The sequence below is a fragment of the Arvicola amphibius genome, chromosome 8 (assembly GCF_903992535.2).
Source record: "Arvicola amphibius chromosome 8, mArvAmp1.2, whole genome shotgun sequence".
Lineage (NCBI taxonomy): Eukaryota > Metazoa > Chordata > Mammalia > Rodentia > Cricetidae > Arvicola > Arvicola amphibius.
In genome coordinates this window covers 305,657-366,604 of record NC_052054.1, presented here as the reverse complement: position 1 = coordinate 366,604, position 60,948 = coordinate 305,657, and the positions used below count along the sequence as shown (strand labels likewise).

Sequence of the window (60,948 nt, the reverse complement as noted above, 5' to 3'; positions counted from 1 at the left end):
TTATTTGGGGAGAATAAGCGTGGTCATGCAAGCTACAAATTAGTCCACCAGGTTTTGCTTGGTACTGCTCACCAGAATTCACTATCTTTGGGGAGAGGATTTTGAATGTATTCATAAAGCATAATTTAACTTCAATCATAATATTTATAGTACCCTCTTTTCCAAACAGGAATTTAGATTACGTTGGTTATAGTGGTTATACAATTATGGCAGTCTCAAGGAGCCTCTCCTTTGTAATTTAGTAAATTGCTTTGAGAAACGTGCTTCTTGAGTTCATATTCCTGGGTCAGTTCATTTGAAGATAGAAGGCCAAAAGAAATGCCGAAATATGCAGGCAGCACAGCACAGGCAAAATCTGGTTGGAGAGGAACTCTGTTCCCATGATTAGTGAGCTTCCTGAGCCAGCCTGTAGGTGGGTGTGTTTAACAGGAGGAAGCAATGGGAACCAGCCTGTCAGCCAGCTTTTCAGGCTAATTAGCTCAGAATACAACAAAGATAAGTGAGCCTGAGAGGAGGGCCCTGAGGGTCTTTAGATTCTGGGAAATGTCTGATTGGCAGATGTTAAAAGGGATTCTTCGGTAATCCAGTGCATCAATGAACTGCACAAATTCAGTCCAGAGCTGCGAGAATTCAGGCATGAGGACGCTGTGCAGCAGGCTTGCACAGGCAGAGCCGAGATGGACAGAACCTTGGAATCTCTAAGGCACATCATTGCCCAAGCCTTGCCTCACAGAGACCCGGCTTTGGTCTTCAAAGACTGTAAGTACTGAAGGAGAAAACCTTATTTTTTTTCTGATTTTTAGAAAATAGTCATAAGTGTCTAGTCACATCCTATTTAACTATGATTTCTGCTAGATCTTTGTAGTCTTGTGTTGTAGGCTAAGTGATATTTAAATTGTTTCCAACTTCAGTCAGGAAAATAATTTCATTTTACCTACATCCACGATGTTCTGGGTTACTTTGCCAAGACACTACTGTATAGATGACCTTTTTTTTTCTAAACTCTAAAATGCTCCAAGTCTTAATGAACTTTTCCGGATGCTTTTTAAATAATGCAAAGCAGACTGGAATTTGGTGAAAACTAAAAATATCTTGGAAATGATAATAAAAAAATGCATCTCTAGTTGTTAATCTATTTAATCTTCCAAAACATAGCTAGTCACATTTAAATCAAATACTATTTTTATCTAAAAATATTTGTAGTGAACAAAATTTAATAATAAATTACCACTGAGCTCCTAAATTTTAATAACAAATTATAAAGCCAGAAAATGAGATACCTTCCTCACTTCAGCCTTATTCCCCACATTCTGACCCCCACCCCACATGGCTTGGCAAAGTTATTTTTAAATCTTTTTCTAAAATGATTATGAAAAATAATTCAGTCAAGCTTTCCAATTTGAACAATACTATTAAACCATTTGTCATATAACTTTGCTTCTGGAACCAATTTGATTTCTTGCTGCTGCAAAACAGACTATCTTCACTGTGTATCTTATCTACAGTGGGTGTCAGATTACAAAGGGCTTCTGAAGTAGAATTGCGCTTTGGAACTGCCCAAAAGGTGAAAATGCATATGGAATGTCTTTCAGCCTGCAATGCGTTACAGCTTTCTTCCTTGTGACTCTAGTGATGTCTGTCTCCACCAAAATATCAGTGGTTTGGATTTCGCCTCTGATTAGTGAATAACGGTCCTCTCCAGATGTCCCTGTAGCTTATATTTCTCGTATGTGTGGTGGAGAAAGAGAAATGTTGGGCCACTTTATTCTATAAAATTTCCCTCTTAGAAATTAAATCGTAACCAATCTGGCCTCCAAGGCATAAAATGAAAGCTATTTTCTTTCTTGTTTTTTTTTGAATATTGCCTTCAAGCATTTGTCAATAGCTATGTTAGAAATAATAAAAATCACTCCATCCTGAAGCCTAGCCTGGAGTCTATTCTGGCTCGTAATGTTTCCCTCAGTGAAAGAAAAGGAAAGAATGTCTCTCTCCTACATTGCATTCAGCTCTTAGTGAAGGGCAAACGGCATTGGCATGTCCAAAGCTTTGGGTAAACTGTAAGGACTTAATCTAGTGTTTGGAGCATAGAGGCAGTAAAAAGAAATGGAGGGAAAAGTGAGGTTGCATGGTCCAGGTTTTAAGCTGAACTAATTTCTTCCAATTGCATACTGTCTGTCACCAAAATGTTTGCAAGAATGCTATTTTTTCTTGTTTTTTTTTTTCCCCCTGAGACTCTTATAATCCACACAGAATTCTTTCATATGGAAAAAAATGTGTCACATTTCATATATTTCATTCATTCACAGCAACAACAACAAAAAACCCTGAATTTGGCTTTTTTTTTATTGCCGACTTTACCCTGGAACAACTGCTGCTCTGCAGCTGGCAGCTGCTTGTCTCACTTTGTAAGTGTGAAAGTTTGAGAGCTGGTCCTCTCTCTTCTGGCTTGTCTAACCTGGGAACAACGTGATTAAGTGACAAATGTCTCTACTAATCTTTGTGGAAGAGTAGAAAAGGGTTTACTTTCTGAGTTAAGACATTAGATGTCTTTTGGGGACCAAGCCACATTTTGGCAAATTTGGTGGCTGTACATGTCAAAGTCTGACCTATGAACCTAATTTTTTTTGGCACATCCATAAGTTGCTGCCACTACACTCCTGCTGACAACCAAAAAAAAAAATCGTGTCATCAGTCATCAGTCTTAAGTGGCAGATTCTGTCTCCTGCCCTCCTCACTCTAGGCTTCTCCTGTGACACAATCCATCCAGTCTCTGCCAGGAGGGAGGGACATGCACTTGAACACATCACTACTAATTATTTAAGAAGAATTGCTTCCTCTCTTTTTTTTGGAAAATGAATAGGGACTTCAAAAATTTATAAAAACCCTTGGGATTGGAGAGATGACGCAGCAGTTAAGAGCACTGACTGTTCTTCCAGAGGACCAGGCTCAGTTCCCAGCACCCACATGACAGCTCACAACTATCTAACTCCAAGAGCAGAAAAACATGCAGGCAAAATGTCAATACACATAAAATAAAAATAAATAAATTATTCAGGAAGGAGAGGGAACTGGGAATGGTATGTAAAATAAAAAAGCTTGTTTAAAAAATAAAAATGTAAAAAAAAAAAAAGAAGTTATAAAACTCAAGTGAACAAAGGAGAATTTTTTTTAATGTCAGCTTGTTTCTAAACTCCTCTTCTATGAAGACAAAGTGCTATTTCCTTTGTTCTCTGGACACACAATACAGAGAGCAGAAATGGCCTCCTGAGTTATTCACCACCCTTGGTTGGCTTTTGATTTGCTTACAAACAAGCAACAACTGGTAAATTTTCTCTCGAAGTTGATTAGGAAAAGCACTCTGAGCATTTTCTAGTCTGAGTCAGATCCATGTGGGAATGGTTACATTCGCTTAAGGAAATACATGTTGAATGCATTGCTCAGCCAGGAAGGCCCTTCAGATGCATTTTTACAATATGATTAGTCTGTTGTAGTTTAGATGTCGTTCATCTGTGATAGCTGTGTATTTTTAAAAAGTATTATTTTCTTTCTCCAAAGGAAAGGAATCCCACATTTTTCTTTTCTTCCTAGTTGACATTCAGATGAAAGAGGTTTGGGATAAGGTAGGCTCCCTATCTGAAAATTGCTTCTGAAGGCTGGCACCAGACTGTTCTGCACAACAGGAGCGCCTCAGTAATCGGCAGCACTGGATAGCACCACACAACCAGACAGAACATGTTTTCAGAGAAATCATGGCAAATGTCCTTGCTGCCTTCCATTCTGAGTTCTGTGCCGTCCAGTTTTATTCCATGGGTTATGAGTCACAAGCAAGGATGAGCCATCTTAAGAACAACCCCTGCCCTCTCTTGTGGAGCATGTGCTTGCTGTTTGCTTGCTATCATTTGACCAGTCCTTGACTTTTTCTGGAAAGAAACTACTGCATCATTTCAAGATGACTGTGTAGCAGCAGATCCTAACCTAGGTAGTAATTCTTCACATTACAAAAGATAATATACCTTCCATCTCTAAGGTGTTACTTCATCCATTATATAGACACTAGGTAGGATGTTAAATCTTCATAGGATAGCAGATAATATGCCAGAAACATTTATTCTTCATAGCAAGCCAGTAAGTGCAGATACTGCTGTATTACTGTAGTACCATTGTTATAAGTCAGGGAATGGAGCCAAATTGCCCATGTCCCACCATGGAAGGACATAGAGGCTAGATACAAATATCTTCCAACTCCTTACTTTTTGTTGCTCACTAAATGACACTGGTTCTTAGAGGTGCCAGTTACTACTGTATTATCAGAGCTGTAATGGCAATGTCTGTTGGGAAAACAGAGAGATGAGAGCAGTGAACTTTTCTGGGAGGTGAGGGAGCCTAATAAGTAGTCATATTTGAACAGAATATGGCAAGGATGCAGACATGGGGGTGTTTTTAGAGGAGGAGAAGCCACTTGGCCAAAGGCTATACAAGGAGGATGGACTGAATGAGAGCTGAATAGAAGAAGCAGGTTGATTGTTGCTGACAGATCGGCCATCAGAAGGTGAAAGAGTTAGATATGATTGTAAACTCCATGTGGAAGTTCATGTCTCTATGCAATACTGTTAAAAGTGTACTGGTAATGGCTGGGGAGAACTGCAGCTTTCATCAGTAGGAAATCATTTGCCAGGTAAAATGTAAGTTAGTAAATGGTAAATATGCCTCGGGAAGTTGTTACTTTCAGTAACTGAAGGTCAAATTGAAACAATTTTCTCTAAGAGATTGTTTAAAAGCTATCTTGATTGTCATTCCAGCCACAAAAATTAGTAGATTACTGGGTGAGCTTTATAAAGTTGTAATTTTGATTTCACTAGTATTGTCTCCACATTCTGAGATGAAAAGGTAAGATGGACTCTTTGTTAAGTGTTGCTCAGTTAGATGCAAATTTCTCACATATTTTAGGTGCATTAACTTTTTTATTTGAAAAACATTTCTCTGCATGGAAGGTTTTATATATATATATACATACATATATAAGATAGGTGAGTACTTAACTTCAAAGAGCACATTTTTACCCCTTGGAAAACTCAGAACAGACTTCAAGTCTATTAAAAACATCTTAGTAATCAAGAATCTGGCTGTATATGGCCTGGGAGAATAAAAATCCTCAAGAGTCAAGTATTTTTCCGTCCCATTTTCTTTAGTGCAGTTACTTGAAATCTATAAATTTGATGATACATTTATAGTTTTCACATTTCACAGAGAGGGATGGATGTAAGGCATGTAAAATTCCTTTCATGCTGCAGTACATTCCGCCATATAAACTGCCCTTGAAAGAACACCATTTCATCTCAGAGCAATGATTCCATCTTAATTGTAATAGAGTAAATGTTAATACTTTTGGTACTAAATTAGAAATGTGTGCTTTATGGAAACCCCTTCAAATGCCAGTTTTACTTTATTTGTAACAGGATACAATAACTTTTATTTGAATCAGCTCATCTATCAGTGTTATGAAAAATATTCTCTTTATCTTTTTTCAGAAAATGTTCATTTGACAGTTTAAATATTGAAATACAGCCTAAAGATAAAATATTTTAAAGTCTTTTAACTGGGGTGGGAAGGGTGACTTCTCAGTCAGTTAAAGGCCATGTCTGTCCTAATATCTTTTTCCTCATATATTAATACATTTAACAAATAAAAATAAAATTTGATAGACTATCATCCCATGGAATTGAGATTGGTCTGAGACCTCTTTATAGGCTGTTGTCCCATCTTACCAGAGGTTTTTATTTTTATTTTTTAACAATTGAGATTTGTTAGCTTGAACTCAATTCTAACAACTTCTGAAACTCATGTGCTAAGTTATAGTCCATAATAGGATACAGCTGCCCAAGGGTGAGGTTCTAAGTTATGATTTTTCTGTTTAAATGATACGGTTTTACTGATTATGTGCTACAGATTGATTTAAGAAATGTTAGACAACTTTAGAAACCTTTCATAAAAGAATTTTTTATTAGAAATATTTTATATTGAAGTTTTAACCCCAAAAACTTTTATTTCTTTTCCTCCATGTTCAAATGTCCATGTAAGTTTAGTCTGTAGAGGTATTTAAAACAATTCTATTTTAAAAGAAAAAGAATTCTTTTTGAAAGTTTAAAGATAACTGGAAAGAAGAGACAATTACTCCATCCTGTAGTTCTCTCCATTGTCTCTCTGGAGTCAATGGAATGTTACGGTTTCAAATTTTTGTTGGCTTTGTTTTTTCTCCCCGATGCAATGGTAATCAGTTGATCCCTAGTTCAGTCTCATCTTCTTGAGCAGCTGTGAGAACCCATCACTCTCCCAACACTTGGTTGGCACTTATGGCCTTTGCTTTTTCATCTACGTTTCTAAACTACCTACTATAATTTTTCTGAGGTGGTTTTGTCTATAGCTTCGTTTTAAGTCCCAGGGAAGAACCAGACCTTGTACTTTTGTTACATGCCAGATGCCTCTATAAGGGCAGGTACCTGGAAGGCATATGACAGAAATATTTAAATCATTGTTTAACTTTTCTCCCCCACAAAAGGGGAAGAGGAGAAGACATTGTTGGGCATTCTCCTTAATGATGAAGTATACTTCCCAACACTTTTCTAAGCCATTCTTCAATTGACACAATTAGCAGAGAATAATTACATTTAGGAAGAAGTTGACATCAAATTAGGCAGGAGAGACCATGAGAGAAGCCCCGAAAACAAAAGTTACTTCAGGCAATTCAGCCAGAGATCTGCCTCAAGCTAGCCTTATGACTAGCTCAGAATCACCCCATGCGCCATTGGCACAATGTCTGAATTTGTGCCTCCAGCTTTAGGTTACCAGGGCTTTCTTCTTATGGCCCAATTCTGTTTGTGCCTTTTTACTGAGCCTATGGCAAATACTGAAAAAAAATTCTTTAAATAATTATTTCTAGGGAAATACTTTATGCACCTAAAACCATATTTGTATAGATTTGACCATTTTAATGAACTTGAATTTGTGCCTGATCCTTTACTGGATATCTCACATCACTGCTCCATCAAACATCATAAATACAGTACAAAGTCAATGCCCAGTAGAACATGGGGAAAGATAAGTACCCCACAACTGGAAAACACATTGCATCAGGTTTCTATTCTATACAGCCTTTAAAATTGGATGATATCATCTGATTCATGCTACATGTGAATTGTACCATGCTGCCGCTGCTATTCAAGTGTGAAACATACAATGACTTTTAATTTAGCTTGCCTTTGAATCTTCCTTTGGTTCCTTCATACTCTCTTTCCTCTCCCTGTCCTTGCAAATATACATAAAATAAATGTTATTTAACTTTTCTCATAAAAAGATTTAGAGTTCAACCTTTTTTAATTCTAAAGGTGAAAAGTACCCCCAAAAGGAATGATATTATTTTTAAATTTTTTATAGACCCTCCTGAAAGGTTAACTATGCAAAACAACTAAAGAATTTCTATTCCTTCAAAGAAATGTTTGGAATGTGGGTAGAAGTGAAAGGAGGGAAGAAAAGCCAAACAAAAACCAGTCAGCTTCCCAGCTGCTTAAGGAGCTGAGACACAACCCTTGAATAGTGCCTCTGCTGGGAACAAAAAAGGACTCCAGCTGCCTGCCCCACTGTGCCAATGTGGCTACCTTAAAAGAATTTTCATGCGAAAGGAAAAGGGGTCAGGGCCCTCCTGCTGCTGCAAGACACGGGGCAGTGTCTGTAAGAGTCCGCTAGCTTGGCCTGGCCAAAGTTAAAGGTAGGGATCATTGCAAATGCCTAGACAAGCTAGCCTGGCTGATGTGTTCCTGGGACTCAGACAGACAAAGAATAAGACCCAAAGGTGCCCCATTTTCAACCTATTGTGTGTGCATGATAAATTAATATATCTTGAGTTTATCTTTTACATTATTTGGGTGTCCTTTTCCTGTTTCCCTCAATAAAATTAGAAAATCACACTGATGAGAACAAACTCTACATGATTGAGTTGCTAGAATAGTAAATACTATTTAACATTATGTAAAATGTCACCTGTTAACAGGTATTTTAATTAAAAGGGGTGTTCTTAAAGTATTATAAACATAAATCCAGCTATTCAAAAGCAGAGAATCAATTTGAAAATACATTAATTATCTTGAAAGCCACTTAATGATGTATCTGTAAATGGCAGTCTTTCCAATTTGTCTTATTTTTGGCAAGGAATATTTTACTCAACTAGAAATTTTCCTGACATAAGATTAAAGAAATTGGCTCTTTCTTTGGTAGATTTATAACAGACTTTTACTATCCTTTGTGTGTATGTGTGTGAACAAATGACCTCTTCTAGGACTGACATTTTAAGTGATTGAACCAGACTGTGAAATATATTGTTTCTGCTTTCCTGGGCATATGAGTCACTAAGTATTAAGTTAAAATAAAAGTTAATTCCTCAGTAGTTCTTGCTAAGGGCAGATCCATTGCTTTTTACTCTCCATCAAAACGTGAAAATTTGGGATAATAATATCTCAAAATATTGGCAAATAAAACATTTTAAATTTATTTTTTTGGCTATTCTAAATCTTTGACTTAACCAGCAAATGTTCTCAAAAGAGCTTGTTCTTTTTGATCTCTGAAATTCTCATGTATTTGGTCAATAAGTAGCACAACATATTTAGTAAGAAGTTACAGACATGCATACTATTTTTAGAGCATTTAATGATAAGGTTTCCAAAACTCTATTAGCAATAGTTTCAAAGATGCAATATGCAAACATATAATCATGTCTTCTTTCAACACCTCTGATCACAATAGTTAAGAAACTAGTACTTAGCATATGTGAAGATCTACTCTGAGAATTTCCTTTTTTTAAGACACACACTGTTTTCCTCAGATGATGAGCTTCAGCTTGGATCAGGTATTTATCTCACTGTGGTACAAACAGGGTTCAAACCCAGGCTGTCTGACTCAGCAACTGCCTATCTCTTAATGATAGGTGAAAAGATAAAATGCAGTACACATCATTCAGGGTGCATATAAAAACACTTTATGATCAGTGGAGCACATAATATGTCATATTTCCTATGTGAAAACATAGATCATTGTAGTAATGAGCTGCGGGCAGCCTTCCCGCCGCCCCAGCTCCCGGCCACCGGCTAGCTTAAAACCCAAAATAACATCACACAAATTGTATTCTTTTAAACACTGCCTGGCTCATTAGTTTCAGCCTCTTACTCACATCTTGACTAACCCATATCTAATAATCTGTGTAGCACCACAAAGTGGTGCCTTACCAGGTAGATTCTAGCATACGTCCATCTTGGGCTGGAGCTTCATCGCATCTGGCTTCTCTCTCTGAGGAGAGGCACGGCGGTCTGCCTAACTTAGGAGAGGTGTGGCATCTTACTGATCCTTCTACCTCACTTCCTCTTCCTGTTCTGTCTACTCCACCCACCTAAGGGGCGGTCTATCAAATGGGCCAGGCAGTTTCTTTATTAGCCAATGAAATCAACTCAAACAGAAGACTCTCCCACATCAGATCATATATCCCTGTTGGTGGCTCCATTGAAAAGATGAAAACACAGCTCTTTTGCTTCTTTGTCTTCTTCCTTCCCTCTGCTATAGTGGTGCCAGTCTTCTGTTAAAGACCACCTGCTTCACCGTTGCAGACATGCGTGTGACGGGGCTTAATCTAGAGTATTTGTTTTCCCTGTGTTGATATGTACAAGCACACAGATGATAGGAGCTCTTCACTTTTCTGTATTTAATTACTATGTTCAAATCTCCATTTCTCAATTTTCCATTTTGCTTTTGTAAGCCTGCTCTTCTTTAGTACAGTCATCATCAGAGTCATATTCAGAGTCTGAGCAAACGTCTTTGCTTGGCTTTTATGTATGTTTTCCCTGACTGTCATCTAACATCTTCTCATCTTCCTCCTCACCTTTACTGTTGTTACTTTCTCCTCCTCATCTTCACTCTCCTCTTCTTCAGGTTTTCCTTGTATTTCTATGTGAATCAGATTTCCTTATTCTCTCTCCTCATCGCTGTCCCCAACAGGCAGTTCAATGCATAAGCAAGGGCAATGGGCAAAGAACTCCACATTCATTCCATCCTTGTCTCCCACTTGAGTCAACAGGGGGATCAGCTGTGGTTCATTTCAAATTATTATAAGAAGCTGAGTTACTCCAATTTAATCCTTAGCAAATCATGTACCATCTTGGCAGTACCTTTCCTTCATAGGAGAAGGTGAAGAGTTGTTTCCACTGCCCTTTCGGGTTCCTTAACTGGGCTACAAACCAGGTGTAAGCATATGTAAACAGGAAACAAGAGGAAAACTATGCTTAGTGATATATTTATGCAAAGGGTTCATAGTAAATATGCGATATGAAGAATGTCAGGTAAATGAAATTCATATAGCATTCAGAGTTTCAGAAGTGATGGAGGAGGTGTATTGAGGGAGGGTGGGGATGCAGGAATAAGGGGGTTAAAGAAGGTATGTACCATAAATAAAGTTTGCTTAATGTAAGAAAACGTTTTCTCAGATCTGGAAGAACATTGGGGGAAGGGGAGACTATGATCAAACTGTATTTACATTTAGATTTGTTTTAAATAATAAAAATATAATAAAAATAAAGACAAAGTTTTGAATAATGAAACAATGAAAGAAATTAAGGAAAACACAAATGAATGGAAAACTTACTCATGTTTATGGGTTGGGAAAAACATGTTTCCTCAGTCATGAAAGTTATTCCAGAGAAGGTCTCATAAAATGCAAGTCGTCAATATGGTATCAGACTTCCCTGCGCTCTTGGTTGGTGAAGTTCCTAGGAAGTGCTGTTATGACAACTGAGTTTCTTTAGAAAATCCAGCTTTAGTCAGACAAAGCTCTAAGAAAAAGCCACTGCCTGCACCATAATTCCCTCCTTTAGCATGCATAGTGCTTCCTTCAATATTCTCATGTACCAGCCGACCCAGACACATCCTGCACATAATTCTTGCCTTTCTGAATCTAACTTATTTGATTAGCAAGATGATCTTCAGCTCCATTGAATGGGGCGAAATGGGACCTAAATGGATTCCAGACTGCATTTTTCTAATTTTTAAGTTGTTGAACAGTTTTCTATGTATTTTTTGACCACCTATACTTTGAAAAGGGTATATCCAATTCATTTTTCCTTGATTCTAATTACATGATGCACTAAGTTTATTAATTTGCTTATGGTGAGCAATTCTTATATCCCTGATGTAAAATAAACTTGCTCATGATATATGATTTTTAATGTGTTTATGAATTTGGTTTGCTTGCTCAGCTTTCTTTTCAAAAGCTCAGTTTTTACAAAACCCAGGACCACGAGTCTGGGAATGGAACCACCCACAATGGACTGGGTCCTCTTCTATTGATCACTAATTAAGAATATGCCTTACAGCTGGATCTTACGGAGGCATTTTCTTTACTGAGACTCCCTTCTCTCTGATGACTCTAGTTTGTTGGAGTACAGTCCATGTCAAAAAGAAGGCATGATGACAGGAAGCTGAAGTAGCTGGTCACATTGCATCATCCGTTAGCAGAAAGGGACACATGCTAGTGTTCATCTCACTCTTTCCTTTTATTCAGTCCAGGAAGAGAGAGAAAAAAGAGGATAGAGAGTTATAAAGATAAATCATTTAACAAAATAAAGTCTTAAGAGACAGAGTAAGACAGTCATAGATTAAAAGGAGTAAAGAAAAAATAAGCCACTTAAAGATGGAAAATTCACAGAGGGTCTTGATTATGTATATTATTTTGTTTTCTTTCAACTTTTTGTCTGTGAAGGAGCTAAGTACAGAAAGAGTATGGACTACTAAGTTAAACCAACATAAAGGTATTTTGATTTCAAAATTTGAGTCTAAAGATATGTTGCTTTGGAAAAGAGGTTCTTCTTTTATTTTCATAGAAGATGAGAACCTGTGGATTACTTCTAGACCAATATGGTTTGATGGAAATAGACCTCCTGAAAGGTTGCTGTAAACACTCCCACAAAGAAAATATTTTGTTCAACAAACAGCAGGAAGCAGTTTGGAGAGAGTATGCACATATTCCCAAATATTGTCTATAAATGTTTGTTTACATTTAGAGGGGGATATGATATAGCTATAAATAATTTGCACTGGTATAGATCTTGGTTTATTAATACAAATTTAAGGTCAATCTTGTTATATATATTTATGCTCTAGATTAAGGTGTTGTGATGGTGTAGTTCATTTAAAAATGTAATGTATAATTGAGAAATATAGGTTAATCTATAATAGCCAAGCTTGTAGTCCTGCTAGTTAGATTTTCTAGATGTATAGAGATATATTTCAGTTAGATAGGTATTCTTCAAAACTTTCAGAGACCTTCAGAATACAGCATTTGAAATGTTTAAGAACTTATGACTTTTCATGACAGCAAGACACGCCTGCTCCTGGTAGCACCAGTTACTTTAAGAGGAAGTTGGGCACCAAAGAGGCTCATTATGGAGTTTGCTAGCCATTTGGGCAAGAAACTTCTCTTGCCTGGACTGTTTAACTGGATATGCAGGACCCACAGAGAAATGACTGCTGCTGATGATGCACAGATTAATGGAGATGGGTTAAATTAAGATGTAGGAGTTATCCAATGAGAAGCTAGAGCTAACGGGCCAAGCAACGATTTAAATAGTATGGTTTCTGTGTGATTATTTCAGGTCTAAGCTAGCCAGGTAGCCAGAAACCAACAAGCGGCCACCTCCTGCCAACAGCCAATAGTGTAAGTGTATTTCTGGCTTATTCTTATACTTTAAGTTAATCCATTTCTATTAATCTGTGTATTGCCACGTGGCTGTGGCTTATCTCATAAAATTCCATCCAGCATCTGTCTCTGAAGGGGCTACATGGCATCTCACTAACTCCACCTTCTTTCTCCCAGGATTCAGTTTAGTTTTCCCACCTAGCTCTACTCTGCCCTATCACAGGCCAAAGCAGCTTCTTAAAGGCAACACATATACAGATAAACTTCCCACATCATCAGTCCACATCCATCTTCTTCTTTTCACTTTGCAATTATTTAATTACTGTGCTATGTTTTTTTTTTTTTTTTTTTTTGGTTTTTCGAGACAGGGTTTCTCTGTAGCTTTGGAGCCTGTCCTGGAACTAGCTCTTGTAGACCAGGCTGGCCTCGAACTCACAGAGATCCGCCTGCCTCTGCCTCCCGAGTGCTGGGATTAAAGGCGTGCGCCACCGCCACCCGGCTCTGTGCTATGTTTTCTTTACACTTTTTGGAGCTTTAATATTTTACTCACTAATTATATAATTAATATAATATTTCTTCGGACAGACTGTAAATCTCCATGGGCTGAAAGGCCTGTTTTGAACTTTCTTGTATTTCAAGATTAGGGGTCCTATATAGACTGTGACAGTACATAATTGTTTGCTAATTAGGATGCTCTGTTCCACTCATCCTTCAAGATATTTTCAGTACAGTGCTCCATGCAGGGAACATAAATCAATTAATGTCAAGACAAATGTACCCACAATCCTATTTACAACTTTCCTAAACCATAGTTAATAAAGATACAGCCCACGTGAGATCACAGCTATCAGTTATGTGCTAACTCTGACTAGGTTTCTCCTTTCTGAACTCACTCTACCATCTCTGGGGCATCCCATCTAGCTGGGGGCAGATTACTACCATCACAGCCATGCTGCTTCAGTGACACTAGGGTTCATACATAAAACCTATTGCAGAACTCTCCTATTCCTCTAATTCCTGTTCCTATTCTTATCCCGAACTAGGTAAATTTACTTATTTCCTACATATTAAGTCAATCACACAACTGTTCAGACAATGCAAAGTGTTGTTTAGATTCCAAATGAACAATGACTGTTTCTAAGAGGATAATTCTATCTTCTTGGTATAAACCTGTGAGGGCACAGAGTAGAATGAACCAGAGCATGTTTCTTCCAGGATCCCATAGTCTGCTGTGAGTTAAATCACAGAAAACTATAGTTTATTAGATGAATTGTTACCACAAAACATTCCGTTCTTCTAGCCAAAAGAAAGGCCAGCCAAGTCAGACTTGATAAATGTAGCCAGGAGCACCATATCCATTTTATGAGCATGGTTTATAGGAGATTAAGTGCTAAGACACAGGGCCACTAATGGAATAAGAGCTTAGGAAGGGAGATGCATATAGGTTACACTCAATGAGTAAGGCATGATGGAGGAGGTAGTGTTTCATCTTAAGTGTGGGAGTAAATTAGGTATGGGGGTGGGGAAAACAGCCAAGGTAAAAGAAAAAAAATAAGTCTCATGAGTTCAAAGTCAAGTAAAGAGAGTGTTCTTGCTGAAGCCAAAGAAGAATTTTGCTGGCGAGGGTCAAAGGTTAGATAATCAAGGTGTTTTACACTGTTCATGTCTTCTTTGGTTAATTGTGAAAGCTTCAAACTGGACTTTATAATAAAAAAAGGAAACTCGAAGAAGGAGAAAATAAAACCTCCCACGTAGAAGAGCTTCTGGGCAGTCTAGTTATTACTCCAAAAATGCAGTTATTATCAAATCTCAGAATATATTAAAGAGAAATTATATTAGTTATAGTAAACTGTATACCAAATTATCTTGTTGTATACTAAATATTCAAAATCTTGAGGAGATTTATCACTGCATCCAAAGAAGCAGTCCAAGGCAGGGAGGTGGATTAATAAGTTTTACAAACAACATAAATTAGAAGTAAATTGCTTCCTCTATTTTCAGTGGTCTAAGATGATAAATACCATGAAACAGAATTGGGTTTCATCTAGTTTCTAGGATCACCCAATAGTCCTATTTTTTCTTACAATGCTGCCACAATCATTGGACCTTATACCTCTCTACAACTGCCCCATCACTTAGCATCAATTACGTGCTTATCTTCTTGTTCTTACTGCAGCATCAGCCAAACTGTCCCTGTGTGCTTTCTCCAGGTATCCAGCCAAGGGTCACTAGCATCCCCATTTAGCATCCAGATTTACCAGGTAAATCTTGTCCTGGTTGTTGATAAAACCGTTTTACTCTAAATACCATTGAGAGAAAGTAGAGACTGGAAAAGGAGCCTTACTAAACTTTGAGAGAAATAATGTATACCTTTAAACAATGTGTCATAGACCACAATTTCTCAAACTGCTGTGGGGACCCCATGTGAAGTCGACTGAATGTGGGGGTGGCGAAATCCATTGGCAGCAGCAAAGTGTTTTTAAATAGGTAATGGCCAAAAGTTAATTCAAAATCAACTGCATACTGAATCCAAGGTTCCCAGAGCCCTGATTGTTTATATTGTATCACATGACTGCACTGCAACCTTGGTTTTGAGCATAAAACATCCATAGCTCACACTGTGTGAACTGTCCGTCACTAACCACAAGAACAGATACAGATGGAAATATATATTATTAGCTAAGAAGTCAAATAAATGAGGCCTGAAAATTCTGAATTAGCAATATTTGTCAAAATATATCACTGGAGTAGTGTAGAAAGAAGCCAGGCTATGGTGAGTAAAAACCAAAAGGAGCACTAAGCAGAGACAGTTAGCATAAGATATTCTTACTAGCAGCCTGATTATAACATGAAAATTTAGTAACCAGTCACCACAAATAGTTCCAAGGTTTAGTGATGTATTTAACTGATTAATTATATTATTCATTTATTGTCTCGAACACACTTATGGCTGCTGAGAAACAATAAGCAAAGAGTAAAAATTTAAAAAAAGGTCAAGAGTATGACTAAATACCCAAGAGAGAGCTTGAAATATTTCTTATAGAGCTGGACGCACATGCAGATGAGTCCCTAGATGTAGAGATGAGTATCACACACTTGGTAGTTCAAGTTTACTTTCTAACATGGGGCACACAGAATTTGGGACTGAGACGTCTAGAGACTAAACTATGTAATGAATCCTCTTCCTCTTCTCATATTTCCTTTGAAATAGCCTATAAATCTTACTGATGTTCCATAAACAAAAAAGAGCCTGTTTTCTATAAATAGAACACTCTCTTATATAACTAACCTTTAGAGTTGCAGACAGCAAAACTGGCCTTCTTCGTGCTGCACTCCATTCATCCTGATTTACAGTCACAAAGGAGATACAAATAGAAATATGCATTGTCTGTGTTCATGCACATATGTTGCACTTTTCAGGGTGATGACATCTGTGCTACCATCAAAGGAATCTTTTATGGTTGCATAATGAAAAATTCAAAAGCTATTTTTTTATTCATTCAGAAATCTAAATCCATACTTATGAACTCTTAATGCAAATAATTCATGTGGGCCAAAATTCTTATGTGTGTCCTACCTAGATAATCATGAGTCTTCAGTTTCCTGCTCCAATCAGAATAATCTCATTCAAAGATGAACTTGGAATTTGAAGATAGTGATCTTTGTTGACTAGTTAGTGGAGCAAAAGACCACTCACTGGTTTCTTTTTCAGGCTTCAGTCTTCTTCAGGCTTCAGAATCTCTCTTGATAAATCCAGATGTTCAATTGCATGTAGAGACATAAACTGGATTCTTAAAAAAAAAATCAGTCTGGAGAGATGGCTCAGAGGTTAAGAGCACTGGCTGCTCTTCCAGAGGTCCTAAGTTCAATTCCTAGCAACCACATGGTGGCTCACAACCATCTGTACTGAGATCTGGCGCCCTAATCTGGCATGCGGGAATACATCGAGGCAGAATGTTGTATACATAATAAATAAATAAACCTTTAAAAAAATCTATGTCTTCTCAGAACTTTAATTGGAGAAAAGGATGTGGGCCGAAAACAATTTTACATAAAAAAATATCTAATTTCCACTTTGAGTCTTATCAACTGGTATAAAACACTATTTTAAATTTGTAAACAAATTAAAAGTTCTATATTCACCAATTTTCAACTTAATCATTTGCACATATAATCCACTTAATCTACTTTGTCTGTGCTAAGCTTATCTTTTTAAAAATATTTCCCAGGACACTTGAATACTAAAATAGTTTTTTAAGCTGCAAAGGTATCCAATTCCTTAGGAGACTCAGGAACTTTCTTGACACATCATGAGTTTTTCACAGCTCTAAGGAGAAGGTGTTAGAGCCTTATTGTCTTGGAAACAGCTTAGAAGAGTGGATGTGCAGTACTTTTGCTGTGAGTTCAACTCTGACACTCCTGACTTCCAGGGAAAAGTCAGTGTTCAGGATTTCGAAACACACAAACGTGTATTGCAGTACTGGAGAAAACCCCAGGGCCTCTCCTTGCTAGGCAAGCATTCTGCCACTGAGCTGATGCACAGACCCTGCATTGCTACACTTTAAGATGCAAGTATCAAAGAGCAGTTCAAAGGGGCTTAGGGAAAAGCAGATGGATCATTTCAGGTAGTTCACTGCAAAGCAAACAGCCTGGGTTGTGCAAAGATGGACTGAGAAGCACAACCTACGTCAGCAATATTTAATCTTTTCTTCTCCATCTTCTCTGCTACCCTTCTCTGTGTTCACTTAATTCTCAAGCCATCTTTCTTTCTTGATCGAGCAGTGCTGTGCTTACATATTCCTCCAAACCACACATGAAAAAGGAGAATTTCCACCAAAAGTCTTGGACTGTTGCCTCTAAATGCATAACCTTTGGCCAAATCCCCAGTCCCAACCATAATGGCTATATGTTACTTCAAGGGAACCTTTTGTCCTAGTCACACATGAAAGTGAGCAAATGCCACACAAGCAAAACTGACAGATATCTATCTAATGCTGTCTCCAAATACACTGTGTGCTCTCTAGAAATGCAGTAGACTCCTTGCATAAATCTTAGAGGAAAGAACACCAGCTCACCTTTCCATAGAAACACCAGTGACTGAAACTGCTGTGCCAAGTGTGGCAAATGCAGGTACAGGCCAGACTGACAGTTGACTGGCAGCAGTGCTGGCAAGGAATTCCTGCATCAGGCAGAGCTAAGCCAACATGACTCATAAGGTCACTTTTGACTCCACAATTCTATTATCCTTGTTAATTTCCCCAATTTAATTTGCAGTACAGGATAAACAAACCAGCCTAATTTGATCTGGAACCTCTGCAGGCTATCACAGGTCATTTAATCTAAAACACATGGCTCCCCTCACCATTCCTGTGTTTTCCAAAATCCTCTAACAGACCTTGCTTTACAAGACTCCGTGTTATTAGTTTCACTCATGGCTTTTCCAGTCTCTTGCTTATCTGACAATTGCCTTTGATTCTACTTTAGATTGCGGCAGAGGGAATATAAAAGAGTTTTCTCCGTTCTGAATTTCTCTTAAGACATGTGAATAGTAAGTTCAGATTAATACTACATTTCTTACATCTTCACAGTGTGGCTTTCTCTTTTCAGGTTTGTGTCTGAGAAATTGGATATGGGCTATAGATAATCACAGATCTGGAAAAAGCCTACTAAGGCAAAATTTCAGAGATGAATTATCAGATTTAAAATTTTGATATTAATATCATTTATAAAATAAATTTGATATACTGCCACCTTGTTAGAATTGGGGTACTAAAACCACTTGAGTCCTACTCATTAAGAAATGGACACACAGTCAAGTAAGATGGCTCAGCCACTTGGTCTGGCAACCTGAATAAAGAGAGAGCCGACTCCCCAAAGCTATCATCTGACCATTAAACAGGTGCCAACGCATGTACATGCCCCCCACACATACTCTCTTTCTCTCTCTCTCTCTCTCTCTCTCTCTCTCTCTCTCTCTCTCTCACACACACACACACACACACACACACACACACACACACACTAAATAAAAATGTAATTTACAAAGGAAATACACATGTTTTAAAGTTACATATCTTAACATCTTTTACATATGCTTAACTAAAGTGTCTTTACAGTTGAATGCAAACCTCATAGTGCATATGTCCCATTTAAATAGCAACTGCCACATCGCAAAATCCAGTCTTAACCATTTGGTTTCTGCCAGTATGTGTCCACCCTCATAACTGATGCTACTTTTTGTCTTTTGCAGTGAATGTTGTGTCAATGTTACAGGAATTTTGGGAAAGTAAGCAGCAGCAGAGAACCACATTCTCCAGTGAAGGCCTGGTGGTGTATGAGTCAATGCCCTCCTCTGGGCCTCCCTTTGTGAGTTATGTGACTCTTCCTGGAGGGAGCTGCTTTGGCAACTTTCAGGTAAGAACAGCCAAACCCTTGTTAGTAAAAGATAACTGGGCTAGAGCAGAGTTACTTTCTCACAAAATAGCTGTGAGTTTTCTTGGATATAGTGAATAAAGCTGAGTCATAGCATATCAAATATACTGGAAAAATCAGTCAAATGTCCCAATTTAAAAAATAAAAAAGTGGCTTATATTGGGATGTGCCACAATACTTCTACAGAAAATAAACTTTTGTAGTATAGTATTTCATTTCCAAGATAGCTGTTGCCTTTCCCTTCACAACAATTCTGGAATAACATGTATAGAACCAGAAAACAGTGACAAAGTCTTCCACCAGGGCCTTTCTATCAGCTGAAAGGCTGAACTACCATGATTTTGCCCTAATTAAGTATTAATCAATTTGGTCATCCTTGTAGCATATGTCTTTAATCCAGGACAGGTACAAGTGGATCTCTACAAGTTCAAGGTCAGCCTGATGTGCCTAGAGAGTTCTAGGCTAGCTAGGGCGACATAATGAATCCCTGTCTCAAAACTACCTAAATAAATAAATATTTATATAAAATACATAAATCTATGTAATCAGTCTACTCCATACCAAAGAAGAAAGTTAAGAGCTAGGATCAAGTACCAGTCTTTATCCCAGGGTCTGCCTCTGACTACTTGTAATCCCTTGAAAAACTCATTTCACCTTTTAATTTTCTCAGTTTTGAGATAGGAAACATCCACAGTATTAGCCAGAAGTCATAGAAAATGCATTCTCAATGTGTTTATCATGATATATCTGCTACATTATAGGCTTTCCAAATATCATTATTACAATACTTATCCATTTGGTTACACTTTTTCTTCCTTGGTGTAAATGTATGATGTGGGATGTCCTTCTGTATATGCCTTTTATTGGTTGATGAATAAAGCTGATTTGGCCTATGGCAGAGCAAAATATAGCCAAGATGGAAAAGATATATAGAGAGAGTAGGCAGAGTCAAAAAGATGCCATGTAGCTGCCAAAGGAGACAGATGCCCAGGACCTTACCTGGTAAGCCACAACCTTGTGGTGATACTCAGATTAAGGTAAGTGAGTTAATTTAAGATATACGAGCTAGCTAGGAATATGCCTAAGCTATTGGCCAAACAGTGTTGTAATATATATAGTTTCTGTGTGATTATTAGGGTCTGGGCAGCCAGAAAACAAATGAGGAGTCTCCATTTACAATGTAGACATATTTCTAATTGTGTATCTATGCAAAGCATTGGCCTATATTATAGCCAATATCTGGTTTTCCAATGAGTCACTAGGGAATATCAAACAATCTAAGGATATGGTCCATACTCTTAAGAAATCAATGTAAAAAAGTTATAGTAATTATGGAGTTATAGTTAAGAATCATTGCAAGAACAAGTGAGGGAATTTTTAAATTACCAGTCTTCTTTAATGCAATAAACCATCCCTCATTCAGGAATCAAACAGTGGTGCTTTATTATATGGAAAAGCATACACAGCCAAGTTTCTTTCTGAGCTTAATTGCTAAGAAGCCCTGATTGAAATATATATATATGTATATATATATATATATATATATATATATATATATATATATATATATCATGTGCAGGTGCACAGAACCCAGTATTTTTAAAGCAAGATAGCTTTAAAAGTATGAAGATAGATACATACCTGGTGTTACTTTAATTTCTACCTATAGTCTTCTTTTGAATTAATATTTTACTCTATTTTACCTTATTGCCTGGTATATCTGCTTTGTACTGTCTCAAATTCTTTGTATAGTGAGATAATATTATGTTTTTAAGCTTTTAAAACATTACATTTATTTGTGTGTGTGCACATGCACATGTGCATGCATACATGTGTGTGTTCACACAATGCCATGGTGCTTGTGTGAAGGTCAGAGAACAGTTTGTGGGAGTCAGTTTTCTCCTTCCATCATGTGAGTCCTGGGGCTCGAACTCAAGTCATCAGATTTGGTGGCAAGCACCTTTACCAGCTGAGCCATCTCACTGGCCCAGGAAAGGTATACTTTAATAAGCAGACTAACAAATCCATTCTATGTATATTATTGGGGAATGTAAATTAAAGCTGAGGTACACAGTTGAAGGTATCTTATTCAGATGGGAAAGAGAAAGTGTTCTCAGTATAAGGAATGGTATGTGCAAAGGCACACCCAAAGAGGAAACCTCAAGGATTTTCAGGATTATCAAAGTATGAGTGTGGAAAGAACTTGAAGATAGCATTTAGACACTTGGCCATCACACCTTGCAAAGGAGTACATGTTCTATACTAAATAAAATCAAAACCCTGAATGTGAATGATATATTCAGATGTGCTTCTGAAAGACTTCTCTGGTGGTTGCATGAAGATATCCTAGAACTAAATGAAGTTAAGAGCTTCAGAAAGTGAATGAGTCAGGCACATCTGCTGTGGTAGAGCTGCATATACACTGTGATCAACAGAGAGTGTACAATGTCTTAAAGATGGCTGGGAGTTGGGAAGTTGGGGTAAAACCTCAATTTTAGCTTTAGCCACTGTCCAAGGAAGATGAGGCAGGAACAGAGACTCCAAAAAGTGTGAACAGAATGAATGAGTAAGGGGCATTTTCCTTGAAAGATAAGTTGGAGATATTTTTTAAATAACTGCATTTATCCATTAGCTTGTTTTGTTTTTTAATAATTTATTTATTCTTATTTTTATATATATTGGTGTTTTGTCTGCTTGTATGTCTGTGTGAGGGTGTCAGATCTTGGAGTTACAGATAGTTGTTAGCTGCAGTAGGGGTGCTGGGAATTGAAACCCTTGCCTCTGGAAGAACAGTCAGTGCTCCTAACTGCTGAGCCATCTCTGTAGCCTCATTGTTTTTTAAAATTAGATTGAATATATTGGGTGTATAGATAACTTTCAGTAAAACTTTAAGGTTACTGACACTGAAATAGGTCAAAATCTAGCAAATTTAGTTAACAAAACCAAAACCTATGTCTTTGAAAAGATAAATAATTTGGGCAGTGATAGGGAACACCTTTGATTCCAGCACTTGGGAGGCAGAGGAGTGCTGATGTCTGCAAGTTCAAGACCAGCCTGTTCTACAAAGTGAGTTTCAGAACATCCAGGTCTACACAGAGAAATCCTGAGAAGAAGAAGGAGGAGGAGGAGGAGGAGGAGGAGGAGGAGGAGGAGGAGGAGGAGGAGGAGGAGGAGGAGGAGGAGGAGGAGAAAGAAGAAAAGAAAGAAAAAATAAAAGAAAGATAAGAAAGAAGATATCTTTGGAATTTCTAAATAATAAAAAACATAAAAATTTAACAAGATTTGTGCCTTACTTAGGAGACAAGTCATATAAATCATAGGAGTGTAATAAAACAAACTAAAAAAATCATTATGTTAAAAACCACAAGGGTTCTATAGAAGTGGCTAGGTGATTAAGAGCATGTACTGTTATTGTAAAAGAGATAAATTCAGTTCCCAGCACCCTCATCGAATGGCTCACAGCCACCTATAACTCCATCTCCAGGTTATCTAAAGTCTCTGGCCTCAGGGAACCTACACTCACATGCACATAGACACACACACATTAAAAGAAATAAAACTAAAACATTTTAAAACTCACAGAAACATGAACCACTTTCTGGTTAGTAGGAAACTATAGTATCTTTATAACTTTCTCTAAATAATTTCCAAACAAAAATTTTGACTAGGGGAGAAAACTAGTGGTTGCTGTTATCTTACTGAAATCCAATGAATCTACAGCAATAGACTATTCAGCTGACCTCAGTTCTCCTCCTCCCAGCTTTATCTCCTAGAATCCCTTTTCTGATACTGGATGCTTTGGCCCAACTCTCCCACACCCCTATGTCTTGATCTCTTCTAGTCATGCCCATACTCACACTATCCCCACCTTCTAGGCCCATGCATATGCTCTGAATCTTCTCTTGGAAACAGTCTACCTCTTCCGATTTCCCAAAGCAGTTATTTGCTTTTCTATTAGCATTTTATGCTAAGGTAATGTATGCATGTGTTTTGTCTCTGCAATAAAATATAGATGCCTCGGGAATGGGACCCATATCCTTAAGACCTTCATAATCTCAAGCACTGCTGTTTTCACATAATATCAGCCTAATAAATTTTGTTAAATCAATACTCAAATTAATGAATAACAAACCCCAAGAATAACTTAGTGTTGTTACTCTTCTATGTAATCAATAGTATGTAAATGTATCCACTTAACTTTTTATGTAGGGCTACAGAGGCTCGTAACCCTGTAATAAATCAACATTATCTTGTACATATCTATGGGAAGTGAATCAATGAGAAATAATTGATCTAGGACCCCCTCATTCCCTCTGGATTTCATTTGTTCATAACTTTGCTCTCACTTGGCTCTCATGGACATGAATAACCAATTATTACTGTATTTGTACCCAGGAATGAATTATGTCCACAGTCAATAGATGCACTCATTAATATAAAAATGGAATGCATTTATGATATAAAAATATATCTAGAGACCATGGATCTAAGAATTCCAGTGCTCTTGTTTTTGTTTTAGTTATCTTGAGAATTATGAATTTTCCTATTGTCTCATAAATTTTGACTCAAATGACAGGACTTTCCTTAGGTGGTGAATCCAACATTCTCCTTGTAGTTTTAAAAAGATGAAAATGAAAACTCCTCAGCAGGGAGGCCTCTGGGTGACTTCTCTGATCATTTCAAAGTCTCCTTTTCCTTATGTTTAAATCATCATAGTTTAAGGTTCCCAGGAGGATTGTTAACATCCTTGCTTTAAAAGATCCAGAACTTCCTGAATCAAATATATTTTGAAATGTATTTGGGTGTTGGAAACCAAATCTAGCCCCTTAACCCATTTGTCCCTCCAAAACATGGTTGGGGGAAGAAAAAACAGGAAAGAAAAGAGGAATAAAAATTTCTCTAGAGATGATACCTTGCACTGTTTCTTTGTGAGTTCAAAAACCATCTTAAATGTTCTTTTCACCATATAGCATTTAGCCATGTTTTTCCAGCAGCTAGCCCATAAGAGCCTACCTACATGCTTCTTCCTGCTATGCCTTTTCACATAACCAAATATCACCCTTGTGCATTGCAAATCATCTCATGATGGATTATTAATGCCAAGGCCATGTGCTGAAGCATGGAGAAATCATTATGCCAAAGCAGGCTTCTTGCTGTGTCATGGACATCACTTCCAGTGGTGCCTAGTGATGGAAAATACTTAAAGTGGAGTATGGGCTGGATTACAGAACTAATCACTCTGCTTTTAGCATTTCATTAAAGCTGTAAGAAATTATGTTCATTCATTCAAAACAGTGGTATTCAGAATGAGCTTTAGTTTTCTGGCTAATGAAAGGAAAGCAGTCCAAGGCTTTGATGGTCACAAGCTAACACTGTTTGTTATGCTAAAGCACCTCTCATTTTAGAACATGGGAAACTTGTGGCCATGAAGACTAATTAAGATATTTTCAGTTAATCTCGACACCACAGTTCTCCCTCAAAACAATAAATGCAAATAGATGGGGGAAATATTGATGGGGAAACACTACAGACCTTCCTTTTATCAGACCTTCATAAATTACTATAGCATGAAAAATGAGAAGTGAAAATATATTGTTATTCTTAAATATCTAAGCAGTAAACAAAATAACCTACTGATAACAAAAGTTTTCCTCAGAAGTTAAATGAGATTTGTGCATTTTGATTGTGTTTTCATTACATCATTTTTGGGGAGGGTCTAGGCAGTTAATCATTCTCTTGGCATACATCACAACCATGAAAACCAGCAACATTTTCCACATTTTACCATAAAAACAACTATGACCCCAGCTTATCTACCAGCCCATCCTTATGAATGCAGAAGAAAACCCACTACTGTTTCAGCAACTGTTTTTGTTTATAAACCTCAAGGAAAACTTGAGTATCTTATTTTATATTTTTATTTTAAAAGTTTATGATTATTTTTTAAAAAAGTCTGTGATGTGGTCTTCTGTATAGAATTGGCTAGGATAATTTGGAATTAAGGATTGCATTCTTATCTTTAGTAAATGCAAATTTCCTTTAGGCATAGTACTACATTTTATACAATTATTTACATATGTGAATTATTATTAATGAAAAATGTAAAGCATTGATGTGATAGCTTGATGTATTTGACATATGTTTGATTTCTTAGGATATTATATCTTTCATAACTATTTGGGTGCTATTGTTAAAAGTGTTTCATAGAAAATAAGCATAGGTTTCAATGATACAGTGCGATTCTAAGACTAGCTGTATAATGCCAGGTATATGAGTTTGAAACCCTTGGTATCTCTACCAGAAGACTCTTGACTGGCTCCCTCAACCCATTTTTAATGCATATTTGGTTGTTCTGGGTGGTTTTATGTGTCAACTTGACCCAAGTTATAGAGTCATTAGAAGAAAGAGCCTCAGTTGAGAAAATGCCTCGTTGATATCCAGCTGTAAGGCATTTTCTTATTTAGTGATCAGTGAGGGAGGGCCCAGTCCATAGTGGGTGGTGCCATACCTGGGATGCTGGTCTTGGGTTCTATAAGAAGGTGGGCTGAGCAAGTCATGGGAACCAAGCCAGTAAGCAGAGCAGCTCCCCTTCATGGTTTCTGCATCAGCTCCTGCCTCCAGGATCCTGCCCTATTTGAGTTCCTCTCCTGACTTCCTTCAGCGATGAACAGCAATGCTGAAGTGTAAGCCAAATAAACTCTTTCCTCCCCAACTTGCCTTTTGGTCATGGTGTTTAGTTGCAGTAATAGAAGCCCTACCTAAGACACTAAGACACTGGTGTTGTGCAATGGGCTGTATAGTAGGAAGAAAAAAAACCCAAAACAAAACAAAAAAAAACCCACTTAGTTTTGTTTAATGGCCTTTAATTATTTTGCCACTCTACTTTTCAAAGTCATTGCTAATGAAAATACACAGGAAAACTACGTTTACAAGGATTGTACTGAGTACAAGAAATGTAGAAGTGTGGAATGTTTTCTTTTACTTACTTAAGGTGATAAGTACACTTTACCTGTAGGGTCAGACACAAAAACACATTTTATACTTTTATAAATTGCATGAGTCTTTTCAAAATCCAAGATAGTAAAGATATATCTAAATCACAATAAAAATAAGTTAATGAAGCTAAGGCTTTCCCCATGACTGAGAGAATATTTAGTCAGTTCACATCCTTGACTAAATAAAACTGCAATGCTTTCTTTGCTAGTAATCAAATAAGCCCTCATTTTAACATTTCAGTCTCCAGATAGAAGTGAAGTTCTTGCCATAAAATCAAGACTATTGTCCATACCAATGCTGCTTTAATACTAAATATTTCTGTTTAAAACAATCCTTGGCTTTCTTCCTGGCTTTGGTACTAGGCTCAGATGCATCACATATTATGGAGTATAGCAACTCCTAAAGGAGGCATTTCCTGGTAGAAATCTTCACAGGAAAACATCCTGACATAATTAATGAGACCCAAAGATAAAAAGGCTAGTTAATACTGCATTCATTTGAAAGGCATGTCATCTAATCAACAGACTTTAATGACTTGCATGTAACTTGGAAGTATGTATTGTTTTAATAAGACCCTTTATTCCCCAGCCTTCTTTCCTTAACTCTTAGCTGCTTCTTTCTTATTAAACAAAGCGAATAGAGATGCTTGACCTCCAGAGAAAATGGTAGCATATAGAGAAAGGAAAACTTAGAGAAGGCCCATGATAAAATAAGGATGTCAGGATATCTCTACAGGAGTCTTACACCTTTGTGATATACTGTGAGAAGATGTTCACCATCTTACTAAGTTGCTGAGCAGGTAAATTTGACTTTCCATGATTTCTCCCATCCCTCTCATACAATCTATACCAAAGTTACTATAAAAATAAGTCAAAAAATTTTTAAGAATTCTTTTTTATTTAAGTATATGTGTGCATGTATGTCTGTGTGAAAGTATGCCATGTGTGTATAGGTGCCTTCCGATGTCAGAAGAAGTTGTTGAATCCCCTGCAACTGGAGTTACAGGTGGTTGTGAGCCATCTGATGTGGGTGATGGGAACTAAACCTTAGTCCTCTGGAAGTTCAGTGAGTGTTCTTAACTGCTGAGCCATTTGTCTCTCTGGTCTCCAAATAAGCCAAAAATTTGAGCTTTGATTGATTCATCTTGTCTTTACCTTAACTTTAAAAAAGAAAAAGATGGAGAGAGAGAGAGAGAGAGAGAGAGAGAGAGAGAGAGAGAGAGAGAGAGAGAGAGTTAATAGTTACCAGGGACTTTGGTCTAGGCACATGTGTAGAATAGCATTTCAAACAGAGGTAAATGAGGAGATGGGCAGGTGGTTTATATTATGAAAAAACATTCTGATCCACCATATGCCTGAAATGTTCCCCTAAGCTAACAGAAACTGGTGAATTTTCTCTGAACAATGGACTCTCAAACCAGTCCTCTCCCCCATGCCTAGCAAAGACCCCTGTTCTCAGCACATACAGAGACTTGAATTGTCTCCTCATACTTGCCTGCAGTCTGACCTGCAGAGGTGGTGTTAACCTGAGTGATGGAAGCTCAGGCGTTGCCCTTTTCACATCACCATCTGGAAGGGGCAAATGCTAATACATCCACAACCCAATATATTGAAACACATGCGAATGTTCATGCTCTGACCCGGGAGGTCAAAGCATTAAAGAACTGAGAGCAGCAGGGCCTGGCTTGGGGAATTCTTTTTGTTGAAGGCTTGCTTGATGTCAGAATGAAACTGAGGTGTTGGTAACACTGACCAGAGCCCACAGGTCATGCACACATAAACTCTGCAAGTCACTTGCAGAAACTTGGACTACATGTTGCAAAGAAAAAGTGTTCTCAACCATTTGAATGACAGACTTTACAAATTTAAGATTAGGACAAGATTTTTCACCTTTAACTGTCAGTTTATTTGGTTTGCCACTTGCAAACTCTTAGTGTGGGAGAGCCCCTGTGTGCAGTTTACTGTGGAGTGAGTCCTAACTAAATATCACTGAACTGTCCTTGATCCCAGCAAAGATTCGTCTTTAACTTGAGGTCCCATCTCCTTACAGTCACAAGTAACATTTGCTATTACATCACTGTTATTCAAAACTTTGCCTGCTACATCTTTGCAGCTCCTCAGCAGCCATTCCTAGGCACTAATTAGAGTGTACTTAATTTGACTCTATAGATTTCAGATTGGAAAAACCTTTTTCTTAATCTTTAAAGCACATGGGTGAATAATTCCAGGAAGTCTGTTACGATGGAGTTAGGTTCCTTGTCTTGATGCCTTTCCATATGCTTTACAACAGAACCAATCATATCTAGGATATATGTTCAATAAACTCTTGAATGTAAAAAATTGGCTCAACATACACATCCTGCTTATTATTTTAAAACAAGTTATGGATGAAAATTAATCCATTGACAGATACTATGAAAGTTGCTCTTCAATCTGAATTGTGTCAGACTGACAAGATGTCCTATAAGGAATATACCTACAGTTTTTAAGTGTTTCGTAAATTATTAAAATGATACTAATTTCTTGTTAGACATTTCTACTTAAAATTTGTCTGTGATTATTTTATTTATAATATTTTATTTATAAATTTTATTTAAGCTATTTTAAGAATGTCTTTGAATTCCTAAAAATACAAAGCAAAGCAAAATAAAAACCGCGAATAGCTACTATTTAACTTGTGAGCAATCTACAAATTAATCTTGTTTACATCTTGACATTGTATAGTTTATCACAGAAGAAATAAAAAGTAGAACTTCAATAAAATTTAGAAAAGCCAGCAACTTTTAGGAGAGTTATCAAAGGGCTTTTTAACCTGAATTTTTTTTTTTTTTTGCTTAATTCTTAGATAGAAACAGTTCCTCTATTGAGAAACTACCATTGTTTTAAGTTCACAATGCAGGATTTATCAGAAAGACAAAGAAGCTTCTACATAGACTGGCTGAAAGCATAATGTTAACACATTTTACTTGGAATTTTTTACATTGTTTTTCTTCTAAGAACAGGTCTAGAGTCTTCAGAATCACCTGGAAGGTTTATTTAAATGCATAACTGGGAGCTGGGGTACTGGGTCAGTGGATAAAGTTTTGTTGTACAAGCATAAGGTTATAAGTTTGAACCCCATCACTCACATAAAAAAAAAAAGCTTGGCATACAGACATGTGCCTATGATCCTTGGGTCATTGAGCTTGCTGGCAAGTCAGTCTAACTAATTGGTGATCTCAGAGTTACCGAAAGATTCTGTCCCATAAAAATAAGGTGGAAGGCCAGTCAGCAAGATGGCTCAACAGATAAAACTGCTTCCAAGATGTTGAATCTCTGGTACCTACGGTAGAAGGAGAGAACCAACTCCCTAAACTTTCCACTTTCCTCTAAATGAAAAAAAGATTGTTCTCCAGGCACGTTCCATGGTACACATGTGTCTGAAATCAGTAGCCTCCACACAGAACACAACCGTGCATACTGTTCACAATGACTCACTCAGCTGAAGATTTGAGTTAGGATTCTTATGAAGTACAAAATAGTTAAACTACTGGTTAGATATACTTGAGAGAGAATCTTTACTTGTTTATTTTTTAAGTCCCATGACCTTGGGTTACATAACCTTTATAAAGTTTATCCTTCCACAATTATAAAATAAGAGTAATAATAAAACCAACCTCATAGAATTGTTGTGATAGCTAGACATGATATTAACCATAAAATGCTTGGCACAGGACCAAAGCACTCAGATACTGAGCTTTCTCCCAAAAGTGTGCTGAGAAAATTCTTAATTACCTAAAGCAAGCAAAGACTCTGTAATGGTTATCTTTTATTGTATAATAAATTGTTACATCCATGTTCAGGACTCTGGAATCTGGGCATTTCTGGCTCACCACCTGCTGGAGGAGGCAGTCAAGCTGTCATCTAAAGATAGGGTTGGATATCCTTCCAAACCCACAGTATGGCTATTGACCACAGGCTTTTTTCTCGGCCATGTGTGCCTTTCCATAGGGTTGCTTCAATACATCCGCTAACTTTTGTTCCTGAAGGTAATCAGAGAAAAGGTAAATGGGGTTTTTATAAAGCAATAGTACAGAAATATACTCTCACTTCTGCCATGTTCCATTGACTAACACTCCTACAGAGTCGAGAGAACTCAGTGAAGACGTGAATGTTGGGAAAAGGAATGGACCATTGAGGGCATTTTTTTTGACCCACCATTGCCTTTAAGTGGCTTTCCCAAGCATTACAGCATTCTGTGTGGATTTTTTTTTGGGGGGGGGTTGTAGACGGAGGGTTATCAGGGAAAGTATTTTCATTTTTGCTTTACTATTAGAAGGCATTAATGACTATAATCATTTATAATCTACTAGCAAATAAAAGACACCTGAGAAGCAAGAGAAATATCTGGTGGGGTCTGCTGGCCACTCACAAAGCATCTAGTTTCATATGCCTAAGAAGTTTACAGCTGACTTTGCTAAAGATTTTGACTGTTTAATATTCAAGCTCAGAACTTTCATAGAATGCAAATGATGAAAGCTGTCTCTGTGTATTAGCAAGTAAGAATGGTCAGCACGTAAGGTACAGTTTACAGATTTATATTTATGATGAGATCTGGGGAAAAATAGCAAGAGCAAACCATACAGTGAAATCTAATTCTAGTCGGAAGCTGCTTTGAAATAACATTATTCTTCATTTACCCCCATCTGATGTCCTTGATAATCAGTTTGGAAAGAATAAAATGCCCTTTAACTTGCCATATTTATTTCCTTACAGTTCCCATTATTTGGTGATGATTCTGAAAGTGCCTGTTCTTATAGGAGCATCCAGACTGTTACTTTGATATTCCAAGCAGACTGCAAATGAGCTAAATTGCTTGCCCAAGTATATGTTCCTATGGGTAAAAGGTTCTCCTTAAACCTCTAAAAAGCAAAACAGGCAGCAGTTTTACTGGCTTGGATTTGTAGTTTCAGAAGAAAGCAGCTGGCTGACATTATAGACATTTATTCTAAAGTGATTGTCGTTCAGAAATATAAAGAGCAATATGAAGAAAAGTTCTTTGATGTCTCAGAACTGATTTTATTTTATGTACTTATTAACAGGCACACTTTCTCCCCATTGGAAGGGAAAAAAAACCCTCCAGTACCCTGAAACAATAAAATAAGTAAAGACAGGTGTCTGCTTTTACATCTTGAGATTAGCTGAGTCTCCCACCTTCCTCTTCCATGCTTCCCTGGTAAAGGCCCTGTCTGTTGCCTGCCTGCCTGATTATACTTTGATCCGTGAGACAGTGCCATGGGGCTGTAAGTGGACACGCTGCCTTTGATCTAGTACTTAGCTGCTCTTATTTAAATAGATTGCTCCTTTTAACTGTGCAGTGTTTGTCCCTCTCTCCCCCTTCTCTGAAAGTTGTCTTACATTGCTATTATTTAGACAAAGATACTTCCTAAGAGTTTAAGAGTACCCTGGCCCATATCTTATTCCCTAAATTCTAAAATCCCAAAACTCTGTTGTAGATTTTGCAAAGTAAAACTGCTATTAAAATGAGCTGCTGTTACAGATGTTGTGTAATATTGGAAAACTTTTCTTTATAATAGGATTTTATTCTTCTCAAAGAATAATAAATATAACCTACACATTGAGAAAAATGTTCATATCAGAGTCTAAATCCAGTTATCCTTATGAATATTAGTCCAGGCTTAATATGTTTTCATATTGCTGAATTAAAATACCATATAAAGTATATAGGAATAGTACTTTTAAAGAAAAAGTAGTATATATATTTATTCTTGAAAGAATTTCTTGCACATTTTCAGGTGTTTTATTGATTTTCTACTGAGTTTCTCATGTGCCAGCCTGTTATTCATTCAGTAAACTGTAATAGGAAGGGATGCAAAGAAAATTATGTAATAGGTTATGAACACAAAGAAAATTATGTAACAATTAGAGCATGCAGGAGGAGACAGCAGGCAAAAGACCAGCAAATAATTACATTCAAGTAAGCTGATGCTACTGGAACTTAAACTTCCTCTGACTCTGGTCTGTCTGTCTGTCTGCATGAATCCCCCCCCCTCTCCACACACACACACACACACACACACACACACACACACACACACACACACCTTGCCCCACTGTTTTAAAAGTCCTTGTGATTACTATCTTTTCCATGTCCTGATGGTACACAGCATCTCAAATCCTGGTTTAGATGTTATAATGACTGTTGAAGAAGGATGCAAAAATACCAAAAACAAGAGTTTGGGGAGGAGTCAAAAGAAGTGATCAGTTGTTGCCTTCATGATTGTTACACTAGGCATTCCTGATATTTGGAAGGTTTGGAGACCGGGAACCTGATCTCAGGGATTCAAACTGGGTTTGTGGAAGTGGGAAGGAAAAGCTGGGTTCTAAATGATACAAGGTTGTATTCAAGCACCTGACAGGGCAGAAAGGTCAGTGTGGGGTAAAGAGTGTGAAAGCACACAAGGATTTGGGATTTTTCCTGTTGGGGGAAAAGACCTTTGAGACTATGAAACTGAAAAATGAAGCGAGGCCCTCGATACTCTTCCTATCCTTTCCCACTTCGTATCATCGTGTTTCTGAAAGCCTCATATTTACGTAGTAGAAGCTGTGTATAAGGAAATCCCCAAAGCTCAGGTGGACTAGATCTTACAAGCCTGGGTTGCTGGGATACCCCTTTGACTTGTCTTGGGCCTGGACTTCTCTTCACAAGACTGGTTTCTTACGAGGAACCTTAGTGTCTGTAGCTCTGTGTTCATAGGAGCCTCTTGGAGAGAGCAGTTATCATGTCTTAAATGCTCTAAAGGTATGGCTTCATTATAGTCCTTAGAGGACTTCTATCTCTCTCTGGACTCCCAAACTCCACACAAAGTAGAACTCAAAGAATGGGAACTTTTAAGTATTAGGAAAAGAGATAGTGAACTGAATGGAAGCGAGATACTCGGGCAAGCCCGTGTGAACAATGAGGGAATCAGGCTTGGAGGACAGAGACAAACATTACACTGGGAACACTGGAAAAAGTATTTTGAAGTATTGGGATTCAAACTCAGGGCCTTGTGCATTCTAAGCAAGTACTGTACAATGGAGCTAAAGCTCTACAGTCCCTCTCTACTTAGGTTCGCCTCAAAATATCGTAACTTCAGCCTTGAAAGGGCTGGGATTACAGGGAGTTGTCACCATGCCGGGCTTGAAAAATAATGCATTTAATAAGTTACTGAGCATAGACAGTCTGTGGACCCTAACTTTGGAAAACCAAATGATTTTGATTTCTTCCCAAACTAAATATGAGCAAAGTATAAAGGGCAATCCTCAAGGAAATTAGGGAACTATTGCTAGAAGAAAGGTGGGGGGGAATGCTGGAAGAGTTAAAAACAGTACGCACTGATAGTAGTATCTTTCACTAATGTACATATTCTTACAGCTATCATAGTGGTAAACTATATATGACTGACATTCTTTCACTAACGTATATTTTCTTACAGCTATCATAATGGTAAACTATATATGACTGACATTCTTTCATGGACCATGATGATGTATCATGTATCATAACCATTCTTTGTGCTTTTTTCATATCAATTAATCAATTTCAACTTCAATCCTACACTATTATTTTACTACGAAGGACATTGAGACACAGAGAGAACCCATGTAAATGTATAAGCAGAAGTGCACAGAGGTCTGCGGCTGCAGTGTTGGAATGGTAAGATGCTGACTTCTTTAATAACTGCCTCTCCTTTCTCCTCAAGTACTGCTTAAGTAGAGCTGAGGCCAGGCGGGATGCAGCTAAAGTGGCGCTCATCAACTCTCTCTTCAACGAGCTGCCCTCCCGAAGGATCACCAAGGAATTCATCATGGAGAGTGTTCAGGAAGCAGTGGCCTCCACCAGTGTGAGTACCGGAGGGAGGCGAGAGGTGGGAACATGAGAACAGTTGAATCTTGGGAAATACCAAAGTCAGCAAATTCCCCATTTCAACAATATTCAGGCTAAATTTGTGCCCATATACTCATTAAAGTTTAGCAAAATGAATCCTTAGGTTAGAAATCATGAAGGTGAAAGTGGTTCCCCATTGTGTTTCTTGTTAATACTCTTGATATGTCAGGATCAAAATTGATTAACTTTCAGACTGAGGAAGATCACATGATCACACTGATTTCAATGTTTGCTTTTTGAAGGTTGTAGATATTTTTCAGGGTCCAAAAATGTATGCAGTTGAAAAATGATTTATAATCTAGTAATAAACTAGCTCTAATTTCTCCAAACTGAACTAATTATGCTAAATATTTTAAGTTCTTGCTGTAAATAATAATTCCCAGCCAGTGTGTAGCCTTGCAGTTGATAGTGTAAGAAACTATGGGCTGCTTTGACAACTCCGTGTGTTAGAATAATCATGGTTTCTAGCGGTTTACATCTTCTGGTAAGCTTTGAAACTTTCCATGGCAGATACAATTAAATACTTTGAAAAAAAATGAAAACAATAAAAAGTGTCTTAGAAATTTAAAAAGGACCACCTGGCAGTGGTGGTGCACGCCTTTAATCCCAGCACTCAGGAGGCAGAGGCAGGCGGATCTTTTTTTCGAGATCAGCCTGGTCTACAAGAGCTAGTTCCAGGACAGGCTCCAAAGCTACAGAGAAACCCTGTCTCGAAAAACCAAAAATAAAATAAAAATAAAAAATAAAAAAAATTAAATAGGAAAATTTCTCAGCAATCCAATACTAGATATTTATTTGTCCAATAAATGGTTGAGAATTCCTGTCCAGTATCTCCAACTGTAAACCACCCTAAACCCCATGTATAGCAGATGTTTCTCTGTGTGTGTTACAGGCAGGAGTTTGAATCATAGAAGAGGGCAAACTCTGTCATTTTCTTCTGTTTCTTGCCCACCCCACCCCTTTTCTTTAGACAGGGTCTTACTATGTAGTCATGACGCTACTGAAACTCACTTATGTAGACCAGGCTGGCTTCAGACTCAGAAATCTGCCTGCTTCTGCCTCCTGAGTGAGTGCTGGGATTAAAGGCCTTTGTGCCTGCATCCCCTCCCTTTGCTTTTCTTCCTGAGCTGAACTGATAGTCTCTGTCACGAAGGAGATGAGACTGTTAGGGACCCTTTTGCCTTATCACTTGGAGAAGAGCTGGGGCAGCAGGACAGTGGGACTAGTAGCCTAGCTGGGAGAAAGTGAGGAGGTCTGCACTATATCTGCTCTGAACATAAAAGCAAGCTTTTTTTTCCTGGTCCTGTAAATTCAAGTGCCTTTGAGGAAGAGAAGTTAGGAAAATGATGCCTGATTTATATACATGTGGAATTTACTTAGGAGCAAGGAAGGGCCCTCAATGTAAATGTAATTTGTCATTTTGGGAGGAAATTTCTAAAGAGAGAGATATGTGTGGCTTGCAGGCTTCTGGATGGATTTCCCCTAGGATATTTTAAAAGACAACGTAAATATTTCAGGAGTAGTGTGTTAATGTTATTGCATTCGAAGCTATACATCTCCTGCTGTCTGATGCTGACAGCTGTTTGTGCAGTCTCACAACGCTGCTATTGCTCACCATCCTGGGAATCCAAGGTCATGGGATACTGAAGGAAGCCTCAATACCATTCCAGAGCTTGTATTTGCTGCTTAGTGTTGTTCCTCACAACCAAGCTAAGAAGAATCTCATTTCTACCTGTCATGTACCTTGCTTCTTAAATATTAAGTAATATATATGTATATATATATGTATATATAGTATACAAACTATACAAAAAAATACCCATGCAGTCAGCAGCAGCTTGTTATGAAAACTTCCCTTTAAGAGTCAGGCAGGAAGGAAGGAATGGACCACACGCCTGCAAAGTTCTTTCAATTTCTATTATGCAGTTTTACCTGAAATCAGGATAAGATCAATGCTGTTAAGATTTCAGTAAACCACAGTGGCAGTCTTGGAGAGCAGCCACATAAGCATTAAAGCATCACTGGCAAAAGATCCTAAAAGAAGAAAAGGGAAATTCCTGCTTTGGGATTATTATTCTACAATCTACTAGCATTTTAAGCAAAAGTCACATTTAAGCTGATTATAAAACACTCGTTTCTTGAGTCATTGTAAATAAAATTAAGTATTTTATCCAGTAACTTTAGGCCAATAATAGGATTAGGTCCTACTCATTCAAAGAAGGGAAGGAATTATTATTGACATTTTCTTTGTTTCTTTGTTTGATTTCCTTCCCAAGGGCACTTTAGATGATGCAGATGACCCCAGCACAAGTATCGGAGCCTATCACTACATGTTGGAGTCAAACATGGGGAAGACCATGCTGGAGTTTCAGGTGCCTAATTCCCTGATAGTGATTTACTTGATGATCCAATCCAGAAGCCTTGGAGATATGCAACAAATATGTGTGTGTGTGTGTGTGTGTATTTATATATATATATATATACATATATATATATAGTGTGTGTGTGTGTGTGTGTGTGTTTGTATATAAGCTTAGGTGCCCATGCAGGGCAGAGCATCAGATCGCCCTGGAGCTATATTTACACTTAGCTACTGAGGCATCTCTCCAGGCCCAAGACGTGTAACTCATATCATTAGCATTAGTATCTTTTGTTCCAACAATCTGATTTTTAAAATTTACCCCTTTTAGAATTCAGCATGGTGACTGCATTTTAGCCACATTCACTAACCCAAATCAAATAGCAATCATAGCACACTCTGCTCTCATGGAGCACACTGCCCCAAAACTTCAGGGCCTCTGTGTTACAACAAAAAAGGAGAACTATAAAGAGTCTATTTTTTTCGAACAAAATTATCCTCAAACAGAAGAAAATAACAGGGGGAAAGGGAATGGCACAAGAGAGGAGACACTTCTATTTAAAACCACACAGACCTACATATGGTGTCTGTCACTTTAAAAACAGAACAATGCCTGTTTTACAGCCCAGTAACACTTCACCAGCTCTTCAGGACTTAGATCCCCTTTAAACAAAATCAAAAGGTTAAAAATGTTGCTTGTGCAAAATTCTCCAGAAGTCAGATAAGGGTTTCCATGGGGGTATATTCAAAAGTACTTCAGTTCTGATATTTCTATTAAACATGATGTGCCTCTCCCTCCTATCAGGAAAACCAACATTAACAATGTGTCATCCACATCTGACGAGCAGCAACAGCTGAGGAACTCTGCTATATAATCCTAACTTTAATACTTCCCACTTTTATGTAGGCATGCAAAAACAACACTGTTCCTTGTCTCTTCAGTATATTGCTCAATAAGTCACAGAAGATATTTAATACTATATTGTAAACTTTTGCCTAACAGAAAGTCAACTGTAAGGGTTTGAGCATGCTGAATGTGCACTCTGTTGGGCTGGGTGGTTCACTGGGCTAACTGCACTATATACATTTTTGGTTTACAGATGTTTTCTAGTTAAAATTAACTTATTCTATTTGTATTTATAAAGTGTAAAATAACAGTAACAACATTGACATTAGTATCTGATTCTTATTTGATACTTTCTTTGGAATAATATTGAGCATTTGATAATTATTAGTATAATTAAACCCTTACAACAGTCATATGAGGTAGTCATTATTATTGACATGTTACCCAAGGAAGATTATCTTTACTTAGCAAATGGTTGAGTTCCAGGCTTCAGACCCATGCAAGGCAATCTCTTTCCTTTTTTTCACATGTCTGATTCTTCTCATAAACTGAGCAGATGAAAATTCAGTAGTGATTTGGCAGACACTAATGAAGTCAAATATCCAATGACATAGAATACCAGCAAAAGTTAGTATACAATAGTACAGTCTTACTCCCAGTACTTTTATTTTCTTAAGTTTGATTTCAAGAAGTAATCGGACTTACAAATTTTATGAACAAAAATGTTTATCATAGTAAAACTTAATCTTTGCATTACAGCTGCTTTATGTTGCAGCTGATGTCCAAAAACACCAACTTTTCTTTGTAGCGGATGAGGACATATGGAATAGACTAGCTGTGTTTAGCCTTACTCTGTTCCTTATCTCTAAATCTGTTTCTTCACTTGTGTATAAATCTGAGGAAATACCAGTACTACCTCACAGTGCCCGTGTGAAGGTGAAATAGGAAACAATGAGAAGAGTCTGGAACAGCCTGGCATGTGGTAAACACTCCATGAAGGTTAAGGGTAAATCTGGAGGATTGTGTTACTTGAAACGTCAGAAGCTGCTTGATGGATGTATTCCCCCTGACACCTTTAGATAATAAGTTTCACAAGAGGTTAGATAGCTTTCTGCCAAATAAAAGGGGGAAACTATGAAGGATCTATAACCCTACCCCACAATCTAAGACCAAGCTTTAGTGAAAATAACAGGAAAAAGACTGGCAGCAGACGAGAAGAGATATGCACTTAAAATCATACAGACCTATGTATGGGTGCCTATCACTTTATATCGGTGAGCTTGTCCATTCTGAAACTCATTTTTATTTTCTGCTAAATAAAAAGCATCATGTCATTTTATAGAACTAAAGACCTGGGCGTTTATAAGTCATCCAGAACAGCTCTTTTCATAAGGAGGAAAGTCATTTAACTTTCATCTTTAAGGAATATCTTTTTAACTTTCTTTATTTGTTCTTTGTGCCTTTCACATCATGCGTGCCGATCCCATGCATCTTCCGTACCCTTGCCTCCACGCTCTGCCCCGTAACACCTCCCCAAATAAAACAAATCAAAATTTAAGATTTAAAAAAAAGAAAAAGAAAAAAGAGGAGGGGAGAAAGGGAAACTCTTGTCATGGAAACTGCAGTGTAACACAGTGGGTCACACAGTAAACCCCTTTATCCATACATCTTTACTGCAGGCATTCATTGCACGGAATCATTGGCTAGAGGCCCCTCGTCTCTGCTACACTACCGACACTAGACCCTCACAGGGACTCTTCCTGGACATCCCTTTGCTGCCCTGTGCTGTGGAGATCTTGTAGCCCTGGGTCCACAAGACCCTCTCCCCTTCCAGCAGATCACATATGGGTTGGATGTTGGGGTGGGCCAACAATGAGCCCTGGTTCTGGGTCTGAGTAGCTGCACCGTTGGTCAGCTGGTCAGCTCTCCCCTGTCTTCAGCACCAGGGCGAGTTCTCCAGCATTGCTCTGGCTACTTCACCCTTTGAAGTGATGAGCAAGGGTGGGGCTAGTTCTCCACTCCTACACGTTCAGGAGTAGCTCTACTGTTTTGCCCCGTTGAGGTGTAGGGGTCACTCTCCCACTGACACCCCTGTATCAAGAATGTGATTTAGTAGCTATTAAAAAATAATAATTTTGAACATAGTTGGCTTACTCTGCCAAAGCTACTAACATAAGAATTAAAAAAAACAAAAAACAAAACAAAAACCTGCCTTCCAAGTACTATGAAATGCTCTACTGAACCTCTCCTCAGTACCACTTTAACCCTTGCCTTGCTGGACTGCTTTCTGTGTGGTCTGTAATAAGATATTTAAATGAATATCATTTAAATTACACTCAAGAAATGCTTCACAAAGAAGACTGGGGCAGGATAGGGACAAAAAGAAGGCTAGAAGGCAGGGGAAACTCGAACCCTCGGGTTAGGAGAGAGGACCCAGGGAGCCAAACCTTTCCTTCTGCCTGCCTGCTGGGGACCAGGAGGTCCATGGGGTCTGGGCAAATTTATCGGTTTGTGTCTAGACTTTAAGGGAAGTGAGTACAGACCTGGGCTATTGTGGCAGAGGCACAATTCAGCCCCCCCCCCCACCCCCTTACTGGGGTTGTCACAGAAGAGTGTTTGGATCTGGGACCAGATGACAGTCGTGTAGAAAAGCAAGATTGGTGTCTACTGACCGCGGGTTTTCGCCGGGTCGGCCCTGCAGCGCTGAGGAATCGTAACAGGCTTCTGTTTACTTTCAGTTCTTGGGAGAGAAGGGTATGCCTGATTTGGGGTAAGCAGTCGGCGAGAAACTGCCTGCTGTTATGGCGAGGGACAGGAGCAGCAACCAGAGGGCACTGGGTCTTGTCAAGGTCAGATTCTAGAGAGAATTTGACTGAAGCTGGTGAATATATTTATTCTGAAGACTAATGCAATCCAAGGAAGAGTTGTTTATTTACGTCTGTACTAAATTCCCCAGGTCGCCTTTTAAAGCCCCATCCCATAAACAAATTTCCTCTTAAACTCTTTCTCTTGGGTAAGGAGATGGTGCCCACCTGTTTTCCAAGTTCTCCATTTACAGTGTTTGTTTTTCTTATTGCTGATGAATCACAGAGCTAAGCCAGTTTCCCAAAGTTCCAGGAAGAGGCAACGAGCCTTTTCTCATGCTCAAAGTAGCTGAAAAGCCATTGTCTCTAAGAGGCGAAACCAGTTACCAGGACAGAGTCCAGTTGTTGCAGGATTAAAGGAATTGACTGACAAAGTAAAAACAGGAAGCTATGAATGGAGAGCAAGCAGCAACTGCACTTTTCCCCACAGAGCAAAGAAAACACAGGCTTTATTCACCATTCAGTTTACAATTTACTTTGATGATCAAGACAATTTATACGATTTGTGGGGCCTTGTGCAAAATAAAAATGCAAAGGACTTTGCTCAAAAACAAGTAACCTGAGTACCAAACTGGGGCAGCGCCTTCAGGGCTGCATAGACCTCACAAGTGAGAAGCTAGACTTGATGCCAGGACAGATCCAGAAGGTCCTAGACAAAGAGAGGAAAGCAATGCATCTGTCTTGGCACAAAATTGAAAGATGCTTTTAAAAGCTCAGTGATTAAGAGACATAATATTATACTACAATATTTTTAAAGCTCAAAATAAGTGTAAAAGTCTCTTAATAAACAAAATACAAAAAACAAAGTTAGGTTTCAGTAGGTAGTCCAGGCTTGCCTTTAACCTGTTGCTGCCTCCCAGAAGTTGACCATGTGTGCTACGATGCCTGGCACAAAATACCAGTTTTTTAAAGATTCTTAATACTCATGAATCAGTTAAATCTCGCCTCACATACCTCACCTAACAAGCTGCCTTCTTACTTTCCTTTCAGTCCAGCCAGGCAGGCTCCCTAGACTTCAAAATTAGTTCATTTAACAAACCTCACAACAGAAGAGCAGAAAAGGTCATCATAAAATAGGTAACTTCAAGTTTCTATACAGGACATGGACTGATAAGTTACCAAGCCAGGTTTAAAACCTGGCAACAGGAATCCAGTGAAACTAGAAAACAGTTCCTTAAAGACGTCCTCTGTAATATTGCATGGATTTCCCTTCAAGTCTGACAGGGCATAGAAGCATTGGTTTAAGCACTAAATCACAGGAACTCAGGATGTTGTGAAACCACCTTTAATCCCAGCACTTGGAAGGAAGAGGTGGGAATATTTCTGAGTTCAAGGCCAAGCTGGTCTACATAATGGGTTCCAGGACAGCCAGAGCTGTATAGAGCCCATCTCAAAACAAACTAACAAGCAAACAAAACAACAATTACTGAAAGAATTTGGTCTCATGAATGGAAATAAAGAAGTGAGATAGGAAGTATGTATAAATAGGTATACTTAGATGATAATAACAAGTGTTTCTACACAGCAGGGATAGAATGTATGAGGATGAGAAGGTCACCTTCCCTAAAAATATATAAGAACCAGAGCCACGCTAAGGAGGAAGTACTTTTTTAGACAAGCTAGATCAGTAGGGAAGTAAATGACCACCTTGGAAGAGGCAAGAACAGTTTCAGCCTTTCCAGGAAGCCTTTGAGAAATGAAGGTTGCCAAGGCGCATGAAAAAACTTTCTAGTTCTGTTCACGGTCTAACCATGGACTCTAACGTTCTGGGTGATTTTCCAAGCGGAATGACAGCAGTACGTCTACAAGAGGCAGCCGCTGGTCCGTAGACGAGTGTGTGGTTCTAGAGGATCCTGAAGAAAGAAAAGGACACACCAATGACAAAAGCTGTCTGAGAGGAAATCAAGAGTTGTATTAGCATTAAATTGTTTCTCAAACTGGATCACTTTAGGGTAATGCTAGGATACGTACTAGAAGCTGCAACACAAGTCTAGCTTGTCCTTTTTTGTTGTCAAATTTACATAGGTACTCTAAGTGTAGATCACTGAAAGAGGAGGCTTGCCACGTATGTGCAAGGTCTTGAATTTGATCTCCAGAACTGGAAGAAAGTTAAATTTAAAACCAACTGCATAGCCGGGCAGTGGTGGCACACGCCTTTAATCCCAGCACTCTGGAGGCAGAGGCAGAGGCAGGTGGATCTCTGTGAGGTAGAGACCAGCCTGGTCTACAAGAGCTAGTTCCAGGACAGGCTCTAAAGCTACAGAGAAACCTTGTCTCGAAGAACCAAAAAAATAAAAAAAACAAAACAAAACAAAACAAAAAAAACTGCATATTTGGGATTATGAGGGGCCAACTAAAGAAGCAGAGCGACTCTTTTCTTCATAAAAATAGATATAGGGCTGGAGAGATAGCTCAGGCTAAAGTCTTGCACACAGACAAGAGGACCTAACTTCTACCTTCAGCGTCAGCATAAGAAACCAGGCATGGTAGCTCAAACTTGCAATTGCAGCACCAGGACGATAGAGCCAGGAAGACACCTTGAACTTTCTGGTCAGTCTAGCCAAATCAGTAAGTTCCAAGTTCAGTGAGTGAGTCCTTGTCTCAAAATTATGGTGGTGAGCAATTGAGGAGGACACCCACTTGTCAACTTCTGGCTCTACACTCATTCATACTCATGTAAACACTCTCCATATGAACATACATATATGACACACAAGTAATAATATACATAATATAATAAATATAGTTAGTACAAAATTTAAGTAGTTTTTGTATGAAATCAAAGAAATATCAAATATTGACCTTTTATTACAACATAGATCTTGTTTTCTATCAGGGCGTAGAGAATTCATATTCATTTTTGTCATTACAAAATATTGCATGAGTGGGTCTGAAAGGAGCATTGGGGAAGGTAGAAGAAATTTACCCTCCTGATCAACTGGGAATACTTTGATGAATGGATTAACAGGAACATTGATGAGAGCCCTATTAGGTGTACTTCCAGTTTTTCACATTAGCGTAGCAATATGTTGGAGTGAAATTACGTGGGACCTAGAAGAAGAGGGGCTGTGATAGGGCAAGTCTCTGGGCATTTGACTTGGGGTGCTGGACAGTGAGGTCTTTGTTTGTTGTGGAAGGAGCAACTTGTTTCATATTTGTGTTGATTTTAATTGGTGGAAACAAATGGTTTTGCTTTTACTACTAGCTCTGTGTCTCAAGGTGCCAACTGGATCTTGGGATACAAAGGAGCAGCACTAACCCATAATAGAAGCTTTAGAGCTGCCCTATCCTCTGATAATCCTACAGTTCTAAAATGCACAAGATAATTTTAACATGCCCACAGCCTAAAACTACACATCTCTGGGCATTCAGAAGAAACACATGTTCATGGGCAATCAGAAGTAAAGACAGTAAGAGACTGTTGTTTTGAATATATGAATAGTCAATAGGACATTTGTCTAGAAGCTAAGTTTTCATAACTATTTTTATAAGCAGAAAGTTCCGTAATTATATGGAGTTATTTTCCAAAGATTATATGGTTGTGTTTTATGGTATTAATTCATAATTGACATTTAGCTTTAAAAAAAAGCAAGAACAAAAACAAAAATCCCTGAATAGGTGAAACAAAATAATTTCAGTGGAAAACTGCTAGCTGTGACCTTTAGGAAAGTGGAAATGTTCAGCTTGCTGGTCCTAGGTCAGAAGGGAAATGGGGGTAGAGTTGATAAGTTTTGCTGGTCCTAGATCAGGAGGGAAATGGGGATAGAGTTGATAAGTTTTGCTCACTCAGGGCTAAAGAGCAGAATGTGGAAACTTCATTTGTTTTAAGGTGAATTCAACCACACTGTCCACATTTCAAGGCATTCTTAAAGCAGAGGGACTTACCTCTCTTTTTATGCTGGCTAAAATTCTCCTTCCATCTCTCCCCACTCCCTCTCTTTCTTGTCTCTTTGTCTCTGTCTCTATCTGTCTCTCTCTCTCTCTCTCTCTCTCTCTCTCTCTCTCTCTCTCTCTCTCTCTCTCTCTCTCTCTCTCTCTCCACTTTTATCCCTCCCCATTCTCTCTTCCTGTGTGAGAAGTTCTGTATATGCATTGCTTTTACTGGTTAATGAATAAAGTAGCTGCTCTCGGCTGATGGAGGAGAGTCTTCTGCCTATGTGTTACTTTCATTGGTTAATAAAGAAACTGCCTTGGCCCTTTAATAGGACAGAAAATTAGGTAGGCAGAGTAGACAGAACAGAATTCTGGGAGAGAGAAGGCAGACACTTCAGGCAGTTGCCATAGGCAGTCGCCATGCTTCTCCTTTCCAAGACAGACACAGGTTAAGATCTCTCCCGGTAAGCAACCACCTAGTGGTGCTACACAGATTACCAAATATGGGTTAAAGCAAGATGTGAGAATAGCCAATAAGAGGCTGAAACTAATGGGCCAAGCAGTATTTAAATGAATACAGTTTCCGTGTAATTATTTTGGGTGTAAAGCTAGCCTGGTGGCGGGACGCAGCCCTGCCGCTCCATCTACACTCAGCCAATGGCTTAAAAGAACATAGCCAGGCTGGAAGATATCTATCTATCTAGCTATCATCTATCTATCTATCTATCTATCTATCTATCTATCTATCTATCTATCTATCATATATATATATATATATATATATATAGAGAGAGAGAGAGAGAGAGAGAGAGAGAAAGAGAGAGAGAGAGACAGGAGAAGCCATGTAGCTACCATCAGGGACAGATGCACCAAAACCTTGCCAGTAAGCCACAGCCACTTGGTGATACACAGATTAATAGAAATGGATTAACCAAAGATATAAGAGCTAGCTAGCAATGCACTTAAGTGATTGGCCAAGCAGTGATTTAAATAATATAGTTTCTGAGTGGTTATTTTGAGTCTGGGCAGTCGGGAACAAATAAATGCCCTCCTACTACATCTTTCCTCATCTCTCCTTCCATCCACCTCCCTTTCCTACATCCTGAAACAGTTGGGTAAATAATTTATTTCAGCTTGCTTATATGGAACTTTAGTATGAGTGAGTCTACTTTGGTTTTGTCCATTTTGAGTCATGTACTAGAAGGAGCTGGTTCAAAGCAAATGGACTCCTATAAATTTTGCTTAGTTATATATATATATATATATATATATATATATATATATATATATATATATTACAGTTTACAGTCAAAATTTCAGTTGTATTTTTTTATTTTCTTTTTTTCTTTTTTTTTTTTGAGACAGAGCTTAGGGTTTTGCTGTAGTTTTTAAAGTCTGTCCTGGAACTAGCCCTTATAGACCAGGCTGGCCTCAAACTCACAGAGATCTGTCTGCCTCTGTTTCCTGAGTATTGGGATTAAAGGCATGCACCACCACCGCCCAGCTCAGTTGTTTTCTTTAATGCCACTTAGTTACATGACTTAAAACCCAATACATTTTCTCCAGAATGCTGGAAAGAATCACACTTTTCTCTCAAGTCAGACATGTTACCAGATCAATTTTGTTTTTTGCTTTTGATGCTGGAGATCCAAAGTTGGGTCTCATGTATGCTAAGTACATGCTCTACCACGAAGTGAGATCTTCAGACTCTATTATCAGATTCTGTTATTTATTTATTTATTTATTTATTTATTTATTTATATGACTTTATTAGTAAAATTCAAGACATGTGCCCATTTAAATGCCATTGGATTTTGTTTTTTACTTCTTTTGTTGTTTGTGCTACTTATATTTTGTGGGTATTAAGTCTTTGTGAGTTGTGTGGTTACAAACATCTTTTCTATAGGTTACTATTTAATTCCTTTGATTGTTTCCTTTATTATGTAGAAACATTTTACTTTGATGTAACATTGTTTATCTAACTGTGTTTTTGTTCTACTGCTTCTGGGTTCACAGCTGAAAATATCATGGTTCAAGAAACATTTTCCTTATGTTATTTTCCAGTGGTTTTGGAGTTTCAGGTCCTATATTTAAATGTTTAATCTGTTTGTTTGTTTGTTTTAAAGAAAACAAACTATCTTTTCTCATTATACATACTAATCCAAATTCCCACTCCTTCTGCTCCTCCCATTCCCTCCACACACTCTCACATCACACCCCCATCCAATCCTCAGAGAGGGTAAGGCCCATTGCTTTGGGGAAAGTCCAAGTCCCTCCCTATTGTATATAGGCTGAGCAAGATATCATCTAAAGAGAATAGGTTCCCAAAAAGCCAATACATGCAGTAGGGATAAATCCTGGTGCCATTGCCAGTGGTCTCGCAGTCTGCCCCAGCCATGAAACTGTCAACCACACTCAGAGAAACTAGTTTGGTCCTATGCTTGTTCCTTCCCAGTCCTGCTGGAGTTGGGGAGCTCCCATTAGCTCAGGTAGACTGTTTCAGTGGGTGTACCCATCATGGTCTTGACTCTTTCCCCCACTCTTCAACTGGACTTTGGGAGCTCAGTCTAGTGCTCTAATGTTGATCTCTTGCATCTTTTTCCATCAGTTGTTGGATGAAGGTTCTATGGTGACATATAAGATATTCATCAGTTTGACTACAGGACAAGTCAAGTTTGGGCTCCCTCTCCTCTATTGCTTAGAGTCTTAGCTGGGGTCATCCTTGTGGTTTTCTGGAAATTTCTCTACAGTGAGGTTTCTTGTTAGTCTGTTGTATCTTGTAAGAATTCTTCTAGGCATTTACAAGCAAATGTGTATGTGGCAATCTTCCATTCTTTTAAAATAAAACACAAAGTACACACTGTTGGTTGTGTGCTTTTCTATTATTTTAACAATACACCATAGATTTCTTTGTATTACAGATTAGAGGCTGTGAACATTCTTTACTGCAGTCAAAGAATGCGCATTTGTTTCTGGCTACCCAGACTAGAAATAACCACACAGAAGTTATATTATTTGCAATACTGTTTGACCAATAGATTAAGCATAGTTTTAATAGCTCTATATCTTAAACTAACCATCTCTGTTAATCTGTATATCGCCACGTGGCTGTGGTTTACCAGGTAAAATTCCATCTGACGTCCAGTGTCTGTCTTTGGCGGGGCTACAAGGCTTCTCACTGACTCTGTCTACTCTCTCTCTCTCTCTGTATCTCTTTCAGCCTGGCCAAAAGACACTTTTTTATTAACCAATGGCAATAAAACATATTCACAGCATACATCGCCTCCCACATCACTACATATTCAGTGTTCAGTAATATGGATGTATCATACTTTAATTGTTCTTTAAATATGAACATTTAAAATGTTTTCAGTCTCTGGCAATTAAAAAATGATATAATGTATGTATAACTTTGTAAGTTATTTCTCCTATTTTCTGACATACTTAAGGAACTTTTGTGGTATACAATTACTTTAATGTGTGTATTTTTAGTGTTGAAAGACATTTGTCAACTATTTAGTAATTTTATATTAAATGTATGATAAAGCAGGGGAAGGGAGGTACTTCTTCAGGGGCATTTGTGCTCTGTCCTTTGGACAGTTCCAAAGTTTCTGACAGTATCATATATTTTGTTACCTTTATTTCTCTGGGTCCAGACTTAAGTCTAATCAGCTCTTTCTGACATGTGCTTTTGCTTTAAGATCAATGACAGACATTTGATTTTGTAGGAACTGATGACCATTTTCCAACTATTGCACTGGAATGGAAGCCTGAAAGCCCTCCGTGAAACAAAGTGCTCTCGACAGGTGAGACTTTCTGGTTGAAACAGGTTGGTGCATTGAGGACAAGACAAGGAGTTTACCAAACTTTGAAGAGGCTTCCTTTATTCAGATGCTTCTGTTTGTGTAAATATGTCGACTGAAACCGCCTTTGTTTATGCATTTCTTTGTTTTAAATCTATATTTGCCTATTAAGTAGGAGCAGGGACGAGTGAAGAAATATTGAGTCAGGGACTGCCACACACTAAGAATGTTGGATCTGCAGAGAGTTGATTAGAACACCTACTATAGTGAATGCAGAATGAAGCAACCATAAGACAGTGTTGAATTCTAAGTGAAGTACTGAACTCCCCTTGTGCATCTACCCTTCCTACATTGGAACTGTCCCCTTTTGCACTCTCAAGTATAGAAAGAAAGAGAATACACAATTTCTAAAACCTCCTCACTAAAGACAGGCGGAATTGTTACAACAAAAGTTCCTCAAAAGCAATAAAAAGATCATGAAGTTGGACATGCATTTAGTAACATTTTTTTTGTTTTGAAGTTTTCTCTTTCTTTTGCAGAGGCAAGGTCTCTGTATTCCTTCATTACTTACAATAGGAACCCTTCTTCTTTTTAATATTAAGCGTAAAGTCTATCCTGTGTGTTTAACACTTTTTTCTTGTTGTCCTCTAAGATTTATCCTTTCCTTATTCATCATTAGGACTTAAAATACAATAGTTTATTTTTGAAAATTTCCTAATAAGAATTTGTATGAAGAACTAAGATGCTACAGTAAGAGGAGAGTGGAGGCACTGCAGGCCCAGTAATTTTTAGTTGTTCTTTGCTTAAAAGTCTAGCTTTCAAAATGTCAAAAATGGAAAAGAAATGGGTAGCTGACAATGGCTTGGACATTTTCCCCCTTTCCTTTGATTTTTGAAAATCCTTTGAAATATGTTCGGTTGGCCATAAACACTTTTCCATGATTGTTTTTAATTTGTAAGGTCATAAATAAATACCATATGTTCCTGAAAATAAAAATAAGCAAAGCATCCATTACTCAGGATCAAACATATATATGACAGCATGATGGATTGATATTTTTTCACAGAAGAAATTAAAGTAGTTAATTTTTAATTATTTGCAAAAGTAAAAACTAGTGTATCACAAAAGTATCATTATAATACCAATAATGATAATGCCTCCATTCTACAGTACATTTTGGAAATTCTTTCTATGCTTATTGTGAACCATATGGATATATGTCTTCCTTATGCTAACAAAGTCTTTACCACTCTACAGGCAGTGGGCTCTGGGAGCCAAAAATGAGGCATACTAAAGTCTCGTGCCACAGTTTACTGTATTTGGAGCATCAACCAATTTATACTCTGAGGGTTAAGTGTATAATCACAAAGGCAAGCCACACATGGTGGACAAGTTTCATATGGCAAAAGCATTTTTCCATAAAGGCAATAGCCAGTAGTAATGCTTCATCTGAAGTAAACTCACTCCCAACTGGTACACCTGGGAGGCGCATGAAAACACATTCTAAGAACAGTTTTGTGTTTTTGAAGAAACTGAGATCACAAGACTCTTGTCTGTTTTCTTGGAGTTTTCTCACAAGCACTCAAAATTCTCCTCACAGCACTCTACTCTTGAACTGTGTTTCAACAACAAAGCACATCATCTAGAAAATAGTCTTGGGTTTCAAAGTGTTCTAAAGTCCCCTTGACTGAAGGCTTCCTCTTTGCTGTAATAGGCATGTCCTAACCTCATTCTGCCTCAGCCCATCTGTGTAACTCCTTTCCTCACTCTGTCTTGTTAAAGCCAGTAGTGCTGATGGCCCAAGGGTCCAGCTAAGTGAATGAAATCATATTTATATGTTGTTACAGAAATATATTTTTGTGAAGATTATTGCCATTCCTAGTGTTATGTTTTGACTCAGCCTGGAGGGACAGGCTTTGCAGGACTAGATTTGTTCATCATTTCCTTTTCAGAAGTGTGTCAATGGGATTTGGTTTCAGATTTTGAAAGTTAGTGTTGTTTAAAGGCCACATAACTGACTGGGAAGTATGGAAGGCCTTGCACACATGTGCCTTTGTTTCTGTCTATTGACGCTCTGAACTTTTGTTTCTTGATTCTAGGAAGTCATCTCCTATTATTCCCAATATTCTTTAGATGAAAAAATGCGCAGCCACATGGCCCTGGACTGGATCATGAAGGAGCGCGAGTCCCCAGGAATTCTCTCTCAAGAGCTACGTGCAGCCCTGGGGCAGCTGGAGGAAGCCAGAAAGTCAGGACAAGAACTACGGTTTTACAAAGAAAAAAAAGAAATCCTGAGTTTGGCTCTGATTCAGATCTATAGTGATCATGACCCTTCCTCACCCAGTGATGACCAGCTGAGTCTCACAGCTCTGTGTGGCTATCATTAGCAAGCCCCATCTCAGGTTTCCTGAGGACTTTCACATCAGGAATCTCATTGACAGAGGTTGTCAGAGATTTTAGCATAATAGTCACTACCTGAAGGGTACACTACTCCCTACCCATTCTGTGCACAGAATGGGAAAGTAGTACTGGTCCAGACCCCAACTTCCTTCTTCATATATGTTTTCAACTATGCCCTTAGTGTTCTACTTCAGAATTAATGACAACAGAACTGATTGGAAAGTATTATTCAGGGTTCAACCAAATCTAAAATCTAGTTGACGTGTGCCTTATTTCACACAAGGGGCCAGTACAAAAGCCTCCAAGAAAACAGCAGCAGTACTAGGGAAGGTAGCATGCTAACAACTTGTTGTTGTTGTTGTTTCTTTATTAAATAATACCAATCAAAATTTCCACTTCCTCCCCTCCTTCCACTTTTCCACACACCCTCCCACCCATCCCCCTCCAGTCCTAAGAGAGGGCAAGGCACCCTGCCCTGTGGGAAGTCCTAGCCCCCTCTCCCACATCCAGGCTTAGGAAGGTATGCATCCAAAAAGAATAGATCTTAAAAAGCCAGTACATGCAGTAGAAACAAATCCCAGTTCCATTATCATTGGCCCATCAGTCTGCCTTAATTGTCAACCACATTTAGAGGGTTCAGTTTGATCCCATGCTCTTTCATTCCCAGTCCAGTTGGCTTCAGTGAGCTCCCATTAAATCAGGCACACTGTCTCAGTGGGTGGACCAACCTCTCGTGGTCCTGACTTCCTTGCTCATCTTCTCCCTCCTGCTTTTCAACTGGACCTTGGGAGCTCAGTCCAGTGCTCTGATGTAGGTCTCTGCCTCTGTCTCCATCCATCGCTGGACGAAGGTTCTATGGTGATATTCAAGATAGTCATCAGTCTGACAACGGGATAAGGCCAGTTCAGGCACCCTTTCCTCCACTGCCCATGGTCCTTGCTGGGGTCATCCCCATGGAATCCTGGGAACCCCTCTAGAGCCAAGCCTCTTGTCAACCCCAAAATGGCTCCCTCAATTAAGATATCTCTTTCCCTGCTCTCATATGGGTCTTTCCTCCATCTCAACCATCCCACTCCCCAAAGCTCTCCCCAACCTTCCCATTCTCCCCTATCCCTTCCTATCTCCCCTTCCCTCTAGCCCCCCCCCCCCAGCCTCCATGCTCCCAACTTTTGCCTGGAGATCTTGTCTGCTTCCAATTTCCAAGTGGATCTATATATGTTTTACTTTGGGTTCACCTTATTTTTTAGCTTTTCTGGGATCAATGTCCTTTGTTTATGGCTAGCATCCACTAATGAGTGAGTACATACCATATTCATACTTTTGGGTCTGGGTTATTTCACTCAGTATAGTGTTTTCTATTTCCATCCATTTGTATGCAAAATTCAGGGTGTCATTGTTTTTTTACCACTGAGTAGTACTCTAATGTGTAAATGTACCACACTTTCTTTATCCATTCTTACATTGAGGGACACCTAGGTTGTTTCCAGGTTCTGGCTATTACAAATAGTGCTGCTATGAACATAGTTGAACAAAGGCTTTTGTAGTATGATTGGGCATCTTTTGGATATATTCCCAAGAGTGGTATTGCTGGATCCTGAGGTAGTTTGACTCCCAATTTTCTGAAAAACCACCACACTGATTTCCAAAGTGGTTGCACAAGTTTGCATTCCCACCAGCAGTGGATGAGTGTTTCCCTTACTCCACATCCTCTCCAACATAAGCTATCATTGCTGTTTTTGAATTTAGCCATTCTGACAGGTGTAAGATGGTATCTCAAAGTTGTTTTGATTTGCATTTCCCTGATAGTTAAGGAAGTTGAACATGTCCTTAAGTATCTTTTGGCCATTTGAAATTCTTCTGCTGAGAATTCTCTGTTCAGTTCAGTACCCCATTTTTAATTGGTTTATTTAGAATTTTAATGTCTAGTTTCTTGAGTTTTTTAAATATATTTTGGAGATCAGACCTTTGTCTGATGTGGGGTTGGTGAAGATTTCCCATTCATCAGGTTTCCCTTTTGTCTTAATGACTGTGTTCTTTGCTTTACAGAAGCTTCTCAGTTTCAGGAGGTCCCATTTATTCATTGTTGCTCTTATTGTCTGTGCTACTGGGGTTATACGTAGAAAGTGGTCTCCTGTGCACATGCATTGAAGGCTACTTCCCACTTTTTCTTCTATCAGGTTCAGTGTGGTCAGATTTATATTGAGGTCTTCAATCCATAAAACTTGAGTTTTGTGCATGATATGGTGATAGATATGGATCTATTTTCATTCTTCTACAGGTTGGCATCCAGTTATGCCAAGATCATTTGTTGAAGTTGCTTTTTTTTCTTCCATTGTATAATTTTTTGTCAAAAATCAGGTGTTCATAGGTTTGTGGATTAATATCCAGGTTTTCAATTTGATTTCATTGGTCAACATCTCTGTTTTTATGCCAATACCAAGCTGTTTTCGTTACTGTAGCTCTGCAATAGAGTTTGATGTCAGGGATGGTAATGCCTCTGGAAGTTCCTTTATTGTATAGAATTGTTTTGGCTATCCTGGGTTTTTTTGTTTTTCCATATAAAGTTGATTATTGCTCTCTCAAGGTCTGTGAAGAATTTTGTTGGGATTTTGATGGGGATTGTATTGACTCTATAGATTGCCTTTGGTAGGATTGCCATTTTTACTATATTGATCCTCCCAATCCAAGAGCATGGGAGATCTTTCCATTTTCTGGTATCCTCTTCAATTCTTTCTTCAAAGACTTAAAGTTCTTGTCAAATAGGTCTTTCATTGCTTTGGTTAGTGTTACCCCAAAATACTTTATGCTATTTGTGGCTATTGTGAAAGGTGATGTTTATCTGATTTTTCTCTCCGCTTCTTTATCCTTTGTGTACAGGAGGGATACTGATTTTTTTTTTTTTTGAGTTGATCTTGTATCCTGCCACATCACTGAAGGTATTTATCAGCTGTAGGAGGTCTCTGGTAGAGTTTTTGGGGTCACTTATGTACTATATCATATAACCTGCAAATAACAAAAGTTTAACTTCTTCCTTTCCAATTCGAATCTTTATCTCCTTTTGTTGTCTTGATCTCCTTATGTTGTCTTATTGCTATTGCTAAAACTTTAAGAACTATGTTGAAGAGATATGGAGACAGTGTTCCTGATTTTAGTGGAATACCTTTGAATTTCTATTTAATTTGATGTTAGCTGTCAGCTGTATGTTGCTTTATTTTTTTTTTTTTTTGGTTTTTCGAGACAGGGTTTCTCTGTAGCTTTTTTAGAGCCTGTCCTGGAACTAGCTCTTGTAGACCAGGCTGGCCTCGAACTCACAGAGATCCGCCTGCCTCTGCCTCCCAAGTGCTGGGATTAAAGGCGTGCGCCACCACCGCCCGGCTGTTGCTTTTATTATACTTAGATATGATCCTGGTATCCCTATCTCTCCAAGACCTTTATCATAAAGGGGTGCTGAATTTTGTCAAATGCTTTGTCCGCATCTAATGAAATGATCATATGGTTTTTCTTTCAGTTTATTTATATGATAGATTACATTGATAAGTTTTCATATGTTGAACCAGCCCTGCATCTCTGGGATGAAGCCTATTTGATCATAATAGATTTTTTTATATGTTCTTGGATTCGGTTTGCCAGAATTTTATTGAGAATTTTTGCATCGATGTTCATGAGTGATATTGCTCTGTAATTCTCTTTCTTTGTTGAGTCTCTGTGCAGTTTTGGTGTCAGGGTAACTGTAGCTTTATAAAAAGAGTTTGGCAATGACCCTTCTCTTTCTATTACATGGAAGACATTGAGGAGTATATGTATTAGCTCTTCTTGGAAGTTCTGGTAGAAGTCTGTGCTAAAACCATCTGGCCCCGGGCTTTTTTGGTTGGGAGGTTTTTGACGACAGCTTCTATTTCCTCACGACTTATAGGTCTATTTAAATTGCTCATCTGGTCCTTAATTTTGATATGTGGTATCTATCTAAAAAATTGTCCATTTCTTTTACATTTTCCAATTTTGTGGAGTACAGGTTTTTGAAGTAAGACCTAATGATTCTCTGAATTTCCTCAGTGTCTGTTGTTATGTCCCCTTTTCATTTCTGATTTTGTTCATTTGGGTGTTCTCTCTCTGCCTTTTGATTAGTTTGGATACGGGTTTTTCAATCTTGTTGATTTTCTCAAAGAACCAGCTCCTTGTTTCATTGATTCTTTGAGTTGCTTTCTATGTTTCTATTTTGTTTTCAGCCTTCAGTTTGATTATTTTCAATCTTCTACTCCTCCTGGATGAGTCTGCTTTTTTTTTTTCTAGAGCTTTCAGGTGGGCTGTTAAGTCTCTAATGTGAGGTTTCTCCATTTCTTTATGTGGGCACTTAGTGGTATGAACTTTCCACTTAGCATTGCTTTCATAGTGTCCCATAGATTTGGGTATGTTGTGTCTTCATTCTTGTTGAATTCAAGGAAGACTTTAATTTTTTTCTTTATTTCTTCCTTGACCCAAGGGTGGTTCAGTAGTTGACTGTTTAGTTTCCATGAGTTTGTAGGCTTTCTAGGGATAGTATTGTTAAATTCTATCTTTACTCCATGGTGATCCGATAAGACACAGGTGGTTACTCCAATTTTTGTATCTGTGGATGTATCTGTTACTGAGTATGTGATCAATTTTTGAGAAGGTTCCATGAGGTGCTGAGAAGGTATATTCTTTCCTGTTTGGGTCAAATGTTTTATAGATGTCTGTTAAGTCCATTTGATTCATTATATCTGTTAGTTTCTCTGTTAAGTTTCTGTCTGGTCGACCTGTCCATTGTGGATAGAGGAGTGTTAAAATCTCCTACTATTAGTATGTGGGGTTTGATATGTGATTTGAGTTCTAGTAATGTTTCTTTTACATTTGTTAGAGGCATATATATTCAGGATTGAGACTTCATCTTGATGATTTGTTCTTGTTATGAGTATAAAGTTTCCATCTACATCTCTTCTGATTGATTTTAGCTTGAAATCAATTTTGTTAGATATTAGGATAGCCACACCTGCTTGTTTCCTATGTTCATTTATACAGATTTTTCATATCCAGCCTTCCCTCGGTTTGTGTTTTATTACTTCCATTTTTTTCTTCAAGTCTTGAACTGTTTCCTTTACCTGTTTGCTTTTTCTTGGTTTTCTTGGGTGTCTTTGAGGGATTTATTACTTTCTAACTTTTTGTTTTGTTTGTCTTCTGTTTCATTTCTTTAGGGGAGTTTTTCACTTCCTGTTTAAAGGTCTCCCTCATTTTCATAAGGATACATTGAAAGTCATTTTCTTATACTTTCAGGTTAGGATGTTCAAGTCTTCCTGTTATGTGTTCACTGGATTCTGGCTTTACCATGTTGCTGTTCAGGATGTTGGAGGAATTCTTGCATTGGCACCTACCCATCTCTTCCTTCAAATAGGGCCAGCAGAGTCTTGGCATCTTGGTCCAATCTTTGTTGTGGCTGACTGAGTACTTGGGAGTTTTTCTTGGTCTGACCTCTCTTTGGTTCCCTCAGCACTGGAGCAGGCTGTGTTTGAGGGTTCTATGGAAATCACAGGCAAAAGGCAGGCTTGGGGGCAAGGTGGGTTGGGGAAAAGCCCAGGAGCAGGAACACTCCCAGCTGGCTGGCCAGAAAACCTAGGGAGTTGTGAGTGAGCCCCTATGTTCTGGCCCACTGGTAAGGTCCTGTGAGTGGGGCTTCCAACTGTCCAGGCTTGTGAGTGATGACTCACCTCTCAGATCCTCTCAGCACTGAAGTAGTCTGTGTTGCAGGGTTCCAAGGACCTCGCAGATGAAAAGGTGGGCTTGGGGGGCAGGGTGAGATGGGGTAAAGAAAGCCCAGCAGCAGGAACACACCCTGCTGGATGGCCAGAAAAGCTTAGGGAATTGGGGGTGCCTGTAATCTGTCCCCCCTGGGAAGGTTCAGAGAGTGGTGCTTCTGGCTGTCTGGCCATGTGGCTACTGACTCACCTCTCTGGTCCCCTCCACATGGGAGCAGGGCCTCTTGCAGGGTTTCAAGGAAGCTGTTGTTGTTAAAGACAGGGCTTCTCTGTGTATCCCTGTCTATCTTGGATCTCATTCTTTAGACTAGGTTGGCCTTAAACTCAGAGATCTGCCTGCTTCTTCCTGAGTGCATTAGAGACATTTGCCACCACCATCTAGCTTATAGCAACTTTTAAAATACATAAAATTAAACAATTAGGACAGATTATTTGAAAAAATGTATAACAGTAAGCATATTCTTGAGCACTCCTGAAAATTACTATATTCTCATCATGTACTGTGGAATTAATTTTAATAAAAAATTACATGTCATGTTTCTCAGACAAGAAATTAAGCTACATAACTGCTCTAGTCCAATATCCTAAGAAGGTAATGGTATGTAATGTTAGATTTCATCTTAAAATGTTATTTTAAACAATCACATTGCTGTCCTTAATGAGGCTAAATGTCATCTAGAAGAGAAGGAATCAGGATTGTTTTTGTTGAATAAATTTTTAAGCAAAAGAAAATTTCTATTTAATTTTTTTCACAAAATCTTTAGCATTTCAAATCCATCCCATTTCCACATGTTGGCAGTGATATTTATATGTGGCACATCTTTACTGTATTTATGACCTTTGGTACTGCCCACATGAAAAGGATGATACCTAATTAGATATAAGAATGGGCTAGATAGGACAACATCAAACTCACCTAATATTTTATGATTATGACATTGCACAAATTCTGTGAACTGAAAACGATGGAAACTGCTCTTTCTCTTGGAATAGTACCAGAAGCTTCAACAAAAGTAACAAAGATCATAGCCATAGGTGGCCCCATCTATAATAGCAAGTCAACTTCAGCCAAGACATTGTGTGCTGCACACCTCACTCCCCGTGTCTGTTCTCTGTGCACCCAGTTTGCGAGCTTCAGGCAGGGGGCTGGAGGTTGAGAATACAACGCAGAGACAGACCGACACTCAGACCTTTAAACACTGATACCAAAGCCCCTCTTTATTAGTACCATGTAGGCTTAAATACACTGCAGTCAATGGCCAACAGGTGAAAATCCCATCCTCTGATCCTCTAAGCTAGTAGGCACAGCTGCTAGTAACTTTAATTAGAAGGTTCTAGGAGGGAAAAGCAGGTGAAGGCCAGGACTCATTGGTTCCAACATCCAGCTGAAGGCCAGGACTCATTAGTCCCAACAATTGTGTTGACAGATCATCACACACACTTCTGTAACACTGGTACAAAGAAACATAGGTGAGGAAAAAAAATCCTGCCTGTCTTGTTCTCAATACTGCACTGTGAAAAGAGACTAAAGTAAAGGAGTCTATAGGAACATGGAACACGGAAGCTGGTTGTTGTTATGAACTCCTTGAAAATTAGATAAAAAGTCACAGACTAGCTCATAGCAAAATATAACTATATCAGAAAATATATGGATGCCACTAAAATTCATGGATTGTCCCAGAGCATCCCTGACCCTTAGTTTGGACCTCACAATTTTAAAAGCATACATAGTTTTAAATTTCATGTCAGAGACCCAGTGTATCTTAGATCTAGCCCATAGATCCTACTTCTAAGATGACTACCATCATTCTTAAACAAAAAACTGTATTGTTTGGGAAAAGGTAGTTTAATTTTTGCAAAATCAAAATATACCATGTTGTTATAAAAAAAAAACCAAGATGAAGAAGTTACTAAATGTAGGCAACTGTATCCAAATATTACAGATTTAATAAAACCACTCTCCCACCAATGTTCTGAATTTGGTTACCCGCTTTTTCTAACGCTACTGTTCACATGTACTTTTGCTCTTAATATCAACTATTTCTAGCAAAGGGAAAGAATTAAGCCATTAGTTCTTCACTGTGAATCTAATCATTGCAGTCTGAACACAAACAAATGGGAAAAATCCAAAAGTTTATAACTTTCCTATTTCTTTAGGGAAAATGTTTTCATCTATGATTTCAGGGTAATAGAACTCATTTTCTCTTCCCCAGTGGTTTTGGTTATGCATCTAAAATACCCAAAGAGCTCTAAAAAATCTTAAATAGTCAGAAAATTCTAAGGTTGATGGAATCAAACTTTTTGGATACATACATGATATAGGCACCAGTAATGTGTATATCTCATCAGACAGTTTTAATGTATAGCAAAGTTGTCAGCTATTGCTCAGTTTTTCTGTCATAACTGACTCAAATCTATTATCTACCAGTAGAATCATTGCCCTGTTTGACCTTGAACCCAAACCCAAATTTGGAACTCTTCTAGGCTACATAGGAGTAGATACTTTTTCTTGAACACTTTTTCCTCCCTGTAATCCAGAACTAAAACAGAAAAAGTGTTCACACAGACACACACTGGGAAGAGAGGGATCAGTTTACATTATAACAGAGAAGAGGAATACTGGAAGATGCCACGGCAAAATACAACCCCGAAAGACACACTTTCAGTGACCTACTCCAATCGGCGTTCATGTCCAGTGAACTTCCTCCAGTGCTTCTGATCACACTTCAGTCTTTTATATTGTAGCCTGAAATTACTTAATACATCTTTTACTGAGCAGTATGGCCTTGATCTCTCAGGTAAGGACACAGAAAGAAGGTTTTTCTGGAAGCTAGGAAATATTAGAAGGAACAAAGAGATAGTTTTTGTTTTGTTTTGTTTCAAAGAGCACCATGGGACCAATATTCAGTATTACTTTTAACCACCCTGCTAGGAACCAAACCATTACAGCCTCCATCCACAAGCTGATAGTAAAATGCCCATCTTTCAATCTAAGCAAACCTTGGTCACATTTTTGACTGTGAGCAAAGCAGGTATTAGGAAAGTGAGCAGAATTTTAAACAAATTTTAATCAAAAGAGAACTGTTTCCAGTGGGAAATTATCAAATTGCTCTCTGCAGATAGTTCATAATTTCAACATGAACTGTGTTCCATGAGTTCATTTGTAAACAAGTTAATTCAACTCTGAGGGTTGTTGTTGTTGTTGTTGTTGTTGGTGGTGGTGGTGGTGGTGTGTGTGTGTGTGTGTGTGTGTGTGTATTGAAGAGCAAGATAAGAGTTGGTGACAAGTTTATCAGGCAAGACTGCTTAGCTATAGAGTACCTAAAATTTTGATCCATGAAACCTAATATGAACCTTATAAACCAAGCAGGGTTTTAGCTCAGTGGTAGAGCATTTTCCTAGCATGTACAAGGGCCTGGTGTGGTCTCCAGATTCAGAAGGTAGAACAAGGAGCAGCTGTGGGTATAGAGTCCCATACTAAAATATCTCCCTGGGGTATATTTCTTAATTCCAGATTGGTTGTCTTTTTTCCTTCCATCCACTCCCTACCCCTACTTAATTGTGGTCTCTTCTACCAACTTTCTGAAAAACCAACCAAACAAAAAAGACTTTTTAAAATAAGAAAACCAGAAAGAAGGCAAATACTCCATTGTGGAAAACATTCAAACTCAATAGGAGTTACAGAGTAAGGAATTCTATCTTTCAGCCTCATTACTTCCCCAATCTCGTTGGCGGTGAGTTTTTATAATAGCTGCTACTGGAGAAGAGTGTGAACTCTATTAAAATCATTGTTTTGTCCTTTAGACCCTAAATATTCACTTTGACAGATTTATCCTCCAGAAAAGTTCTACAAGTGCTTAAGGAACATTTTTTTATTTCATTGTTCATAATGGAAAACATTGAAATGTTCCTTAGTAGGGGACTGATTAGTTCATAGTTCATCTCTCCCTATGCTGTTCAGTGTGTAGAGACCAAACACCAGCCTACTAATCATTTATGTATAGCTTGCTTTTCTCAGTACGTAATGAAATTGTAAAAAATGAAATAAATGGCTTCAGTAATAATTTGTTATGAATTTGTCTGTGTTTGTATATATGCTTGTATATGTGTGTGGTGCATAAAGTCAACATTGGGAATGTGCATGCAGGCCTGAGGCTAGGAGAATTCCTTGGTCATACGCCACCACAAGGTTTACCAGATGAACCCAGAGTTAAGAAAGGGACTAGCGTAGCTAGCGAGCTCACTCTGGGAATTCCTGTCTCTATCTTTAGAGTTAGAATGAGAGATTGGTACAGCAGTTGTATTATACCCACCCAGTTTTTATGTGAAAACTGAGAATCTAAATTCTTCCTCATGCTTGTACAGCAAGCACTTTATCCACTTTAGTCTCCATAGTCCTATTAACGATGTTTATGTGGATGCACGCAAAAATTATATCAGTTTTATTGGATAAATATATTTTTTAAACTATGTCTATTTCTTCCCATCTTTAAAAAATTCACTTTATTAGAGGTGTATATGTGTGTGTGTGTACATGATACGTGGGTGTGAACACACATGTGCCATAGAGCACATATTGAAGTCAGAGGACAACTTTGTGAATCAGTTCCCTCTACCTACCTTTATGTGGACTTATGGGATCATAAAACTTGCATGGCAAGAGCTTTTACACACTAAGCCATCTATCTCTTCTGCTTTCTCTTCTTATCTCTTTATATGTGGTAAAACAGATATGTGATTACATCTATGACTTACATTTCAATCTCAAATTGAAATCAAATTGATCTTAGGAAATATTTGTAACATGCAGTTTAAAAAATAGGTAGGCTAGATTTTTACTTATAAATATATATAAGTCTAATGTAAATTTATGGAAAAATAATTTTCAAAGTAATACATAATCCCTTAAACAAATTAGACATGAATGAAAATAAGAAGTTGCAGGTTGGT

At 38.2% G+C, this 60,948-nt stretch overlaps 1 protein-coding gene across 1 annotated transcript; it reads left to right on the top strand.

Moving 5' to 3' along the window:
• Positions 1-677: 677 nt before the first annotated feature.
• Positions 678-50,217, top strand: Lix1 (limb and CNS expressed 1). The gene is made up of 6 exons (XM_038340772.1): positions 678-759; positions 18,978-19,141; positions 33,900-34,040; positions 36,361-36,456; positions 47,756-47,833; positions 49,930-50,217. The coding sequence occupies exons 1-6, from the start codon at positions 678-680 to the stop codon at positions 50,215-50,217; spliced, it is 849 nt and encodes a 282-aa protein (XP_038196700.1).
• The last annotated feature ends 10,731 nt before the right edge of the window (positions 50,218-60,948 follow it).

Bases quoted from the DNA above. Each gene is read 5' to 3' on its own strand.
- Lix1 (XM_038340772.1), top strand. From the start codon at position 678: ATGGACAGAACCTTGGAATCTCTAAGGCACATCATTGCCCAAGCCTTG. The intron at 19,142-33,899 runs GTAAGAACAGCC...TTTCTCCTCAAG, and splicing joins GCTGCTTTGGCAACTTTCAG to TACTGCTTAAGTAGAGCTGA. The intron at 36,457-47,755 runs GTGCCTAATTCC...TTGATTTTGTAG, and splicing joins AGACCATGCTGGAGTTTCAG to GAACTGATGACCATTTTCCA.